The following is a 72,089-nucleotide window of genomic DNA, read 5'->3' as shown; positions in this document are numbered from 1 at the left end:
GCAATTCTTGAAATCGGGGAAAACATGGACCAGAACTTCCTCCAATTTGACCCAGCACCTCGGCAAATTGAGCCAGACACAACTCGCAAAACTCCAGACTACTTTTTGTAATTGTGGCAGTGGCCTTTTTAACTTACCGACGTTGATGCTCCTCTCTTCTGCGGTGTCAGGGTCTGTAGATCTTCTGTCCTTAGATACGGGTTCCATGAGCCCGAGCTGTATGTCTCCCAATTCTTTTGTTTGGAGATTTTGTTGCTGCTTCTCGACCTTTATACAAGATGTTGAAAGTTAAATGCCAGTGGATTTTTCTTCTGTTGTACTTCGACTTTGTATTATTTGTAGACAAGTGAAGGGAAGTTGCAGTAGGATCGTCCCTATTATGTTCTCTTTTTTTGCTAAAACATGTGCTGTCAGAATCATATGCATGGCTGAATAAACTCTGGCCAGACGGGGAAGTGCTTTTGGTTTGGGTTTTGCAGCATCCACGTCTGACGTGCCCTCCTTGCTTTCCAAAGGAGCAACTTGCGTATAACCCAAGAATAAATGGTTTGAAATCAGTTTGATAAACTAATTCGATGTTTTATGTACATAATTATGCTTGACTTGTATGCAAATGGTTTTAGCCAAATTCATTGCTGGTTTTAGATGAAATTATTCAGTATGTGCAAATGACGCAGGCTCATGAGCCTATTGACGAAGTTGTTTGTCATTTTGACCTTTTTTTTTCCAAGTAATTGAAATGAGCAATGGAAGATCTGGACACGGCATTTTACACAGGAAATTTGTAGAGAGCATAAACCCGCATAAGAACTGTGATATGTCAATTATCGACGTCAGGATAAGAAATTGAAGCACGGCAAAACATACGATTATGGATCATATCCGAGCTGATGTTAACGGCCACAAGCCGAGTAGGATCTGCCACAGGCTCTGCACCGATAGGCAAAGCTGAGCGGGGAGTTTGATGACCACCGCCAATCCTGTACACCGAGACATCACTGAAATTGATAATGTTCCGAGTGCGGTGCCAGATCACTTGCCATCCCATAAAAGTACTCCTGCAAGGGCGCATTAGGACCTGGATTTAACAATTCAGAGCATGACATAAGGTTGAGACAGAACAATGCTTAACATTAGAAAATTAAAATGGAAGAGGCAAAGAGAGTGACAGTGTACAGCAACAAAAGTATATTCAAGTTTTCATCAATAAAAAAATCACATTAGATACCAAACAAAGCCTTGTTGTTTGTAAACCAAAATTTGATGGCATAGTTGGGCACATTCTATTTCAAGAAAATAAAGCTTCCCTTAACTCTGATTTATGAAGTTTTACAACATCGATGTTGGGCTTGCCTTGTACTGCATCTTTTAATGTCTTCCAGAGTTTCTCCTGCAAGACATGAGATGGATCAGATAATCCCCACAAGCTGCTTCACTATTGTATGATTTCATATTTATCGATGACTCCACATTCAAGATAAAATGACTAACAGTACTGCTCTGTAGAGCACTTTTTTTGACAATATTAAATCACACTGGTAATGCATTACCAATACTGTATGCCAATATGAGAAATCATACAAGCTAATATGATAATTGATTCATCTGTTAGTGACAACTGCTATGCTGCACTCTTGGTGTTTTGCGCCTACAATTGATTCATTTGTCAGTTGGCACAAACTGTGAGCGTTCTTTTGACTTTCTTATCTAGAATTAGAAATGTCACTAGAAATCTTTGTTTTCGGCAGCAGATGTTTCTTTATATGGCCTATAACTTTTTTGGGTTCAAATTTTAAAAGAAATATTTCAATTGACTTCAGTATGTGCACTTGATGATCTGTTTATAAGAAAACATGATACCAGGGAGTACTGCTTGCAGAGTATATTTTATTTCTACTTGAGATCAACTGCTCCTTACTGCTGCAACACATTTATCTTCTTACTCAATGGGATCTCCATTCTTTTATCAATGATTTTATAGGAAACATTTTTCTTTTATAAAAGGATTAACATAATACCTTGATAATAGCATAGTACTATAATGAAATGCTTAGCTGCCTAGGACATTTATCAATGCTTTACTTTGCTATAAATTGAACAGATAACATTATCATCAAATCTAATATAGAATATGTTAGTGTGGTTGTCAGTGAGTCCGAAATGAAATAAGGATCAGTTATCTACATCATATCCCTTCTGAAAAAAACACACACACTATGTAATAAACTAGTAATGTTCACATGAACAAAGCAACACATCACTTGCCTGTCCCAGTACCAGCACTACATTGACCTTGAAGGTTTCAATTGCATTGAGAAGTAAATGCAAGAGTACAAATAAGGAATTAACACTTACTGCAGATAATATTTGCCACCGGCATGCACTCGAAAATTACTAGCTAGTTATTTGAAACCAACAACTTACCTCGTACCCAAGCCCTTCAACCCACCCCATGATATTGATAACCATTCCTGCTGCCCTAGATTCAGCATTACCAGAGAACTGTTTCTCCAATGTTTTAGCTAGCTCTTTCATAAGAACTTTGTAAACATCCGCATTAATACTGTTGGCAATACAAGCAACAGTTGAGGAGCCGAAGCAGTAGAAAGCAGTCTTATATACAGAAAGCACTGAGTAGTGAGTAAGAACTGGTAAAGAACAAACTAGAGAGATACATTTGATTTGGGTGGCCATAGAAGTATACCAGTAGCATCTCCAAGGGAATCCCATCAACTATATCTATAGGTTTCTCAATTGGTGCAGCAGAAATACATCCAGGGATCGTTATAGACCCCTGGCCAATATCTAAGTCCACGTATGTAGGCTTCCAGCCCAGTTTGACAGCGCAGTGAAGGAGCATCTTGTAGAGAGTACTTTTTCCAGAATCCGTTGGCCCCACAACAATCACTCTAGGTCCCTAAACCACATAGAGTAAGAAAATTTCAGTGATTTAGTCCTGACAAATGAAATGGAGATAAATATAAGTACAAAAGTCCTGTACAACCGTACCAAGAACAACAGTTCATTATGTTTCTGTAAAATACATTACACTCGTGTTCATGTTCAAACTATGATAGTGTTCTAGGGCATTCATCACTCTGTTAGGTTTAATCGCAATTTGTTTCTACAGAATCATATAGGACCATATTTCAATCTATTTTCTATCGTCTACACAGAACTACATATAACTACATTGCGATATGTTTTTATAACATCATGTCAGGATCACATAGGAAACTATCGCAATATGTTTTTGAACATTAATACAGAACTACAGATGGTGGTGTTCCTTCAAGTTTCATGTATTAAACTCACTCCATCTCTAGGAATGTGAAATCCACACCGCGCAACGAAAATTGCAAAACTAACAAGCTGTCTGACTAGTTGTTTTAGCTGACTAACTACTTGTTTTATATGATACAACTTTGCGCCACCTACAGATCTTCAACTATGCAATAATCCTACAACTTTATGATCATGAGACCATATGAAACAAAACAGGAGCACTCACCTGCGAGGCATCCAGATCCAGGTCGCCCCCCTGCACTGCGGCAGCCCTTGCCCTTGCCCGCCGAGCGTTTAGAATGGCGTGCGTGCTGACGTAAATCACCATGGGCGTTTGCAGCCCACAACAACAGAACCATCTCACCACAACATCGCATCCAGGAACCTCAGTACCCCAAATTTACGCAGAGATGATAACGAGAAAGAGAAATCAAACACCGGCGCTCAACTCGTCGGACGTGTACTCGCTCTCGCTGACCCCGTCCAGCTCCACCGTCGCGCCGTGCCAAGTGAAAATCTAGTCCGAAGTACAGAAAGGGCGAGTCAGCACCGAGCAATGGTGGCAGAAGCAGGACGAGCCACGCGGGTTTCTTCTGCTGTAGGGGGGATGGGGGACGGCGTGCTTACGGCGATCATGGAGCGGGGAGGGACGGGGACCCAGCCCTCGGGGGCCAGCTCGTTGCCGAAGATCTCCGCCGTGCCGGCGACGAGGCGCACGCGGAGGGCGCGTCGGGGAGCACCTCCACGCGCAACTCGCTCTGCCGGGCCAGATTTTACTGCCGCGGCGGCTGTGCGGACGCGGCCCCAGTCCCCGAGGTTGCGGCGGTGGCCATGGTGGGGTTCTGGAGGAGGCGCGACCGCGAGGGTTTGGGCGGTTGCCGATGCCGACAGAGACCAGCGAGCGGGGCAACTGTAATTTTGTTTTGAGTCTGATACAAACATGTAAAATTTTGAAAATGAATTTAATCAAATTTGTAAGATAAGAAAAGACAAGATGGCTCACCACAAAAGAACAAAAAAACATTGCTCACATTATTACACCTACAAGTTGTCTTCCGAATTTGTTCACGAAATTTTGGATGTGTGTAGAACATAACATCACCTATAGCTGATAAATTTTTTTGATATATTTTGGAAACTTTTACGTATGATTTATAAAGAATTCATAGAAAATTCGTTTTTTAAATAATAGTTCATAAATTTACTACAAACTGTTTAATTCTGTACAGTTTTTTAAACCATCTAGGATAAAACTTTATCACATAATTTCTTGCCGCACGATTGATCTCAGATGCTCTATGTTTCAAACCGACTATAATAAATTATTACAGAAAGGACCATATGAGATAAGTTGTCAGATATGAGTATTTTTTATTAGTGTATGGCTCATGACTTCCTAATGATAGACTTCGGCCCTGTTTGGGGAGCTTCTGGCAGCTTCTGCTTCTCAGAAAAGCTGAGAAGCTCCCCCAAACAGGCAGGTTGCTGAGAAGCTTTTCTGAGAAGCAAAAGCTGGTTTCTGGTGAAATGAACTAAAAGCTGAAAAGCTGGCTGAGGGTGGCTTTTTCGAAAAGCTGGTATGCTGAGAAGCTAAAAATTAAGCCCATAAGCCAAACCGCTTATCTCAGAAGCCATAAGCAGCTTTTCAGAAAAACAGCTTTTCAAAAAAAGCCCATAAGCTCCAGCTCCCCCAAACAGGGCCTTAGAAATTTGGCACGCAACCTTAGCTTGAGATTATGTGAACTTGCACGTATTTGTAAAAGATAAATAAAAAAGTGAGTTAAGGAAAAATAATTTATTTAAATCTATGTAGCCTCGTGGAAAAGTGCAAGTTCTGTTAGTTGAATTCACCACTTTTTTTTTTTTTTTTTTTTTTTTTTTTGCTTATATTAGAATGGAAGGAACACAACTTCCTTGTAATTTGTATTTTTACGCAATAATCATCTCAGCTTGAATTTTGACTTGAGAATGTCTCGGATTTAAATATTTGTGGAGCTTGGCTGAATTGATTTTCAGTCCCATATCTATAACTACTAGTATCGAGCCCATACGTTGCAACGGTACCATGTTTCAAACATATATCCTACTGTTACGATAACATGAAAGAAGAAGAAAATATTTCCTGCTATTATGAGCTTCATGGAGACTCCTCAACGGTGGTAGGCTTTGAACGACTAAGCATGCTAGAGCTTCTTAACAAATTTACCTTTGGAATTGATCGGGTTATGCCCTCATATGGCTGCAGAAGCCTAACAATTCAAGTGGAGTTGTTTCTTGTGTGCTCTTAGCAGCTGTATACCTTGATGGAAGTTTCTGCGGGAAGAAAGACCATAATTATACAATCTATAAGGCATGTGATAGTAGCATCATATATTAACGATAAGATTGCACAGATAAATCAAACACATGGCAAGTTGGCAATATTTCATAATTTAATTATAAAAAAGCAGAGTAATGAGCTTAACCAAAACATGAACTACAAATATGATGCATGTGATTATCAATAATTCAGTATTATCATAATTTAACTTACCATGAAATCTCCACCATCTCTTTCCATCTTTTGAATGTGGAGTACTTGAGGACTTTTGGACGTCTAGCTTATATAGAGAAGTTGGGGGCCTTGGCCAGACGAAACTACCTGACAGATCAATGAAAACGGTGTTGATTGGGTATGCATCAGGGACAAAGGCCTACATGTGTATGATCCAATTGCCCGGAAAGTTAATATAACATGGGCTGCTGTGTTTGAAGAGGAGAAGGGTTGGCAGTGGGAGAATGCAACCAAAAGGGGGTGATTAAGAGATTTCACCGTGGAATATTTGTTTGATGATGCAGTAGGTCTTCCTGGTAGAGCAACAAGTGAGCTGGCACAATAGACTGAACTGTCAGAGAACTGGAGCTGCACCGAACAGGGCTCGGTGTCTTAAACCATGCCAGACGAGCTGCAGACTCCCTTCCTAGCCCAGCAATCGACCTCGACAAGGTGTTTCTCGTCAAAGCAAGGTGGCCTCGAGTGGGTTTCACCACCCACTAGGGAATCACATGATTTGGAGGGAAGCCCTCTGCGGTATCGTTCGCTTCATAATATTTGCTACAACATTCTTCCTCTGCAGTTGTCTGAAAAACACGATGAAGATTTTTGTCATATAGCTACTAAAGAGTCATGGGATGTTGAGCAAGCACTTGGTGAGGAGAAGTGGAGGATGGCCATAGAAGAAGAGATGAAGGCTATTCATGACATCAGGACCTGATAGCTCACATCATTGCCAACTGGTCACGAGGCCATCAGCTTAAAATGGGGTTTTAAGCTAAAAAATGATCTCGAAAGCAAGGTAATACAACACAAAGCTCGACATGTGGCAAAGGGCTATGCTCAATGCTAGGGGGTGGATTTTGAGGAAGTTTTCACACCGGTGGCAAGAATGGATTTAGTGCGTGTGCCGGTAGCTTTAGCCGCGCATGGTGGTTGGGAGATTCACCACATGGACGTGAAATCTACATTTTTTTAATGGAGATCTTGTCGAAGAGATGTATGTGCAGCAACCTTCTGGCTTTGTTGATACAAATCAAAAGGGTTCATTGCTTAGGTTACATAAGGCATTGTATGGGCTTTGTTAGGCTCAACGGGCTTGGAACCCAAAATTGGACTCCAATCCTCAATGTTGTCTCTTGGTTTTAGTCGGAGTTCAACAGAACACGCTGTGCACCGGAGGGAGAATGCTGGTGAAATGTTACTGGTTGGAGTATATGTTGATGATTTGGTGTTCACCAAGTCAAGAAGCAGAGACATTGAAGAATTCAAGACCCAGATGTGTTCTATATTCAAAATGAGCGATTTGGGTCTTCTAAGTTTCTATCTTGAGATAGAGGTGAAGCAAAGTTATGAAGACATCACTTTGTGCCAAGAAAACTATGCAAAGAAGATTATGCAAGAAGCAAGAATGTCAACATGCGATCCAAGCTTGACGCCAATGGAAGTTAAGATGAAGCTGACAAAAGGATGAGGTAGTGATATGGTGAATCCTACTGGATACCATAGCCTAGTAGGAAGCTTGAGGTATTTAGTTAACACAAGACCAGATATAGCTTATGCAGTTGGAGTAGTAAGTCATCATATGGAGAAACCCACAACTTTAAGCATGGCTTCAGTGAAGCAGATCTTAAGATATATTCAAGGGACACTCATATATGGATGTATTTTCAGAAAGAGAGCAAATCTAAAGTTAGATCTTGTGGGTTATAGTGACTCTGATCTTGCTAGTGACTTGGATGATCACAAGAGCACAAGTGGTTGTGCATTTTTCTTGGGAGGCAGCCTGATTTCTTGAAGTTAATAGAAGCAAAAGATTGTAGCTCTATCCTCTTGTGATGATGACGACATTGCTGCTGTTGCTGCTGCGTGCCAAGGTTTGTGGTTAGCTCGGTTCATTGGTGACTTGGTTGGCAAGAGCACTGAGATGTTCAAGCTTAAAGTGGATTGCATGTCAGCCATAGAATTGTGCAAGAAACCAGTTTATCACAACAAAAGCAAGCACATAGACATACGATACCAATTCATTCGTGAGTGTCTTGCAGAGAGACAGATGGAGATAGCTCATGTAAATTCAGAAGGTTAACTAACGATATTCTAACAAAACCTCTCGAACACATCAAGTTCATCGAGATGAGGCAACATTTGGGTGTGAGAGAAGTCTCATGTATGACATGATTAAGGGGGTGAAATGGTGTGGAGTTGTATGTATGCGTGCATTGGACTAACAGACTCGGGTTTCGTTCAGTCAGTTTTTGGTGAGTTTATTCAGTTAGCATGTGAGTTCAGTTAGCTTTGACCGAGGATAGAGGATCATGGCGTCGTTTTGATGATGGACACTAGAATCGGTCAGGATGTGCGCCGTGTCAGTGTCTATGGGCCTAATAAATAGAAAAGCTAAAAAAAGTGAGGATTAGTTCCTGAACCCCGAAAAAAATTGTTGTGTGCACTCTATTCTGAACTCGCTTGCTGAAGCTGCTGTTCAACGTACATCCGAAATCACCCTAAACAGTAACCAGCGACCGAGTGAGCATTCAATTTCATATCCAACAGCGTGTGTATTATCTGTTGTGCGCGAGCAGTCGTCCACCTTACAAATGTGTGAGCATTATTGTATAAACAGATTTACACTCTACATTTTGTATTTTGGGGTCTCAATCGCACTCTTTTGCCCAAAACACTTTGACCGGCCTAGCTCTGAAGCCAAGCTTACTGCAACACAAGCCTCGAGAAGTGAATCGCAAATCACGAAACAGGACATCACAGCATCTCTAACTGATTCTCTATATATTCATACAGAGAGCCTCTTCAAAATATTCCATCTCTATTTCTCTACGCGCTTCAACCAACTCACTAAATTTCACTCCCTAAATTCCACTCACCTACATTTTATTAGTACCCTATAACTAAAAAATATTTGCAACAACTATATTTTCAACGGCTAAATTTTGTATATGGTTAAATTTTGATTAAATTCAAATTGAATTAGAAGAAGAATATCACATAAAATGATAAAACACATAAATGTAGCATTACAAAGAAACTCACTTTTTCACCATATAACCTAGGACTAATTTTTTTTAAAAATTAGTCCATTACATAAGAAGAATATTAGTGAAATTTTCTAGATTTTTGGAAATTTATTTGAGACCCTAACAATTATTAGAAGTTATAAAAGTAGTCTTTTTTTAAGAATTTTAGTTTAAATTCTACATAGGATTTTTGGATGAATCCAATAAAATGAGTTTCGCATAGATTATGAAACACGTAATTTTTTTTAGAATTTTTAGAGTAACAGTAATCACTAATTTGAATAAAGAAGATGCGAAAGAAAATTATAACTATCAACGGGCTCACGTGTCATCGTCTCATTCCTTAGCAGCAAACTTGAACGAGGCCCATATGTCATCATCTCCTTCCTTCCGCAGCAAACAGGAGATGATAGGCCTCTCCCGCTCGTTAGATATGGCAAGCGAGGTGGAGCGAATAGTAATGCCCCAAAACGACTGATTTCGTTACCGTCGGTTACCGAGTTCGGTTGAGCCGTTGTTTTCGTCGGAATCGTCACAATTGTTGCTAGCGAGCAAGAAGCGTATCGGTTGGAGAACGCCATGGAAGGCACTCATGTTAAGCACTTCAGCTATAAATATCCCGGCCCGGCCTGCTCGGAATTCAGAAATTTATCCAACGAGCTCTCTAGGCTAATAGGCTTCCGCTCGCGCATCCAGCGTCCTTTCTCTTCTGCTCTCTTTTCTTTTGTCTCCCCACGCAGGCATGCCCGCTGCCGACGGGGACTTGGAGGGAGGCCGCGCGTGGCGGGGGGTGGCGACCCCTCCTCACGACGGCGGTTTCACGTGGCTCACCATGATGGGTTTCTGGTTCCTCACCTTAAACACAGCCATGGCCATCTACAGTTCGCAGGGTGATCCGTGGGCCATCGCCTTCGTAGCCTTCTCCTACCTCGACCTGCTTCTGCTCTTCTACTGCCTGCAGTTGTTTGGGCCAGTGCATGACCCCAACTCCTGGCGCGTGCGCTGCGTGAAGGCATCCGTGCGGGTGCTGACCGCGCTGCTCACGGTGATGTTCTCCCTGAAGGTGGCCGCCGTCATGCCGCTTGCACTTGCTATTATGGTTTGGGCTTTGGCAGGCTCCACGGTGATCGGAGGTTTCTACGCCTTCTTCGTCCACCGGGACGCGACAGCAGGCAGTCATCCGGCTCGTGCGTAAGGAAACATATGGCGCGTGTGTATTGTCGGTGGTTTCTACGCCTTCTTCGTCCACCTTACAAATGTGTGCGCGATCCAGCGTGTCATGATTACTCTTCACTCCGATCATGTATTAGAAAGCTGTTCCTTTGAGCAAATTTAGCCGAAAAGTCAAACAGAGTATTTTATTGTACTAAGGTTTTTGGTATACGCGTCAAAATGATAAAACAGTTATATAGATCAAAGCGTAGAGCTTTGACCATAAGACCACTGCGTTTTACTCAGAGCTGAAGAGACTGTCTGATTAACATTACTGAAACTTTTTTTGACATCAACACGGTCCTATATGTAAAAAAAATATAAAATATGTACTTCTCGTGACAATTTTATCAGTTTTGTATAGCAAACACATATAATCACATAAGAGAAAAAAAAAATCACAGAGGCATGCCGGTACAAAATACCTCGCAGATCACATCAGATTCAAAAGCATTGCAAATGGAAGGACACTGTCTACACAGCAGCAGCTAAACACTAGCTAGATGATATAAATCCCTACAAATTCAGACACACATCCCTACAAATCCAGCCGTTCTTTATCCTACTTCCGCATCGTAAACAAAAGAGTAATTAGACAGAGAAAAAAGGGGGAAATTTTGACCTCGATAATGGGCTAATGGCATGGTATTTACCTGTATGCTGGGTTGGACGGATTGGGCAAATCGCCGGGTTGGAGAGCAGCCTGCACGAGCTCAGCCTCGTGTTGCTCGATCTGCGGCGGCCGCGAGCTCGGGGTCGATGGCAGCTAGGACGATGGCGGCGGCGAGCTCACTTGGCTCCAACGGTCGACGGGACCTAGCTGCCCAGCGCCCACTCGCCTGCCCCTGCCGCTCGTGCTGTGGCCCGGCCGGGCGTCGGGGATGAGCTCGAGGACGAAGTGGTTGAAGAGGAGCATGTTGGAACCTAGCCCGAGGATCGCTATCTCTCTCGCTGGACGGAGGTTGAAGACGATGAACAGTAGATGCGATTTTGGCGACAAACGCCGCGGCCGTCGTACGGCCTGTATCTTGGCTGTTATTTCACTCAAAAGACTAGAACTCATAACACAACGATTACGTCCGGCTTTATAGCCATGGCAACACACCACCCACGCAACTACTAAGCCGATCACCATGCGCACGAACGCTTCTTCTAGGCGCCCCCCAAACTCCTCGCCGAGCCGCTGCTCTCCACGAGACTCGGTCTCCAGCTTGACTGCGCCCCTTGTGCATGCCGCATCCCGCCTCCGTCGCCACACGCCGAAGACTTGGCCATCAACCGAACCGACCTCAACTACCTAGTTGACGGACTCGAACGCGAGCAAAAACTCACGCGCCGTCGAACACGCAGACACACACACATTCACGTCCATGGCGCCGGCTCACACACATGCCCCATGGCGTGGTTTATTCTAACAAACTCCCCCTAAACCACGACACCGCCGCGCGTCCCGCCCTACAGGAGCGTCGGCTCATCGTCGGCGTCGGCGAACAACGCCTCCTCCTTCCTTGGCTTGGGGCACTCCCTCGAGAAGTGGCCACAGACGCCACAGTTGAAGCACTTGCCCTTGCCGGAGCTGCTTCGGCGCCTGGTTGCGCTCGAACTGACGCTGCTCCCTCCATCATCGTCGTCGTTGTCGTCTTCATGGCCGTCGTTACGGCCTTCCTTCCTGTCGCTGTCGCCGTGGCACGCGTCGCCGCTGCGTTCGCGCTCCTTCCCACGACGCTGACGCCGGCGCGCCTCCCACTGCTTCTCGGTGAGCAGCAGCCGCCCGGCCTCGCCCGTAGCTTCTTCGGCGTCGGCATCCTCTGCCACGCGCAGCCGCCCGACGAGGTCCTCCACGGACATGGCGTTGATGTCCGCAAGCATCTCGATCGCCACCGCGACCTGTTTCATCTTCTTGGGGACAACGCGTAGGACCTTCTTCACCACACGACTGTCTTCCATTGCCTTGCCAAGCTCGCGTAGGCTGCCGACAAGCCCGTTGATGCGCATCGCGAAGTCGTCGACGGACTCCCCATCGCGGAACGCGACGTTCTTGAACTCCTTCAAGAGACGTTGCACGCTCGTGGACTTCACGTGATCATCGCCGACCCTCATCATCTTCACCGCGTCCCACGCTTCTTTCGCCGACTTCTTCACGGCGAGCCCGGCCTTCATCTCCGGCGGCACTGCGCGCAAGATGGCGGCCAACGCCCGCCGATCCTTGGCGCGATCCTTGCTGACCGCCTCCACCACATCCCAAAGCTCCATTGCCTCCAAATTCACCTGCATCACAAGCTCCCACTCGTGATAATTGGTGCGTGACAGCACCGGCAGCACCACCGACGAGCTCGACTCCCTGACGACGCGCTCCACCACGACTTGGTGCGACCCGCCGGCGCCGTCATCGCCGAGCTTGGGCGCGTCACCAATTTTGATTCCACTGGCCTTCTTGCCGCTGTCGCCGATGCGAGCCTTGGGAGGTGAGGAAGATGGAGTGCGACTGCCGTCCGACATTGCCGTCGCCTGACCTTGAACGCCGGCTCTGATACCACTTGTTGGAACCTAGCCCAAGGATCGCTATCTCTCTCTCGCCGGACGGAGGTTGAAGACGATGAACAGTAGATGCGATTTTGGCGACGAACGCGCGGCCGCCGTACGGCCTGTATCATGGCTGTTATTTCACTCAAAAGACTAGAACTCAGAACACAACGATTACATCCGGCTTTATAGCCATGGCAACACACCACCCACGCAACTACTAAGCCGATCACCATGCGCACGTACGCTTCTTCTAGGCGCCCCCCGAACTCCTCGCCGAGCCGCTGCTCTCCACGGGACTCGATCTCCAGCTTGACTGCGCCCCTTGTGCATGCCGCATCCCGCCTCCGTCGCCACACGCCGAAGACTTGGCCATCAACTGAACCGACCTCAACTACCTAGTTGACGAACTCGAACGCGAGCAAAAACTCACGCGCCGTCGAACACGCAGACACACACACACACACACACACACTCACGTCCATGGCGCCGGCTCACACACATGCCTCATGGCGTGGTTTATTCTAACAGAGCACGGGGTCGATGGTGGCCGTGCGAAAGGAGATGGGAGAGACCGAAGGATGACGACGACGAGACATGGCTCTGGCTCTCCAGCTCGCCGATGGCCTCCAGCGTTTGCCCTAGCGTCTACGCCATCCCCGCGCTCAGCTGCTGGTCCTGCGCTCCCGCGCCGGCCGCGGCGCCACCCTTGAAATGGAACTCGGAGAGCTCGCGGGTGGAGTAGTAGTAGTAGGAGGAGGCAGTGGTGGCGAGACCCAGATCCATCACCTCGCAGGCGAGTAAGGAGGCGGCTGTGGTGGATCCGGCGATCCGCCCTGGTGCCGGATCTCGTCCGCCCCACGCAGTGGAGGCGTTGTCATGACCTGCTCTTGTCCACTGCTGGAACCTGACGGAAGAGTGGACGCACTGACGGAAGGAACGACTCTGGCGCCAGCTGCTATTGCCATTATGTCGATTGGCACAATTAAACTTGTTTAGCCGGTTTACCTTTCCTTTTTGGGTTAATTTCTGTTAATTATCATTTATGGTTGTAATGAAGTTAATTAACTGCTGAGACCAGCTGGATATAGCCCTCGGGAGGAGAGAGAGGGCATCACATCATTTGTAAAAGAAGAACCATATCAATATGAGGCTAATGCAGCTGTTCATTAGTTGATTCACAAATTTCTCTCTCGCTCTTGATTTCTTGTGTGATTTTCGTGATGATCGTGTCAATTGGTATTAGAGTTATGCGCTTCTTGGCTTGATCGGAGAAGGAATTGTCACCGACGACGGGTTGCAAAGCTCGGCTGTGTGTAAAATCTCTAGCATCGGAGCACGGATCTGGATCAGAGAAGACAGCGGAGGGCTAGATTCAGAAGAGGGTTTGTAGGACCGAAAATGACGACTAGAGGGGTAAATAGGTGCCTAATAAATTTTTTACAAATTGACGGTCTTCTCCTATTTTGATCATCCGACACACCTCAAAACTCAAGCGAAAGCAAAACACTTAGAGAGACTGTTCAAGAAGGAAAGTTTCGAGGCAACATGACTCCACGGATAGAATATGAACCCTAGGTTCCATTCAAGATCATTTCATATGTCGTAGCACTCAAAAGTTTGCAACTTTGAATAACTAAAACAAAAGAGAATATCACCGGGTGAAGAAACACTCCAAGTTGTTAGCTTAGAGGTAAGGGAATTCAATACTCACTTGTACACATATGTATACAAATTTTATACCTCTAACAACAAGAAGAATCGCTTCAACAAGGTGAAAAATTTCAGCTCAAAAAGGAAAACAAAAATCACAACCGAAAAAAAAACTTGCAAGAAAAGCAAGGGAACCAATAAAGAGAAACTAGAAGGAGGAGGAGAATTCAAGCATATGCAAAAACATTAATTTCATTTCTAACATAGGTCAGTTCTATTTTAAGCAGATTATAAATATTTTGCATACAAAAGCTCACACCTAATACATAGGCTAAGCACTCATCTCCCTCTCCTTAAAACCCTAACACAAGGCTCTCATATGTGTGGCACAAATGACTCAAATGGGTGGTTTAAACTCTCTTATAGCCCTACCATCTATTTATAGATCTAGGAAACTTGACTCCTAAATTTCCTAGCTTATTACCAAAATACTTATCTCTTATAGTACACTCCTACCTACCACTTAGGGTATTTTGGTTCATTTCTTACTCCATCCATCGAACGGCCGTGGCGCCTTCACGACTTAGCTTCGTCTCGATGCAAGCTTCGCGATGGGGCCACATACTCCTCGAGTCCTCCCGCGGTTTTGAGGCCCAACCATGAAACCCTCTGCACGCTTCTCAAAGCGTGACTCACTACTTGCTTACACCTTAAGCAAGCGCTCTAATGTCGACACGTGTGCTCCATCTAGCGATTCTGACCATCGGCAAGTCTCTTCTGCTCTCGATCCCTCGGGCCACCTTGTCACTTGCACCGGCATCCCCTTCGCTTGACTTTGTCAACGCGCCGTCTTCATCCTCTGTTTCATGCTTTGCTTGACCTCCATGTGTACAGCTAAGATCACCCTTGACTCCACCCGGCCTCCTTGATCGTTCGGCACCAAGCACCCGCTTAGTCCCGATCACCCGCTGTTGACCACCAAGTTGCATCCGTCACCTACATACCATGAGACAAGTAAACACATTTCTCCAACTCCAACTCCAGTTAGTCCATAATTAAAATGCTCAAACCAAGCTCAAGCAATCCAAAATTCGACAAACAAAATCGACAACCTTGTCAATCACTCATCACATATAAACTAAGGCACATTTCAACTTAGTTTCTCAATCTCCTCCTTGATGAGTGCATTAACAATACCTCAAAGCACAAAGATTTTGGTTTGAAGAAAATAGACTCATTCAAGTGACCAAAAACTCAAGAAAGAGCAAAAACATGTCACTTGGCATAAGAAAGATTGTATAAGGCATAAGAGAGGTAAGGACAATCCAAAAACCTCAAAAAAGCAATAAAAAGTCAAAAACACAAAATTAAATACCCCTTTGATAAATGCACAGTTTTCTTTTATGCAAGATTCTTCGTTATGATTTGGTACATATTCTTCATTTCTCCCTTTTTTTCATTCATTTCTCCCCCTTTGTTAATGCAAATATTAAGGACAAAATATTATGCAATGCATGAACATGCAAATATAATAAGTTTTTACAAGTATACCACAAAGTATTTGCAAATGCTAGAAATGTCAAAGGCTACGGAAAGTAGAGGATGAAGCTCACAATTGCACGAAGGCTCAAAAAGAGACAGTGACACAAGAACATGAAGCTTCACAAGCTAAACCCGAATAATTAGTTGGCACATTTAATTTCACATAGCCGAATCATATTCAAAGCGACCACCACATAAGCATCCACTCGTGCCGAGGCAATACAAGCATTAAGAACTAGTCAACTTCAATATCAAACTAGGCAAACAAGCATTCATGATAATAGACTTTACAAACGCTCACATATGAAACAAGACTTAGTTAGATCAAGTGATTTAAAACAAAATTGATCATTTAGTCACATTTCTTTTATTTTTATCCTCAAGTTGCCTCTTATTCAAGCAAAGTGTCACGCGACTGGGTACAACAAACACCTCAAGGCTTCAAGACAACCGTATTGGATCACATTTTTGCACAAGAAACTTGATTTTCACAAGATTATTCAGATTTCATAAGTTATCAAGTTTTTACAAGATCAAGTTAAGTAGTGTCTTCGCGGCACAAGGAACACATGTTCCTCCAAGGTTCTATCATGAGCTAAACATTTGACAAAGATAGAAAACATAGTGCATTATTCCCCAATCCATTGTCTTGAAGCAAGAAGCCTAGAGCAAGATATTCATTAAACTAGCCTTAACACAAGCATTGACTGAGCCAAAGCAATTATGAACATGGTGATTAAGAATGTAGCATTTCATAGTCTACATGATTTATAAAATTACCTAATTTCATTTTAAGGAAAGCTAGCTTGGTTGAAATGTTTAATGTCAAAGCATCAAGAGGAGCCTAAGATTAACAGATTGTTCCACACAACTACTCAACTTAGTCCAAATTCAAGTCTAGCAATCGAAAATGCTAAAGACATACAAGTCAAAGCTCAACTACTATGATTATCTTACATGTTGCGATGCAATACAAATGCAACAAAAGTAAGATAGAGTATATACAAAGGCAACTCCCCCTCACACAATGCCATAGGGATGGCACACATCAAACTCTCCTCTCAAATAGGCAAATCTAGTAGCATCTAGAGGTTTGGTGAAGATATCGACTAGCTGGTGTTCGATATCAATGTATTTCAAGTCTATACCCCCCTTCTTATTGTGGTCTCTTAGAAAGTGGAATCTCACATCTATGTGTTTGGTTCTGAAGTGCTGTACTGGATTATTGGCTAAGTTTATGGTACTGGTGTTGTCACACAAAAGTGGCACACTCCTAAAATCTAACCCAAAGTTACTCTAGGTAGCAACCATCCATAAAATCTGTGAGTAACAAATAGCGATAACTACATATTCAGCTTTAGCAGTAGGCTGCGCAACGCTAGACTGCTTGCGAGAAGACCAACACACAAGAGAAATATCCAAGAAATGACATGTACCAGAAGTACTCTTCCTGTCAATTCTACACCCAACAAAATCCGCATCAGAAAAACCTTGAAGAGAAAGCGAAGAGGAAGCAGAAAATCAGAGTCCATACTTGAGAGTGTGCTTGAGGTACCTCAGAATGCGTTTCACCTCTTGGCGGTGAGACGTCCTCAGTGAAGCTTGAAAGCGCGCGCAGAGGCAAAAGATGAAGTGGATGTCTAGTCTTGTCGCCGTCAGGTGCAGGAGGGAGCCAATCATGCTTTTGAACTCCTTCTGGTCCACCGCTTCGCCATCTTCATCCAGATCAAGTATAGTCAAGGTAGCCATCGGTGTTGCCAATGGCTTCGTGTTCCTTGGTGTACTTCGTCTGGTGGACGAATGTACACTGCTTGCATTACTTGATTTGAAGTCTAAGAAAAAGTTAAGCTCACCCATCATCAACATCTTGAACTCCCTGCTCATAGTTTCTGCAAACTTGGCCACAAGTGCATGAGAAGAGCCTCAAAAATTGATATCATCCACATAAATATGAATAAGTAGGAAATCTTTGCCATACCTGAGAGTGAATAAAGTTTTATCAACCGACCCCATGACATACCCATGCTCTAACAAAAAAGAACTGAGCTTATCATACCAATCCTTAGGTGCTTGCTTAAGCCCATACAAAGCTTTCTGAAGCTTGTATACTCTGTGAGGGTACTTGGGGTGCTCAAAGCCTGGGGGTTGCTTGACATAGAACTTTTCCTGTATGAAACTATTTAGGAAAGTACTCTTGACATCCATTTGATACAGCTTGAACCCTTGGATGCCGCAAAAGCAAGAAGGATCCTAATGGCTTCTGGCCTAGCTACCAGTGCAAAGGTTTCTCCAAAGTCTATCCTCTCTATTTGAGTGAAACCCTGAGCTACTAGTTTAGCCTTATTTCTCACTACAGACCCATCATCCCCCTGTTTGTTTTTGAAAACCCATTTTATGCCTATGCTGTGAACATTAGAGGGTGGCTCTACAAGAACCCAAATTTGGTTTCTCTCAAAATTTTCAAGCTTTTCATGCATGGCATTGACTCAATTTGAATCAGATAAAGCATGTCTAATATCATGGGGCTCAAAGGAAGCAACGAATGCAGAATTAGTAAAATGGGCATGAGATGCGGACTTTGACCTCGTTACCCTCTCATCGAGATTTTCAATCATCGTGTGCGGAGGGTGTCGTCTCTGAATGTGTTGAGGGGCCTCATGCCGTGAGAGAATCTCCCCCTTAAACACAACTGGTGTAGGCTCAAGAGCAGCTGAAGTGGATGTAGAGGCTGCAGGACCCTCTGCTGGAGTAGAAGAATCTAGAGTCAGCTCCAAAGCAGGTATAGTCGAGGGAAGTAGTGCATTACTCATCCGGTGCAGAAGATACCACTAACCCCGCCCACATCTCGCCTCATCCTCACCTCTCATACAACCCAAATTATTGTCATTGTGTTTGTAAACAATAAGTAAGCTCTAAGCTCGCGAACAACGGTTGAACCATTGCTCGTCTTCTACCGAGGATCTAAGCATTGCTAAGCATTTCGAATAACTCTTAAGTTAGACATCAACATTGTTATCAAGGCTACAAGGATATGGATAATCAACAATTTCAAGGTAGGAGTAATGCACTCAACATAGGTTTTACCCATATAAGTCGAACATCAACTCGCTAAAATGCAAACATACATAAGCGACAACTTATCATTTTAGACTCCACATTATTCCAATTAAAAGGTGCAATATGCTTGCTTTGCTGCTCTGGCGGCTACCTGATACTTCCAGTGCAACACTCATAGAACTCCGGTAGATTGGCGATGTCTTCACTCGCTTGGCGTAATGCTCTCTAAACAAATCAAGAATGCATTACATAAATAATCAAACGATGAAAATGTGTGCATATGACGCATGCTTGAATATTAATAGAGCGCCGTGTTTCGAAAATATTTACAAAAGAACACCAAAAGATTAGGGTTTCAAAGTTTGAAACCCCGGATAAGACAACCTAAGTGCATATAGCTTTAAGTGGCTGGTTGTCAGACCGGTGTTGAAGTAGTGGTCAGACCGCCGGCGTGTAGAAAGTTTTGGTCTTTGGTGGTCAGACCAACCCTAATGGCGGTCAGACCATGAGACTCTGTCGGCAGCACCTTTAGAAGGTCACCGGCGAAGTCTCCGATGAAACCTTCGACCACAAAGGGTATCAAAATGCTCTATGGGACTAGTGGAGTGCTTCTAAAGTAATTTGGACAACATTCACCGAGCTAAACTCAAAATACCCTATGGTTAAGCTCTAGGCTAGGGTTGAACTCGGGTTTAAATGGAATGGGTATCGACTAGAGCTTGCGAACGATGGGGAAATGGTAGGGGACGTCTCACCTTAGCGTAGGGAAGCCTTCTATTGGAGGGGATCACTCCGGGGAAGCTCCGATTTAGAGATTAAGCTCCGGGGTGGTTTGGGGCTTGAGATGGAAGAAACGCGCATAGGAACTCAACCGACGAAGAGGATGAAGGGGATGAGCTCGAGGAAGCCTTCGGGGAGCTCGAGGAAGTTCCCTCCGTTGATATCCGGTCATCGAGGTGGTCTCTCCTTCTCTCTTAGTGTGGGTGAAGGAGTGAGTGAGAGTGAGAGTGTGTGAGAGAGTGAGTGTGAGAGAGTTGGCCGACTTCCTTAAGTGGAGCCTCTGTGCTGTGGCGGTTAGACCGCGGGAAGCCCACACGGCAAGCCTATGTGGCTACCCCTTGCAATCAGACCACGGGGAGTCCCGGTTAAACTGCGAGAGGGATCCTTTGCTGAATTTTCCTAAATTTGCGCATCTTTCCTTTCTTCTTCTCTCCAAGGTACCTAGGGTTTTCCTAAAGGGCTCTAAACTACCTCCAAGTACTTTTGAAATATGTTTAAATTCAAGTTATCAACCAAATACACATAAACATAATGTCATGATGATTCTGAATGCTTAATCACGTGATTAGCATTTTGGGATGTGACAATATTGATAATCATGATGTTCCTAGTATGGATTTGCCTCTGGTTGATTCTCAGGTCTCTACCCATTGTTGTTCTGGAGACAAGGACCCTTCTTTGCAGGGATTCATTGATCACTAAATGGCTGATTCAATGGGAAAATGCTCCTCTTGATGAGGTTACTTGGGAGGATAAGTCATTTATAAAGGCTACTTTTCCTGAATTTTATTGGCAGGTGGTCAAGGAGTGGTGGCCTGAAGCTCAAGTTCCTGGTGCTCATCAAGAGTCCCAGGCTGGGTGATACACTTGAGGACAAGTGCCGTTTCAAGGGAGCGGAAATTGTCATGACTTGCTCCTGTCCATCTCTAGAACCTAACGGAAGAGTGGACACATTGATGAAAGGAACAACTCTGGTGTCAACTGTTGTTGCCGTTATTGTCGGGTTAGCACAGTTAAACTTGTTTAGCCAGTTTACCTTTCCTTTTTGGGTTAACTTCTGTTAATTACCATTTACGATTGTAATGAAGTTAATTGACCGCTTAGGCCAGCTGGATATAGCCCACGGGAGGAGGAGAGAGAGGGCATCACATCATTTGCAAAAGACCAGAACCATATCAATATGAGCTGGCTACTGTAGTTGTCGTTAGTTCATCCACAAATTTCTCTCTTGCTCTTGATTTCTTGTGTGATTTCTGTGACGATCCTGTCAAACGGTGCACCGCACCTGACAGAGGAGGAAGGGTCGAAGCCCCTAGACAAGCCTCGCGCCCACCGCTGCTGCCATTGTTAGGGTCGAAGTTCAGCGATGATGGCGCAACTGGCAGAGAGCGAGAATCGAGATGTAAAAGGGAGAGGAGAGTGAGGGGCAACCGAGAGATTGGAGGTGGGGAGGAGAAGGGAGGCTTATATTAGGGTTTGGTGTTGTTGGACTGAAAAGTTGGGCCAAAATCACATACGAGTTTTCAATCGAATGTTACAATGTAAAAATCACACACATTTTTTTAGAATAACCGTCTGCACTGATTTTTTTTAATAAAACTATGTGATTAGTGAATATATTGCAAACAAGTTTTTCTAAAAAGCCATTTGTAATAACATCACATACGGTTAGAAGCAAATAAAGGTGTTTGTGATTAGTGAAGATATTGCAACGGTTTTTCTAAAACCACCTTTTGTGATAACATCACATATGGTTTTAAGAAAAACTGTTTGTGATAAACCAGACATCGCAGCTGGTTTTTAACTTCTCAATTATCAAAATCGGTTTTTCGGAAAAAAAAAATTGTCTGTGATATCTTAATCGTAGACGTTTTCAATAAAATGACTGTAATATCCCATCACTTATGACTGATTTCTGTAATACCTTTATGTATATTAGTGGGCAAACATTTTAAAATAGACTCTCTAAAAGTATAAATATTTTGTGATATGTGCATCCAAATTTGGGCTATCTATTTCTATGTGACTATATGTAGATTGGACAAACAAAAATGGTATGCATAGACTTGGATTAAAATTAATTTTATAGTATAATAAATTTCATAAGTTCGTAAAACTATAAATTAGAAGTTCATAAAACTACAGATGTAATGTGTAATTTACACAAAACATAGATTTAAGAAGTTTTATCGCACAAGTGCATATTTTAATCACTCCATCACCTTGACCTCATCCATAATATGTAGTTCTGCGATAAGCTAAACAAAATTTGTAGTTTTGCAATACAAATTTTTTAATATGTAGTTTTGGGAGACCATTTCTGAAACATATAGTTTTACGATAATTTTATCAAATTACTATTATATGGAATTCACTCTTTATAGTATCATAATTTTATCAGTTTACAAAAAATATTGTAACAAAAATAAGCTGTCAAATTTGCATTTTAGAGGCAGTGTAAAATGTCCAAAACTTTACTATTATGGCCGGGAAGGATAGGTCAGCACCAACTTACAGGTTTCCTTCCAAAGTACATGATTTTTCTTTTCTAAAAATAGCAGGAGAGCTACTAATTTCCATTCAAAGGGAAGAAAAAAGCAAACTACAGTTGGGTGGTCAGGGTCCAGAAGAAAAGGAGAACCAAGCTCGCCTTCTAGCTAACATTCGTTTTAATTTGTAGGTCTTCTGCCTCCATGCAGGGTGGTCGTCTCTCTCCATCATCGGATGCATTAGAGAACATTCGTTCTCTTGATAGCATGCAAGAGGCAGGCAACAGTGCATCACTTTCTTCATGAGCTTGTGCCTCATTTCCATCTCCAGTATCAACAGTGTATCTTGTTTGCTGAAGATAATTTTGTGATATTGGCTGTTATGCAGACATAGTATACCAGCTACATGATGCAAACTGTTTAGTTGTTTAGAAATTGAAGGCCCTTAATATTGATTTCGGTACCCGCATGATGCTATAATAGTTAGTTATTAATTTATGTAGGCAAGCATGTCACTCTAATTTTGTTTTGGGTCATGGAGATACTTAGAACGATATTTGTTTTGAAGAACCATGTGGCATGTCTTCCGACGAAAGGGATTTTAGCAAATGAGAATTAGTCTTAAAAAAGGACAACTAAAAAAGCAGCAACGTTTGCCATTGGGTTGAATCTAAAGCTCGAATCAAGCACCAAAAATCTCCAACACTTACTGAAAGAAACCTTGAATCATGCCACTTTATACTTGTGCTTTTCTACTTTACAATACCATTTAGGGGTGTATACACTACTACAGAAATAGTCATCCCTGCCTCCCCCTTCAATGCTGGTTTGAAAATAATCGATAGTGATAATGTATCATTGATGGTTCATAAGCTGAACCGGCAAATCTAACCGTGAGCCATTAAAAAGCTTACTGACAGAGCAATAATTAAACCAATACCATTACCGGTTCATATGCTCACTAATGGAGCAATAGTTGAGCGAATACGAACCAACAGTAATAATAATTATCTCTGTTGGTTCATATTTCAAACTGGCGGTGATAATGTTTACATAAATCCTGAGCCCATCTCCCGAGCTAGTAGCCCCATCTCCTCATCTCCCGAGCCCATCTCCCCATCTCCTCGTCTCGTCTCCTCATCTAAACGAGTGACAAGTTGAGTGTTCAAGATTATGGCAATATACAGATCTAAATGAGTGGCAAAAAAATGCATTTGTTTCAAGGTGATTGTGTTTTCGCTATTTATTTAGATATACTAGTCTCACTCGGATAGCGCAAGATGTAAAACCGATAGTGTAGGACGGCTGTACTAAGAGCTCTTCGACGTATGGTACAATACTAGAGCTCCTGGTACAACATCTTTGTAATATCCGTTCCTATTTGTCATTGCAGTTTCAATAAGATTGTAGTTTCAAATAAGATTAAGCTTGATTGTAGGGCACATTGATCCTAATGATGATTGAGATTCTACTGTGAATGTAGATTTAGATATAAAATACTCTATCATAAATATTTTGGTATGGGGCTTCAATCAAGAAACATATCCTCATGCCGAAGAGTTCGTGGTAGCATATTTTTGCATGAATTATCACTATTCGATTCAAGATTAGAACTGACAGTGATAGTTGAATTATCACTGCTGGTTTTCGGTTTGACAGTAATACTTATTATCACTATCGGTTCATAAGTTAACAGTGATAATCATATCGCTAATTTACTACCGGTTTCAAAACCGACAGTGATATCAATTTTAAATCGGCAGTGATAGCCTATTGTATAGTAGTGGTACTGGATATGCTCCCTCTGATGAAAACATTAAGAAGTATTTACTGACTAGGTGAGATGCTTTGCATAGATAAATGGTATTGTACTACTGTCTGGCTTTAGAATCCTAAATATTGGGCTGTTCCTCTGATACAACTATTCTCTTGGGAGGTCTCCTATCTTTATGTTGCTTTGACCGGAATTAGTTCAGGTCCTTCAGTCGGATCGGTATTAGTTCAGGTATTTCAGTCGGACCTTTCTGTATTGGTTTCTAATACTTTCTTTGATTTATCATGTGCATGCTACTCTTGACCTTGCACGCAGTGCATTTATGTAGTATGTACGGAGTGCTATCTTGTATATACTGACTACTGTTTTGGTGAGATTCATTCACAATTTGATTGGGCGAATGGTTAAATTGATAATTATCATAAGTTCCCCTGCTTGCTCTTTTATAGTTAAGTTTGTAAAGCGAGCCATTGGTGCATATTTTACTTTGAGGACGAAATCATTATTCATGCAATTATGTTTACTTGTTAAACGTTATCTGTCAGGCTTTTTTTTTTAATTTGTGGATATGCTCATGGAAAGTTTTGCTTTTGACTGTAAACTAAGCAAAGGGCTATCAATTTTTAGTCATTTGATTACACGGTGTTTCTTGGTAGAGCGTTATTTCTTTTTTGAGGCCTGAAAGGTTAAAATGCTACAGTTTGTTATGTGGATCATTATGCAGATAACTATTTACATTTATACAAACAGTATTATTGACTGAATTTCTAGGTTGTGCTCATGATAGTTTATTAACATGTGTAATCTGATTCTTTTCTCATAGAAGTTGTCCCTGACAAAGGCTTAAGAAAACGTGCAACTTCTTACCCTTTATTGTCTTCTATTACAAACTGATGATTGAGACTTAAACATTGTCCTCAACATAACTATGGCTTTGTTGTAAGCATAACCCTAGCGTCCTTGCGGTTATTGATGTAAGGTCCTGTTTATTTCAGTTTTTATAAGCTATGGCTTCTCTAGAAGTCTGTTTCTAGCATAAGCACATCCAGATTTATTTCTGGTTTCTCATACTTTCATATTAGTAAATACTGCCTTTTCTTCTCAAAAACTACAGCTAGAAGTCAGTAAAAACAGACTATTTGTTTCAACTTCTGTTTTCTGAGAAGCAAAAGCCAACAGAAATCCAAACAAACAAGATCTTAGTGTTACAGTAATTACTTCAAATAGCTGATTCAAGGATCATCTGGTATTCTGGCCTTGGAATGTTGTTTTCTAGAATTATCCTATAGGAAGCTTGAATAATTACTGTTACGATCGTGCCATGCAGGATAAGAATGTCGTCACAATCTTCAGTGCGCTAAACTACTGTTATCGCTGTGGTAACAAGGTTGCCATTCTTGAAATCGGGGAAAACATGGACCAGAACTTCCTCCAATTTGACTCAGCGCCTCGGCAAATTGAGCCGGACACGGCATTTTACACAAGAAATTTGTAGAGAAAGAATAAACCTGCATAAGTACTGTGATATCGATAAGAAATTGAAGCACGGCAAAACATACGAGTGAGCAGGGATGTTTGCCGTTACACCATTTCTGTTAGCAGTGCAACACAGTACACTCAGTTCCAACGGCTACTACATGTCCTGGCTTTACAACATGCTTTTCTACCAGCCTGGACAAACTGCCCATCTAAACTACAATCTGCAACCGTGAACTGATCAAGCCTCGTATCATGTTAGCGAGCTTGGACTCGCATCCTCGTACCAAACACTGTAGCGAAAATATTGTTTGAAAGAGTATTGTAGTAGTACTGTATCACTGAAATTCTGACCATCCATTCGTGATCTGACAGATGAGAATACGCGTACTGTAAATTACTGTAGCATCTCAGCATGCGAATCCGCGATCAACAGCCTGCTTGGCAGGTCTCCCGGGCAAGGTGCAATGTACGTCAGTTTCTTCCTGAAATGAAGAATGTTAGTTACAGATGAACACAAAGAATCTATAAACCCCTCAGACTAATGCTAGTTCACAGGTATACCTTTGGATGTCAACATCTGTGACATGAATGAATCCGGCAGCATTGCTGCAACGAATTGTGTTTTAGGTGTTAGAAAATGTATATCAAGAAAGGTAAATACAACTTGTAACGGGAAAAAAGCTGTAAATTCTGTGGATCTTGCTTAAGAAAAGGAAAAATTCAAAGAAAGTTGTAATGGTAGAATCAAATAGTAATCTGGCAACAAGGGAAACACAGCCGCACAAGGAAATATTCTGAATTCATGTAACTAGTCCAATATCAACGCACTAAAAGAACCATATCCTTCTTGCTTTTCCAAAGCACGACAACTAAAACCATTCCCACAGAAATTTCTATTTCGGTTTTTCGAGGAAAATATATTTATCGCTAGTAATTGATCCACTAGAAAAATGAAAAGTTTGTTGCAAGTTATAAACTAAATCAGAAGACTTTGACTCATATCTTCTATATTTATGTATAATTTACTTCTTACAAAACTCAAAAGTATAGCAGCTTGAATCTTGTAACATGAGCAAGATGGAACAGCCACCAGGAGCATTGGATAGGCTAGGCCTATAATTGTGCATAGCTTGATGTAAGAGATGTACAAACAAGAAGTGTCTCACAAAAGCTACTGGTGCATATAACAATAGATCAGTCTAACGAAAAGGAAAATAAACCGAGTATTTAAAAATGTGATAGAAAAACCAGTTGCAAGGAACTCCAAGGCTCAATTACTTACACCATGTACTTTCATTGTCTGAAAGCTGATGTATCAAGTATACTCTATAAATAATGTAGTAGCTTCTGTAATCTACCTCTACTCTGATCCTCTTTTGCGTTAAGCCTAACTTATTGGACCTAGCATGTAATATAGTGAGGAATGGGTACGACACTATTACCTAGAAATTATTTCATCAGGTTCCTTAGCATAAGAATCAGCAAGCACTGTATGGATCATATCCGTGCTGATGTTAACAGCCACAAGCCGAGTAGGATCTGCCACAGGCTCTGCACCGATAGGCAAAGCTGAGCGGGGAGTTTGATGACCACCGCAAATCCTGTACACCGAGACATCACTGAAATTGACAATGTTCGAGTGTGGTGCCAGATCATTTGCAATCCCATAAAAGTACTCCTGCAAGGGCGCATTAGGACTTAACTTTAACAATTCAGAGCATGACATAAGGTTGAGACAGAACAATGCTTAACATTAGAAAATTACGCAAAAGAAAATGGAAGAGGAAAAGAGAGTGACTGTTTACAACGACGCAGGTATATTCAAGTTTTCATCAATAAAAATTCACATTAGATACCAAACAAAGCCTTGTAGTTTGTAAACCAAAATTTGATGGCATAGTTGGGCACATTCTATTTCAAGAAAATAAATCATACCTTAATTTGGAAGTTTATTGAGAAACTAAGTTGAAATGTATTTTGGTTTACTTATGATGAGTGATTGATATTGATATTTATTTGGTTCGATGATCTTTGGTTTTGCATGAATTTTGATGTGATTTGAATTGATTTGGGATTTTATTTGAGCATATTGATTATGGATTATTTGGAATTGGAGTTGGAGATATGTGTTTGCTTGTTTTATGGTGTGCAGGTGACAGATGTAACTTGACGGTCGACGGCGGGTGATCGGGGCCAAGCGGGTGCTTGGTACCGGACGATTAAAGAGGTCGGCCGGAGTCAAAGGTGATCCTAACTGTACATGTAAAGATCAAGCAAAGCATGAAACAGAGGATGAAGACGGCGTGTTGACAAAGTCAAGCGAAAGGAATGCCGGTGCAAGTGACAAGGCGACCCGATAGATCGGGAGCGGGAGAGACTTACTAGCGGTCAAGATCGCAAGACAGAGGACACGTGTCATCATTAGAGTGCTTGCTTTAGGTGGAAGCAAGTGGCGGCTAGTCACGCTCTGAGAAGCTTGCTAGGGTTTCGCGGTTTGACCTCAAAACCTTGGAAGAACTAGAGGAATACATGGCACCATAGTGAAACTTACGTAGAGGCAAAGCTAAGTCGTGAAGGCGCCGCGATAGTCCAATGAATGAAAAAAATAGATCAAAATACTCTCAGTGGTAGGTAAGAGTGTACTACCAAAGAAGAGTATTTTAGAAAAAAAGCTAAGAAACTTAGGAGTCAAGTTTTCTAGGCCTATAAATAGAGAGGTAAGACTATGAGAGAATTTGAACAAGATATTTTGAGCCCCTTGAGCCATCCATATGAGAGTCTTGTGCTAGAGTTTTAGAGGAGAGAAAGAGGAGTGTTTAGCCTATGTATTAGGTCAGAGTTTTGTGAGAAAAAATCTTTGTAATCTGTCTAAAATAAAGCTAATCTTTGTTGCAATGAAGTTTATTTTTTTTATATTATTGTGCTCAACTTTTTCTAGTTTCTCTCTATCGATTCACTTACAAGTTTGCAAGTTATTCAGTTTTCAGATTTAATTTTTATTTTGATTTTTAGGTTAAAATTTTAGCATATTGTAAGATCATTCTTCTTGTTTCTGAGGCATAACCAGTCCTGCTGCCCTAGATTCAGCGTTACCAGAGAACTGTTTCTCCAATATTTGAGCTAGCTCCTTCATAAAAACTTTGTAAACATCTGCATTAATACTGTTGGCAATACAAGCAACAGTTGAGGCGCCAAAACAGTAGAAGAAAGAGCAGTCTTATATACAGAAAAGCACTGAGTAGTGAGTAAGAACTGATAAAGAACAAACTAGAGAGATACCTTGGATTTGGGTGGCCATAGAAGTATACCAGTGGCATCTCCAAGGGAATCCCATCAACTATATCTATAGGTTTCTCAATTGGTGTAGCAGAAATACATCCAGAGATCGTTATAGAACCCTGGCCAATAGCTAAGTCCACGTATGTAGGCTTCCAGCCCAGGTCAACTGTTACAAATTCATAAAAAACCATACGAAGTTTCCAAAACTTCTCCAATCAGCTATAAGTAAGATTGGGCGTAAAATAAAGTAAGATTATGTTATACATCCATGCAATTTTGTTTTGAGTCTGTTACAACCAAGTAAAATTTTAAGAATGAATTTAATCAAATTTGTCAGATAAGAAAAGACAAGATGTCTCACCACAAAAGAACAAAAAAAGGCATTGTTCACATTATTACACCTACAATTTGTCTTTTGAATTTTGGATGCGTGTAGAACATAACATCACCTATAGCTGATATATTTTTTAAACTTATATGTATGATTTATAAAGAATCATAGAAAGTAATTTTTTAAACAATAGTTCATAAATTTACTATAAACTGTTTAATTATGTACAATTTTTTAAAACCGTCTAGGATAAACCTTTACTACAGACGGTTCTTGCCGCACGATTGATCCCAAACGGCTCTGTGTTTCGAACCGTCGGTGATAAATTATTACAGAAGGAACCGTCTAAGATAAGTCGTCAGATATGAGCATTTTTTATAGTGTGTGGCTCACGACTTCCTAATGATAGACTTATAAATTTGGCACACAACCTTAGCTTGAGATTATGTGAACTTGCACGTATATGTAAAAGATAAATAAAACCGCGAGGTAAGGAAAAATAATTTATTTAAATCTATGTAGCCTTGTGGAAAAGTGCAAGTTCTGTTAGTTGAATTCACCAATTTTTTTTGCTTATAGTAGAATGGAAGGAACATAGCTTCCTTGTAATTTGTATTTTTACGCAATAATCATCTCAGCTTGAATTTTGAGTTGAGGATGTCTCGGATTTAAATATTTGTGGAGCTTGGCTGAATTGATTTTCAGTCCCCTATCTATAATTAGCATTGAGGTTTTGTTTGGAACCTAGGATTTTTTTACTGTTACAAATATTAAACTGTTTTTAGTTTTGAACCTAGGATTACGACTTGAAGCTCTAAACAAAGTATCTTCAGGAGAAGCCGCAGAGCTCGAGGAGCCAATGTTTGGACATTCCACGCTCTCGTTCATCGCGCTCCTTACTGAATACATACCATTCTTCTCGTAGCGCCAGGCAAGCACATCCTCCATTTGGCGTTGAGGATTTCCTCGGCATCATGGGGCCGGGGAAGAAAACATGCCGCACAAGCCATGTAATTTTGTTTTGAGTCTGATACAACCATGTAAAATTTTAAGAATGAATTTAATCAAATTTGTAAGGTAAGAAAAGACAAGGTGGCTCACCACAAAGGAACAAAAAAGGCATTGTTCGCATTATTACACCTACAATTTGTCTTTTGAGTTTGTTCACGAATTTTTTGATGCGTGTAGAACATAACATCACCTATAGCTGATAATTTTTTTGACATATTTTGGAAACTTTTACTTATGATTGATAAAGAATTCATAGAGATTCTTTTGAAACACACTGATTAAAATTAGTGAGGCCTGGAAAAGTGAACCTTTCACGTTGCATGCCCTATTTATTTTCTGTTTTTGATTCTGTTTCTGTTGCTGTCAGAAGACAGAAGCCAGAACAAACAGAATTTTAAAGAATTGGCTTCTGGAGAAGTCAAAAGTCTGCTTCCAAAGAAAATAAACTAAAGTCACTTTTGGATCTCTTGCCCAGCTTTGCCTCTCTTTGCTGGGCAAGGATGTGTGTTTGGTAACAAGTCTAAAAGCTTGTTTTGCTAGGCAAGCTAGCATGGGAAAGCAAGAAAAAGCTTGCTACAGGAGGCGAGCCGATTTCGCTCTTCGACTTGAGCAAGGCAAAGTGCGTGGAACGAGAAATAGTATATGCAGCAGGTGGACAACAGTTGGGCGAGGCAAACACAACCAAACGCTCAGCTCCACACATGGGCAAAGCAACCAAACATCAACCCCTTTTCTTGCCTTGCCTTGCTCATCCAGGCAAGACAATTCTTACCCAGCTAGCCTCAGTTAGCAAAAGAACCAAACATGCTCTAAAGCTGAGAAGCTCGTTAAGAGACGTTTTTTTGAGAAGCTATGTGCTGAAAAGCTAAAAATTTATTGTAGAAACCAATAACTTATTTCCAAAAACAGTTTTTCAGACAAAAAAACACAGCTTTTAAAAAAATCTAAAAGTAGAAGCCCAAACAAACAGATTCTTAGTTTCAATCACTTACCAAGCATCAACATCGTATGAACATATGGGTATTGAACTTCTTCTTCACCGTTATATCCCAATCTAGGTAAGCATCATCATCATATGAACCATTGATCTTGTTCTTTTTTGCTCGCCACGCCGCCTTGCGGTGGATTTTTTTTTTTGTTTCGATCTCCCTCCTTAAGCCACGAAATTCTCCATCTTTGTCTCATTCCTGTACAACAATTCATCCATACGGTTAAATATTAGCTTTATATCATTCCTGTTTGCTTCAGGTTCTTGTGACAGAAGTTCATCCACCCGCACGTGAATAGCCTCAAGCTCCTAATTTGTCACCGGCCCAAAGTGATCATGGCTCCAATGCCGAAGAGAGACAGCCCATCACACTTTTGAGTTTCAGCGCCACACCTCCCAGGTCCATGACCGGCCCAGCTTCCGCCCAAGCCTGTCAAACAGCCTCCGGTAGGGAGTCGTCTTTGCCTGGCTGCCATCGCGCTCTTTTTTATTTTTGAGTGGATACGGCTGTCATGCTCAGCCCAAGACTACCCTCAACCATATTCCCTTCATTTCGTTCTCTTTCCGATTTTCTTTCCTATTCCCATTCCTTTTATTTCCTCTTATCTCCAACAGCTTCCCTTTGAGGGGAATCGTGAAGGGAACGGAGAGAATCCTGTCCTGAAGGAAATGACGCTGGGAATCCCATCGTGAAGGGAACTGTGAAGGGAAACCGTTAGGAGCGCTGAAGGGAACAGGAATCCCTTCACGACGGGAATCTGGACAGCGAAGGGAACCTGTTGGGTTTGGTCTAAGAATACTGTCTTGTACCTCTCGCCCCCCCCCTCCGGGGGTAAGTCTCGTCTTCCCTTCGCGCATCCTTTCTGAAGGCATCCTGACCGCACTGCTGGCCGCGATGCTCGCCTGGAAGGTGGCCGCCGTCATGCCGCTTGCACTTGCTATTATGGATTGGGCTTTGGCAGTTGCCACGGTGCTCGGTGGGTTCTACGCCTTCTTCGTCCACCGCGCGACGAGCAGTCATCCTGTTCATCCATGAGGGAAAAAAGCTTCTAAGAATTTGCGGTTACAGGGAGGGCTGGGCGGAAAGCTTGGCGCCCCTCCTGTTCCCTCGGATTCCTCATAATGTTACTTGATTGTACTTAATAAGAGATATGAGTACTTTTGAGATTGGTGGAATTCATTTAGCAACCGTTTTTTTTTTATCTTCCAGGGATTTTTCTATGGGAATTAGGCCCGGTTTGCTCTGCAATCTGCGAGCTAAAATAAATAGGACCTTATCAGTTACTAGATTATGATTCACAATCTGCAAACTGAAACAAATATTACAGATCACAATCCCATATTGTAACAATATAGCCTCCATATAGTAACAATTTAACCCCTAGATTATAATAATCCAGCAATCTAGATTCTACCAACTTATGCAGATAGTACAATCTAAATTTTATAATTCAACTTCTTACGATCCAAAATCTATAAGCTGTTTTTCACCGTCAGCAGCAGCCAAAACAGCCCTTAGAGCAGAAGTGAATTACATGACCGGTGTTTGGTCCGTTCCCGCCCGAACTTAGGATTCCATTAAACAGATGCTAAACTTAACTCGGCGGTCACTGGTTCCGATACACGAGCCAAGAGGAAGCCTGGTCCATCCAGCGCACGACGGTACAAGGATCTAACCCTGCTCCATGGCATGCAAGCACATGAGCTATCATGTTACAAGGCCTTGGGCTTGTTTCTATGAAGTTGGTGAAAAAGTAAGAACCGGGCTTCTCTGAAGAGCACACCACGCAAGGAGAGATCAAGGCCTGATCCTTAAACAAAGAGTGCTGATTTGAGATTGCTAGCCTCTGTTTCGACAACTACACGCCCCACATTCAGATCGGCAGCAACCTTCAGTGCTTGTATGCAGGCTTCACTTCAGTTTTTGCTTGACCTGCTTCTGACATTCCCGCACACACACTCTCGCCTGCATTGATTCGTACAAGACCCCAGTCTCCTCCCGCTTTCTTATCCTTTACATAAGCACCATCAACATTGATCTTAAGCTAACCGCCTACCGGTGGGTGCCATTTCTGAATATTGCGATTGGCTTGTCGCTCTGCATTATCGGGTTGGGTACAGTTGAGCCTGACGATTAGGGATGTAAGTGAATACCCTACTTTAGTCCATTTTAATCCCTACTTTACATGGTAAAAGCACATCTTAAATTCAACTGAGTGAGTTTTGGGTCAATCCAATGATTAAAAAAAACAAAATTGACATGGATGTTGGTCACCATGGATCTGTTTGGCACAGCTCCAGATCCGAGATTCATGCTGGATGTGGAGTTTGTATAATAAAATAAAGTGGTTTAAATATTTATTTTTCTTTGATTTCTTAACCAAATAACTTAACCAAATACACTCAATCCATCCACAGTTCTAGATCCTGGATTTCTTAGAGCTGGATATGACCAGCTCTAAAAAAATTCAAGATCTGGATCCCTGCCAAACACCCCCTATATCCTTGGGCCCCGAGGCATACCTTGTGAGCAGACCGAACCAGAAAAAAAATCCCTTGAGATGTAAGGAACCGTCCAAAAAGTATTCTAATTAATCATTAAGTCGATCATTTACTTAATCATAACTTTAAAGATTAATCAGAATACCGCTCCGGTAGTCCCGTCATGTATTTTATGCCCAAGATCGGAACACATGTCTTTCCAACATATACATCACAACAAAATTTAAGAAAGAACAAGTGATTAATATTATATTACAAGTTCTTAAGTATGCACCAAGTTATTACAATTTACAGTAAAAGAAAGCTAGGATGAGATTAAAACCTGCTCAACTTCTAACCAACAAAAGAACTAAGCAGCGGAAGACTGAAACTATACAACAAAACAGGATGGAGCCATATGCCCTTAAGCTCCATCACAAAAGCACGACCACCCAGAGTAGGATGCACTAATCTTGCCAACCACCTGCATCGGCGGACGTGAAGTAGCCGAAAATTGCCTCTTCCTCACCAGCAGCAGTACCTGCATCAACTTAAGGGTATCACTCTGAGTACAAAGGTACTCGCAAGACTTACACAATATAGGTATATAATATCACGACTCCAAAGATTATGCATTGAGCTGTTGGTAAAGATAGGTCACAAGGTTAAGTAAAACATATGCCGTAACAACCTAGACACATATGTAACAACCTAGACACATGTGTGAGCACGTATACTTAACCAAACATGTCATTCTACCATGCAATAACCAACTGAACATAAATAAAACTGTAACATAAATGTAACATAAGTACTTGAACATATAAGTAAACTGAACCAACTCATCCATCACCATAATAACCAAACCATCAACCACATATCTGAACCATCACCCACAAACAAGAACTCTACGACCGGGTGCAAATGAAATAATAGCATGCTCATGACCGAGAGCACGACACTTTGAACTGTTTATACACCCTGTAAGGGATACTCCTAGACCCACACGACATGAGGACTATTCAGCTTGTGCCACCCGCTAAAATGCACACAAGGGGTACTCGTGACAACCTTTCCCAACCAGCTCCAACCGTGTGGATCGTGCATCGCTAGAACTACTCCCGGAGCAAACTAGTACCACTTACAAGCCCGTCCGTTCGCACAGTCGATGTTCAGGCCCACAAAACCACAACTGCGAAGGTATTCGGCTCGCCTTAATATTAGATCGGCATGTGATGAGTAAGATAAGTGCTAAAGCCAACTACCCCGACGATCGGTCTTAAACGATGCAAGCGGTCTACAGTGCCCGGGTTCCTCTCCCTGACTGCCCCTAGGACTTTCCTTCGGAGCAGATGTCACCCCTAACACCGCCCACATCTCGTCTCATACTTACCACTCAACCAACCACCTCATCATCATAACCACATATGCGAACAAGTAGTAAGCCCTAAGCTCACGTACAACGGTCAAACCATTGCTCGTCTTCTACCGAGGACCTATGCATTGCTAAGTATTTCGATTGACTCTTAGATATTTACCACATTACCAAGGCTACAAGGATATAGATGAACAATTCAAGGTATAGATTATACAATCAACATATGTTCTATCCGTAAAAACCCGACATCGACTCCCTATACATGCAAACCTATACATAAGCATAGTTTATCAATATTTAGATTCCATTCAATTCGACAAAGGTGCAATATGATAGATGCTTTGCTTGATACACTGGCTCAAATAGGTGGGGCACGCCGGGATCGCCCTCGGTCTTTAGGATCGATAGATCGGTGTTCTCTAAAAAGTATCAACGCGTGTAATGCAATGAGTATGAATGAAGTGCAAATATATGCCACAATATGCATATAATCGCTGAAAACATTTTTCCTAGATAGAACAAGTCATAAGTAAACTAGCAAAATTGGTTTCATCAATTTTGGACTCGCATAGAACCAACGGTGAATTAATGAAGCCTTAACCTAATTAATTCGCTTTAGAAAGTTAATAACTTTTTCATGGCTAAGGATATTTTTAATAGGTATATTAGGTTATTATGAAACCAACAAAATTGGTTTCATAATTTTTGGAGCTACAGAGAATTTATTATAAATTTTACAACTTTCGGACCACTTGATGAATAGTAACTACGAAAGTTCCGCAGATTTCTGCGGAAGTTCCGGACTTTTACAGAAGATCCGCAAATTTCTGTGGAAGTTCCAAACTTTTGCGGAAGATCCGCAAATTTCTGCAGAAGTTCCGAACTGCGGAACCTCCGAAAAATTGTCCGGAACTTCCAGACTGTCCAGAAAAACTCCATTTTGAAGAAAAACTTTGCCAAATCAATTTGCAATCCTCTTCAATCCAAAGGGGGACATGTTTGAGATGGTTTATGGAGTCTAGAATTCACTCATCAACCTAGTAACTCGATTTCTAACTCAAATCTCATCTAAATCCTCATTTTGGTGCAAAACTTCAAAACTCATGAACTTTGCTCCAATTCAAAAATCGACCACCCAAATCACGAATTCATGCCATGGAAAGCCTAAAGGACTTACCCAAGATGCTTGTGGAGTTGGGTGACCGCCGAGGAATGGAGGAAATGCTCGAGAGAAAAAGAATTTTGGTGTTCTTCACGTTTCAACCCTAATCACCAAAAATCATCAAAATCAGCTCGAATCCTCTGGAAAAACGAAAATGAATTGGAGGGATGGATTGTTTATGAGCTTGTGATCATAATGGTACCACATGCTTACCTTCAATCCCTCCCTAGAGCTCGGATTTGAGGGAGAAAGGAAGAGAGTTAGAGAGGGAGTGAGAGCTCTTGCTCTCCTTGCTTAGGCCGGTTGGGAGAGGAGAGAGTCATGAGAGTGGGAGTGAGGGAGCAGGTGGGGCTGCTGCTCAAGTGGAGGGAGGGATGGTGGGTCCGGCTGGTGGGCCCACGTATAAGAGAAAGAAGTCCGTTTGACTGCGAATTCAATTGTTTTCTCTCCCAAATTTCTTTCTCTCATCCGATTGACTCAAAACGAATTGCTCTAATGTGCCAAAATAAGTTGCCTCAAAATTTAATTATGACGCTAATGACGCATTATTAAGCTTAATCACGTGATTATGGAATTTGAGACATGACATGGGATCAAATTGCCGAGCAATGAAATCATGATAGTCTTCACTGATATGTAAAGAGCTAATATTTTGCGCATCGTCTTCATCAACTTAAACTTGCTGGATCAGATGGTCTAGTCCCCAGTATCTGGATCGATCAGATGTGCTACTGCTGGGCTAAGTCCTCTGATTTTCAGTACCGGCTCTAGTGAGCTTTAGTTCAGGTTTTGGCCCCAGTTTTTAGCACGTGTGGCCGATCAGCTACTTACAAGTTGCTGCCATCAACATCTTTCCTTGGGTGATACAAGCTATTAACAAGCTACGGAAAGCATTCCTATGCCGGGGCACAGACGTCATATAGGGTAGGGCGGAAAATGCCTTGTGGCCTATCGGATCGGCGATGGATCCACAACTTAAGGGGAAGGCTCACCGTTCAGGTCTTGATCGAATACATCAGATCGTCCTTTGGGAAGCTTTGGATGGTATCGCCTTGCGGCCGGAGGTGCCATACGTCTTTCACTGGAAGTGGTCGCCCTCTGGCCAGTACACGGCACAATCGGCATACCGATCCCCCTTCCTTGGCCAAACCACAATCCTAGGGATGAAACAACTAAATAAATGCCATTTTTTTTGCCTATCTAGTTCTACACGGACATCCCAGCGGCTACAGTGTCAGGCTCGAGGAGTCACGACAACCGTATCCTTTGTTCTCAGTTACCGAGAGGCCTTGATCATTTGCTACTCAGCCGGAAGACCTGGCTCCTGTTGGTGTGGTGATCTCAGCTGGTCAAAATGACCGAGTTTTCGGGGACTAACCAATCATCCATGCACGTTGATCGGGAGTGCGCCTAACGTTACATCACCCAACGGTTTTGGTCCCGATTGCACATCACTATAAGTAGAGAAGGGAGTTGGGTACCAAGGGGTATCCCACGCACACAAGATCAAAACCCTATCCGATCATTAGATGTGCTGCTGCAAATCAAAGACCATCACCACCGTCAGCCATCCATGTCGACGCCACGACTAGGGGGAACACACCAACGCTAGAAACATCCCGGTGGTCGCATCCACGTGACTAAGTTCACCGACACAAGGTCACATCTTCATCACCGCACGCCTGCATCGAGCAGGCGGGGGACCTCGCGGCCTAGGGGCATCTCCAATCGGTATGTGATCCATTGATGTAATAATTGAGGTGTTCATGTCTTTAGGCTATTGTTCCTTGTGTTTAGTTCGTAATTAGATGCATACGATTCCAACATTTGGTAATCAGAGCCTAATAGCCTATTACATGAATCCACGACGCCTCAGATGTTTTGGGTTAAGCCTCGATTAGGGCTGTTAACTACTCTATTTAGCCCTAGTTGTTGTCGGCTCATCATGTTAGCCCCTTTTTTGTTAGTGATCTTTCATGTTTAGTCTTAGATATATCACTGTTAGTCATGATCAAGGGTTATTAGCCGCCAATTGATGATCTCTAGACTTGGATTAGTGCAATTCTCTCTAAGAAGCTCCTTTTTACGCCGTCAATCAATTCATGCCATACACACATCAGCTCTCGGATAGCAATTAGAAGGAGGGGACCAACCAAAGCAGAGAAACGTAATGTCAATCCCCTCCTGAAACCCTAAGAATTTGTTCCCCAAATTCGAGAATCCCCTATTAGAATCCCAAACCCTAACCCTAGATTTGGTCGGGAAACATACCTTAGCTTCTGCCGATGAGTAGCGGTTGTCGTCGTCCCCTTAGCTTCTGCATTGACCGCCGAAGATCTAATCGTTGGCCGCATCATTGTACGCACTAGCGAGGCAGTCGCGGCCGCCGCAGCTCACCATCCTTTTGCTGACGAGCACCAACAAAAGAGCACCACTGTCGATCCCCTCGATGGAGTAGCATGCAGCTTCGGCTGCTCGTCTGCTCCGGCGAGAGGGCCCAAGTCAGTGCCGCCTCCTTAGCTCCATCGCTCGTCTGGCGGTCGCCTCTCTGTCTCGCACGTGTGAAAGTCGGGAGGTGGGCGAAGAACTGAAGTTAGAGTTAGGGTTACATGAGTTTTGATCCGAGCGCAATCGATCTTAGCCACACAATATGATCTAACGGTCAACTTCGCTCGACACACCGAATCGGGCCGACAACATAATTGGGCCGTGCGCGAGAGTAAGATGGGCCGAACCAAATGTAATCGTATCTGGGTAGTTTGCTCAGCCCATTTCCTTTAGGCTAGTAATTCGGTATCGAGAAGTTTTTTTTCCGAAGATTTTGTGGTCAATTTATATAGATTTATAATTACTTTCTGATCAAAGTTGACTGTAATTATGTGCCATTTTATGTGTTAATTCAAACTAGTTTCCGTTTTCTCATCAAGGAAAAACATTATAAATCACTGGAATTTTGATGATAATGGTCCAAATAAATAATGTATAATATACAAAAATTCATGATGGCACAAACAATGTTTTGTTTTATGCACTGATTTAATAATTTTCCAAATAATGATGCTTTGACTTATGTAATTTTTAAGTAATGTTTAATTGACAAAAATGATGCAGTTATTTTATAATTGAGGAATGCTCAAATTTAGTTAATATTTAAGTGAAATTTTATGGCCTCTTATGATTAAGTTTGTCTCAGATCAAAATGGAACCAACAGGAAATTTTGATTTGGAACTACAACAAAATTTTGGGCATTAATATACTTAATGTTGACTTTTCATGGTTGTACTCCAACCAAAATGGTTTAAAATCATGAATTGTCATTGTCATAATTTATTGCCCACTAATGAAACATTTATTTCCCTAAGCCATGCATATTTAATGGGCCCTTTTTGGGTATTAAATTTAGGTGGCCTTTAGGATATTTCTTACTTGGGCCACGAAATAATATTTAGATGCATTCCATCACAAATAACGTTTTAGTGCATTTCGGGAATAAGCTAAGATGGGATTAGTTAAGTATTTTATTTTCACATGAGTTGTTTAATTTTTCCAACATAAGTTATAATTTCTTATGCCCTAAATTATGAGCTTAAGTTTTTCCCTTGTTTTAATTTTAGCATTTATTTTACTACTTATTGATTATGATATTTTGATTAATCTTTACGCTTCCGCAATTAAGTAATGTTCAATGCTCATCAATTTTTGATCACATGATTAAGCATACCTCTAATTAATATATTTTTGCTTTGAGACAATGTGATTATGATTAATTTTATGGCTCATGGCTATATACTGACCAACGATATTATAGTCATATGTCATTTAATTAATTCTTAAATTAATTAAGTTATTGAATCATCTTGTCTCAAACATTTATGTGATCATGACTATGCAATGATTAAGTTTTCTCTAATTAAGATGGAACCAACGAGATGTCTTAGTTAGAGATTTGATGATGTTTGGGGATTATGTTATGGCATGCGATTAGATTCTGACTAACGTTGATTGTAATCATGTGTTATTCCCATAGTTTCTTTGATCAGAATAGAACCAACGAGAAGTTTTGGTTAGAGATTTCACGTTGATTTCAGAATTATATTTTATGGCTTGTGGTTACATACTGATCAGCGTTGTTTATGATCATTTGTCATCTACATTAGTGAATCCAGTTATTCTTCATTTTCTGCAAAGGTGATGCGAAGTTGGACTGCTGATTCTTTCCTCGCGATTAAGTTCTTCTTCATTTCTGCCCAACGGTGAAGTGAATTGGAATTGTTAAGTTTTGTTATTAGCATGTTATTAATCTGATCAGCGTAGGATTAATTTCATAACAGACAATTATTTACTTGTGGATATTAAAGTAAATATTAGTGATATGTCCCTATTTTCAATTCAGTCATAAGTTCTTCGGCTGTTAGTAGTAAATAGAGTAACTTATTGTCGTTAGGATATTACTCTTGAGATCATGAACATTGAATGCACACACAAATATAATGATAATGACCGGCTCCCATTAGAGAAGCCATTAATGATTAAAGCATTGATGTAAAATCAATGGAATCTTTAGTTAGCTAAAGACTAGTGGGAGCAATCTACAAATGTTCCTTATGATCAAACTTTTTAGAATCCGGGGGAGCAACCCTCGAGCTAAAACTAAGGTTATTTGACGTTAATGGAGAATATTTTAAAGCTCCTCAAAAGTTATTGCCAGTACACCGATTATAAGAGTGCTCAAAAGTTAATGAGCTAGGACATGAAGAATTATTAGAGCCCTTCTGATTCACTTCATTACGTCTGCAAGAATCAACAACGCAGAATGAGAGGTGAACTATGATTGTGCCCATAAGTATGTACATTCATAAAGAAAGTTAGCGAGATACTAAGATAAAAGACTACGTTTATGCTGCCAACATTATCTTAACACCATCAAAATTTTAAAGCGAAGTCTTAGAGAATAGATAGGAGGCTAATGTTAAAGTTGTTGGAAGTTTTCCATCAGTACTAAATTATGTTTTCACCATCCATCCTAATAATATAATTTATATCCCCATTATGAGAAGTAATTTTCTTGTGTTTCTCTATGTTACACTCTTATGAATCATTTGAGGAACATTAAGTAAATTATTAACTCTATTGACTTCACTTAAAGTTAAATATTATGAGAGTTAATTGAAATTGTGGCATTTGAGGAACATTAAGTAAATTATTAACTCTATTGACTTCACTTAAAGTTAAATATTATGAGAGTTAATTGAAATTGTGGCATTGATACTTGTGTCATATTTTGAGGGGAGAGTGGAACGTCTCATTAAGAAAGAATATGCTTCATTATGTGAGACATACCCCATGACTAAATTTATTTAGTGTATTTTCTTTAAGAGAAATGACATTATTGTCTCAACCACTGGTGAACTCACATACTTATGCATATCTTATGGAAGTATTAAAGACAAATGTGTCATTATTATAGTAAAAGCCATACCACTGAGTTTGTAGGAATGTTGATTCCAGTGGGAGTGAGTTTAACCTCTTAGCTCGTTATATAGACGATATCAACAATAGGGATATTAGTGTTTAAGACTTAAATATTTCTTTTCCCTTCTAGGTATTAAGATTGTCTTGGTAATTGCTCTCATATTTTGACTATTAAGGTTCACCAAGATAGGTCCAATATTAAGAGAGTTTACTTCGATTATTGAGGGCAACAAAAGTCTTTCTTACGCTAATGTTGTCATGAACATTATGCATAGTTAAGTTTTTATGCGCCCTTATGTAATATTTGTAACCAGGATACTTGGCAGATCTTGATCTAGGACTGGACCACAGGAAAATTACTACAGATAGCTCCGTGTTATACGCAGGGCACTAATAATTACAACCTCACATATAAGAAGTCTTATAACCACAAAGTTGTGTGTTATTCAGACGCCAATTGTGCAAGGTGTATTGATATTAAGAAATCCACACCAGGTCAAATCTTTACTCTTGCAAGAGAAACTATATTGTAGAATGGCTCTAACCAATCTCTTAAGGCATAATTAATGATTCAAACTGACTTGTGGCATGTTATAAGGCTATTAGATAATAAGAAATCCACAATATACTGCTGTAGTTTTAAGATAAGAACATTTTCTTTTGAATTAAGATTCTATCCCGAAACTTATTACGTTGGAGTGCAATTTTGTTTCGAGTAACAACTTGTCAAGTGGTGCTGCCAAACATATGACATTATGAAAGATGGACCCAGAATCAAATTATTGATGTTTAGCCTATAAGCGTTAAGTATTATGTTCATCATATAAGTGTTATGCATCATGTTTAGCTTAATGATTTCTTGTTAAAGGCTTGTCTCAGAATTAGTACTGGCATAAGACTTATTGACATCATATACTTTTGGGACAAAATGAAATCTCAAACTTCGATTCTGGAACTACAAAGATTGTTTTCACCTTTTCAATGTGCACATAATGATAAATGAAAACAAACTACACAAAAGAACCATAAGTGTTTAAGCCATCTCCTAAATAAATATAAGTGTATATCCTATCGAGATAGAATAATACACTATAGATGTTGAGGTTCAGTGGTGCCGTTATCAACTATTATAACACCGTATCTTGGTGTATTGTTCTATCGAGTGTAGAACTTATGATGTCAGCCATTCGATCAAGTGGGAGAATGTTGGTATGGTGATCTCGGCTGGTCAAAATGACCGAGTCTTCAGGGGATTAACCACCCATCCATGCACGTTGATCGGGAGTGCGCCTAATGCTACACCACCAAAAGGTTTTGGTACCGATTGCACAACACTATAGGTACAGAAGGGAGTCGGGTACCAAGGGGTATCCCACACATGCAAGATCAAAACCCTATCCGATCATTAGATGTGCTGCTGCAAATCGAAGGCCATCACCATCGTCGGCCATTCGTGTCGACGCCACGACCAGGAGGAACGCACCAACACCAGAAACATCCTGTTGGTCACACCCACGTGACTGAGTTCACCGACACAAGGTCACATCTTCATCACCGCACGCTTGCATCAAGAAGGCGTGGGACCTCACGGCCTAGGGGCATCTCCAATCATTATATGATCCATTGATGTACTAATTGAGGTGTTCGTGTCTTTAGGCTATCGATCCTTGTGTTCAGTTCGTAATTAGATGCACAAGATTCCAGCAGCTCCGACTCCTGCGTCGCTTCAGTTGGCAACAACTGATGCCGAACGCTGACGAATGTATTGTGGATTGGTGGATTCGGTGCAGCGCAATCGACGGAAGACCTTTTATTCGTTGGTGATCTTAGCCATCTCCCGTATATGGAATGAGCGAAATTCCAGAGTGTTCAAAGGGAAATCCCTGTTGTCAGCTGCTTTGGTGGATAAAATCACGGAGGAAGCATTGCTCTGGGGCCAAGCTAGGCCCTCAGAGCATATTCGGTCATGTAGGTCGAACTCGAAAAACCTCTCCTCCCTGTTCGTGCCTCCTTCCATCTCCGTGCGCCCGTGTTTGTTTTTCCATGCTGTGTTCTACTTAATGAAATACATGTATTGCGCGTTCTTGAAAAATAAGTTACTGCCAGAAATCAGAAAGATGCTAACACAAATCCTCCCTGGGATTACTATGGCACATCTGGAAGCAGGCAGGAAATGATCTTGTATCCAGCTTGAAAATATATGCTCCATGGAGCTTGACAAAGACGTCGACGTTGAAGAGCGGAGGATCCAAGCTAGGCCAGCATCAAGCTGGAATTACTACTTGCGTCCAACAACTGACAATCAGTCCTTGGTCGGGGGCTACCACTGACGGTGATTAACTGTAGGATCGAGATTAGCGACTAGAGGATGTGAATAGGCACCTCAATAAATTTCTTTCAAAACCGATAGTCTTCTCCTATTTAATCACCCAACGCACATCAAAACCTCAGCGGAAGCAAAAACACTAGAGGGACTGTTGAAGGAAAGTTCCGAGGTAACATGACTCCACGGATGGTATATGAACTATATGTTCCATTCAAGACCATTACATATATCTTTGTGCGCAAAAGCTTGCAACTTTGAATCAACACGAGCTACCTAGAGAAGAAAACTCCCCAAGTTGATAAAATAGAGGAAAGAAAATTCAATATCTACTTGTACATATAAGTATGCGAATTTTATACCTCTAACAACAAATAGAATGACTTCACAAGGAGCAGAAATTTCAGCCCAAAAACCAAACTGAAAATTGCATCCAGAAGGAAAAACTTGCAACAAAACACGGAGCCAATAGAAGGAGATGAACTCAAACACGGGAGGAAACTTGCACTTCATTTCAACAAGATGTCAGCCCAATTTTAGACAGATTACAAAGTATTTTCCTCTCACAAAAACTCTAACCTGTTACAAAGTCTAAGCATATCTTCTCCTCTCCTCCAAAACCTATCACAAGGCTCCCAAATGTCTAATCAAGGCTCCCCATATAGCTCTACCTTTCTATTTATAGGCCTAGGGAGGTGCCTTAGCCCTTAAGTTTCCTTATTCACAAAATACCCCTTGCTTACAATGGCCTCCTACCTACCACTGGGGTATTTTGGTCTATTTTCTGCTTTATCGGTCGGACGACCGTGACACCTTCATGACTTAGCTTTGCCTCGATGCTTGCTTCGCGATGATGCCACATGACTCCATACCTCCACGGTTTTGAGGCCAAACCGCGAAACCGCCTTGCACACTTCTAAAAGCGTGACTCACTACTACTTCCTTTGACCCCAAGCAAGCATCCCGATGTCGACACGTGTACTCCGTCTTGTGATCTTGACCACCGGCAAGTCTCTCGCACTCCCGATCCATCGGGTCGCCTTGTCACTTGCACCAGCATCCTTTTCGCTTGACTTTGTCACCACGCCGTCTCCATCCTTCCTTCCATGCTTTGCTTGACTCCATGTACACAGCTAAGATCACCCTTGACTCCGCCCGACCTCTTTGATCATCCAGCACCAAACTCCCCGCTTGGCCCTGATCATCCTGCCGCCAACCGCCAAGTTACATCTGTCACCTGCATAACATTATACAAGCAAACATGTTTCTCCAAATCCATATAACTTCATTACAAGTTAGTCCAAATCAAATTCCTGTTGAAAAAGACAGTCCAAAGAAAAACATGAACACCGGATGTTTCGGTGTGTACCGCCTCTGAACACCGGACCATCCGGTGGGTACAATGATTCCTTCTCTCGAAACCTCTTGGAAAACCCTCCGGTGAGTACAAGGTCCATCACCGGATCATCTAGTGAGGACAACTGCATCAAACCTCATTTTTCAACATCTTTGTTAAATAGTCCGGTAAAAGCTTCGGTGTTCACTCCTGCACTCCCCGGACCATCCGGTGAGGTGTTCCGTTTTTCCACCAAAAATCTCTTCTGTGCAGAAAATGGTCTGGTACTCACAACACATTATCACCAGACCATCCGGTGAAGGCTTCCTTTTCTGATTCTGCGCTGAAAAGCTCCGGTACTCTCAACCCGCCAAACGCCGGACCATCCGGTGAAGGCAAAAATCGAAGGACCAGACTATCTGGTGCTGTCATTTCTCCTGGACACAGACATAATTGCCAATTCCAATTTTTCTCTCCAAACATTGATTAACAAGATCATCATTGCAGTACAAAGGCAAGTTATGCAATCTCACAAATCGACAAACCAAAACAGCAACCTTCTCACCACATATAAACCAAGATACATTTTAACTTGGTTTTTCAACGATGCGCAAGTCTGCAGGATTGGCTGGAGCGCGACAGAAAGTACAACTCGCGTGCAAAACCATAGGGTGATATGCTCGAACAAAGCTGGCCGAGAGCCTATTTGTTCACGAACCGATCTGCAAAATTATATGAGCCTGACTGGGTCGGACTAGGAATTACCTTTCTCTTTGGCTGGCCTACTAGTGTTTTTTTTTAGTTGGGGGATGGTTTTAACGGTTTGGATTCCGATATGGATTGGGTTTGGATGGGTTGAAACGGGCTAACATAGCTAACGACCTGGTTTGGTTTGGGTGCACTATGAGACCAGTTTGGTTTTGGTTTCAAATTTTTAGGTCCAAATGGTTTTCAATTCGTGGGCTAGCACCAATCGGTACAGGCCACACCGAGTCACGACCCTGCCAGGCCAAACCCTCGAGTCCTCAAGTCCTCCACCCCACCACCACCATCACGCATCTGCTATACTTGCTTCCACCCTCCCAACCTCCTTCCTCGGCCCTACTCCTCTGCATTGTGCTCTCCAGTTCTGTCTCCTCCATAGATCCACAGATTCGTCGTCTCCGAGGGTGTCGTTCTGTGATAGCTTCCTCTCGTCGTGGAAGGTGGAGGAGGCCAGTATAGATTTATCCCCCTTCCTTCTTGAGGCTCTGATGGATCCATCTTGCTTTCTTAACTTTTTGGGTGTTTATGTAGTTTTTTGGGGTTTTAGATGGGTTTTTGTCAAACCTCGATCTCGGGTTCTCCTATAACTCATATATCAGTCACTGGATCAAAGAGCTGATACACACAGAATTCAACAGAATACTAGTAAATACATACTTCAAATAAAATAATTACCTGAAAAGAGCGAACGAAGATCTCATGGACTAGGATCCACAGCAAACCAGCCAGACAGAAAAGCTTACAACGGAACAAAGTGGCATAGAGCGGAACAACCCAATGCCATAGGCAACTTGGGTGCAGACACGACCTTAGATTTCTTCTCTTTAATTTCATTTGGGTCAAGGTTAATCTACATCTTAATAATCTAAAAGCAGCAAGACTAAAAACAGAAGATACTTAATAAGTCCTAACACTATTTCAAGAAGTTGAGTATATGCATAAGGAAGATATCCAAGGATAAAGCCATAGTGCTATAGTTTGAACACAAAACCAGTTTTACATACAATGTGAATTAAGATGTAATACTTAGTTTAAACCAGTTAAACAAAAGCCAGGCTTGATTGATATAAGTTGTTAGCCTTGAGGGAAAGCTATCCATTCCCCAGTAGTTCCCATTTTTTAACTGGTTGACACCTAGTCTAACCAGTTTTAACGGTATACAACTAGCTTTCTCCATAACATGAGCACATTGCTCACTCCATACAAAGGGTACGCACACCATAAGACTAACCATTGTGAATCTGTAACTTCACATGTCCATAACCGTGGACACGACTATTCGAATAGATTTACACTCTGCAGAGATTGTACACTGTAATCACACGATATGCCCAGCCTCCTGCCGTTGCAAGTGGAGGAGCGAATCATACCGAGATCACGTACCTATCCAACATATTGCTCCGATAACCACCCACGTGAATTCAACGACCAGGGGCCAAAGCTTCATTCCCCTCCAGTAAATGGCTCGAGTATGGCCATTCAATATCACCAGCCAGACTTCGATGTATCGCAAGTCTTTTTCCTGGCTTCCGTTGCACCCCTGCCTCCAAGAAGGGTAGCGAGCTCAACTAATGGGGTGTGAGATCAAGTCATGTCCATAACAGGACGCATGGTTGCACGGGATGGCTTAGCATAACAGTTTAACAATTCGATCCTTACACGGACGGGGCAAGCATCTTCATATCAGCAATCCTCCCCTGAGGACTTACTTACCAGGGGGCATCCTTCTCAAAAGAATACCGGCAAGAGATAGCCTCCCATTTTCAGAGGACTACCCTGCTCACCCCTGCCAAAGCGGTTTTCAGGGTTTTCTTAACACTGCACCATTTTCCACCACACACACCATTAATCACCTCAACACATTTCACTCATTTGAAAAGCAAGTGATCATAACAACAAGTGATTAAATACTCTCCGAAGAGAGAGCAAGCTTCTCTGAAGGGAGCAGAGTAACCAGCCCTAAGCATACTAGTTGACAAAGTTTCATCCAACATCATTATATTAGGTGTTGGGAGTATTCTAGAGTTACTATTTAAATATTACGAGTACTAATTATAGTATGCTCAGTAAATGGGTTATAACTAATACAAGCATTTATTGAGAAACTATTATATATAGCATACACGTATAACTACCGAATTTTAGTTTGTCATTTTATTATATTACAAACATGAGATCAGCATGATAAGGGAGTTAGGGCTTCCCTAGTCGAAGGTCAATTCTCGATTGGTCCTATCATTCGAGTCTCCCAGGTTCTTCATCATCAGGCATCGCCTTCTGTTCCTTTCTCGCGTCCTTGCTTAGATTCTTGACTCAAAACCTACGTAGATTAACGATAAAAAGCGCACAACGACTAAGCAAAGGAACACTAGAACAAAACCAAAGAAGCACCAAAGCGAAAGAAGAATGACTGGGAAAACGACGAAAACTAACCTAGCGGGAAGATGATAGGCTACTCTTAGCTATGCGAAACTAACATATGGAGCCTAGCGGGGTTATCTAGCGAAGCTAGGTCAAGTTGTTAACCTAATTGTTTTATTGACTTAAGAGAGAGCCCTAATCAAGTCATTATCAACCAGGTGAGTTTCTATTAGCTTAACTACTGGAAAATAACAGTTAGGGTTTCTACGTGTAGATGTATGCACGTGTACAGGTGTATATGTACGTGTAATACTTACGTCTATATATATACGTAAGTATACCACTATGTGGTTAAACTATATATGCTTAAGTGTTGTGATTAATTATTCTAAGCTATAGAACTAAACTAAAGTTATCTAGTAAATATTCTTAATTACCTATGCTACTTATTTGGCCCTCTAATTAAGCAATATTCTATTGCTATTGCAAGGCATACATGTAATTAATTATTTAGATTAAACTACAACATTAATATAATTAAATAATTAGTAACATTAAAGTATTCTATTATATTCTAATGATTAGTATTAGCTATACTGGTTAACTTATTACATTAATTATACTAATATTAAAATCTATATCCTATAGCATGAATTAACAATCTATTCAAAACATTAATTAAAAAGCAAACCTTTAGTTATTTCAAAACTAAAACTATTCTTAAATATCTAAATGGTTAATCTATACTTAAGCTAGGAGATTAAATATATTATTATAGCCTAGAACATGATTAAATGATGACTTTATACCTAAATCTATTTGTCAGTTAGCTAAACGGCAAAATCTATTTGTAGGTTAAAGCACTGTGACAAAAATAAATACCGCGTGAGAAATTAAAAGAACTTCTAAAAACACAAGATTTGGCACGATGATAGATTATGAGTTTTGAGAAATATTGGTAAAAGAATCGCTAAAATCAGAGTTAAAATGGAGAAAATACGGCTATCGGAAGATTTGCCGGCAAGAAAATCCTGTAAAAAGATAAGGGCACTATTTTATGGACTTGGTTCACAGGGCTTGTGAACCGTAGGGAGTTGTGAGGATGCTGCATGGTGGACCGGTGCTGTGGGCCGGTGGATGTTCTGTGTGGGTGAACTCGGTTCACGGGCCGTGGACCGAGGGGTGGCTCGGGTGTGTGGTCCACCGTAGACCCGAAGCCGTGGGCTTATGGTCCATCCAGACCATGGGGCCCACGTGGCTGTGAGATGAGAAGGGGATGAGAAGGGAGGACGGTGTCTCACGACTGGCTCACGAAGACAGAGAGGCAGAGGGCGGTGGAGAGAAACCGGCCGGAGAGAGAGGAAGCAGAGGAGGGAGGCCGACCGAGGCGAAAGCCGGCGGGGCTCGCCCGCGGCGGCCCGTCAGCTGCAGACTGGGTCCGCGTGGAGTCCCGTCGGGCGGCGCAGAAGGCGGCTGGCGGAGGGGTGATCGGGGAGAAGGGGGCGCCGGGGAGAAAAGAGGCCGACCGGGGAGAGAGAGAGATGGCAGGCCGGGAGAGGAAGACCTCCGGCGGGGTCTCGCCGGAGGCAGCTCACCCTTGACGGGCTGGGCTCAAGCGAGGCCCGAGCTGGCGGCGCAGAGGGGCCGGGCGACGGGAGGTCGGGCGGCGCAAGAGGAGGCGGCTCTGGCTTGCTGGGCGGCGCGGTGGAGCACGCTGGCGGTGCCCGGGGCTGTGTGGGGCCCAGCCCGGCGGCGCAGGAGGTTGGCCTCAGCGACGGGATGCTGCATCCAGCGGGATCGCGGCAAGGCCCGCCGGTGGCCGAGCGCGGCAGGGCGAGGACGGGAGCGAGGGAAGGGGCGCGGCGGCGAAGACCGGGACGGCGCGCGAGCATCGCCGTAGGCTGGGCCGAGTGAGCGCCGCGGCGTGGCACGCTCGCGACTGAGCAGAGAGGTGGTGGGGGGGGGGGGTGACTAGCTTGCTGGCCGAAAGGAGACCGGCGGTGGTTCTCCGGCCCAGCAGCTGGTGGCGCGCGGGTGGCTGCACTCGGGAGCAAGGACGACAACGATAACTCGCGGGCCAGATTGCTCGGTGGCAGGGTTCGCCGGCGGTGGCTCGGAAATGAAGCGGGGCGGCGAGATGGGTAAGTTCTAGGCCGGCGGTTGAACGGAGGCTGCGGCCGTGTGACGCGGCGGTGTGCTTGTGTGGATGTATGCCCATTGTGCAGGTGGGGGAAGGAGGAACAGAGGAGGGGGGTGTACTCACCGAGATGACGTATGGCAGCGGTGATACAACGGCTTGGCGAGGGAGCATGACCACGGCGGGGACTCAGTGCCAGCGAAGGAGGGTGGTGGCGGCGTGGGACGGTGCGGCAGAGCCCCTGTGGGCCGCCTGACGGCGTCGGGCTTTTCTTCTCTGCTCGATGGCGTGCTTGCTCAGTGGTGAGCTCGGTTTGCAGTGGGGAGAGAAGAAGAGAAGATAGCTTTGTTTCGGATTCATAGCGAGGTGAGGCGATTAGCAGCTCGAGACTTGGGCCGGCTCAAGTACGGAGGTGGTCAGGACCTGGTCACCTGGCTCTGTGAACGGGTGCCGCCGTTGTGGACCGATGCGGCGGGTGAGCTGAGAGAGAGCAGGAGGTGGAAGGGAAAGATCTGTGGGAGGAAAAGGACAGACTGACATGGTGGGGTCCACATGGCAGTGAGTTGTTGGGAAGAAAGATCTGGAGAGGAAAATAACTGTAGGAGAGGAAACTTGAATGACAAATTCAAATAAATGTATTATTTGAAACTGGATTTATGATAATTCAAATTAAATAACTTGAATTTGAATTTGAATTTGAGTTTGACATGGTTTTGGAACAAGGATGTAAATTATGAGATTTGAACTTGAACCAAGATTTGGATCGAATTGAATTGAATTTACGAAGTGATTAAATTGGAATGCATTTGATTAAATCTCAGACGATTCGAATTTGCATTCGAATACGAAATGAGAGAATGAATTTGGATTCGGCTAGACCTGATGCTAAAGGAAGAGTCGGAAGATTAACCCAGAGTTCGATCTGGATGATGAACTGGAAGTTTGAATTCTAAGAATTGAATTGGATAAGATTCACCTGATTGAACCAAGATAGGATTCAAATTTTAGAAACATTCAAATTCGAATCGCCACATAAGATTTAAGAACACTAAGAAATCAAAAATGCAATTGCTCAATTTAATGCAGGGAGTTAACTTAATTATTTAGAAAAAAATTTAAACATGAGTGGATTTTGTTTATTTTCAAAATGCTAAAACAAAGGGTGCTACAGTTTTCCTTGTAGATCTTTGTCTCTATTTTTTTTGGGAGGGGTGGAGGGGGATGATCCATGTAACTAGGGTGAAGTATTTGCAGTTCTATATCTTGATCGTCCGTGGATATGTGTACCCTATTGGCAACCTAAAGGCCGAAACCACCCCCTTCCTCTATCGGTAGTCAATTTGGTGAAACCTATCTTCTTGGCTCTTGAATGCCAACATGCATCCATTTTTTCAATTTTCCAAAGACAAGACCTATTCCTTCAAATTATTTATTAAAATATTATTATTAAAAAAATCCATGACTAAATATAACTTTTTTGTGTGGTAGAAAAGCAAAGGGGGCTTTTGCAAATTTGCCACTGGTTTTTTATTTTTTGCAAGAATACCACTCGAATGACAGTTCTGGTGGTATTTTTGCAATTTTTTATGATAAATTTGCAATAACGGTTCAAAACAGTGAAAAATTTACAATTATCCCAAAAGCAAACGTTCAAAGCGTTTTCTTATGGGTCAAGAAGAACGAGCCTTCGAATGCACATAACATTGCCTCATCTGCCGTGGTGTCGCGCCACCCCATTTGGCCTAGCTCTTTGGTGATTTTAGAAAAATAAAACAAAACACTTTGAGCTCTGAAGCCAAGCTTTAAGTATGATTTACCCGCAACACAAAATGAACTACATGAAACAAGTTTATCCTTTGAGGCTGTGCCTTCTCCGAAGTCTTCTTTAGAAGTCGAGGTCAGCCAAACAGAGCCTCAGGAGTGGAAGCCACCAACTCACGGCAGCTGGGAAATGCAACTTCATAAGGGAGTGTGAACCACGGTTCACAACTGTGATGGTAATTGCCCAAAAATCGCGGTTACCGACCTTCTCAGTGCGGCTCGGTTTTAAAAGTCGAGCGGTTACTGAATTTGAATTAAAAAATTCAAACCGATTTTGAAAAAAAATCAAAAAATCCAAAAAAAATCTGATAAAAAACTAGAGATAATTTCAAGAGTATTGTGAAGACCAAACTTGAAACAAATATCATTTGGACATCTAAATTGACGGGCAAACTTCGGATATATTTGTAATGGGCTCGTTTGTGTTCTGGGCCAAATGAATAGTCGATTACGGCCCGTTTGCAACCCACGGCCAGTGGATAAGGTGGCATCGGATTGGAGCTTGCTGGCAGCGCTACACTTTCCCCACCGCAACTCCAGCAGGTCCACGAGCGGCGTCGGCGACTTCCCGAGCTAATCCGCTGAAGTCTGGCGCAAATTCGGCGGTGCTTCGTCGGTTACCGCGGTCTGCAACTCGGTTACCGACCGCCTTTCTTCGGTAACCGATCGGCGGCCCCAGCTCATCGGCAGACAACGGCGCATGCTCAGTAACCGTTGCTAGCTCCTCGGTAACCGCTGCTATTAGCTCGATTTTGTGATTTTTACGGTCGGTAATCATTGTAATATGGTCGTTAGTGATAGATTTCGTGTTATTTCGACGATGCATTGCGTTATGAGTTCGGTTGTGAACTGTGTAGTAGTTTTTGTTGTAAAATGCATTGTTCGGTGATGAGTTTGGTTGATTCATTGAGTTATAGACCTTATTACATTGAATTGTCCGTGTACATGCGAATGATGGTAATATTCGTGCTAGATAATCGGCTATTTAGGTGTATATGGTGCTAATATTCGGTCAAATAAGTTTATTAGTTGGGTAAGCATTGATAATTTTTGTTCAATTGAGTTGAGTAACGATTTGAACACGTGTGGACATATGTATTAGTAGGCTAACCATCGAGATTTCTTTTTCCTACAGAGAAATTGCAAACTAATCGATGACAGATGATGTGGTGTGGCAGCATGGGGACAATTTGGCCCCGGGTTTTAAGTGTAATTATTGCAATAAGGAGAAGAGAGGCGGTGGTGCCACAAGGTTGAAAGAATATTTGGCAGGGCGCGGATCAAATGTTGTACACTGTGATAGGGTGCCTCCAGATGTATATGATTATTTCAGACGTGAGCTGGATAGGGCAAGAGATATGAGGAAGGGAAAGGCAGACGAGAGGGTTCGGAGGCAAGAATCAGCTAGAGTTCAAGTAGATTTGACAAGTGACAATGAGGGTACGGAAGAGGGACAGGTGCAGCATGCCATAGTTCAATCGAGGGATGAGGAAGAGTTTAGGAGGAGGGTAGGCGAGTCCTATGAGCATGGAGGTGGTAGTAGTACTGACAGAGGGGGCTCTGTGTTAAAGAGGATGCTTAGGAGAGCATTGTCAACAAGGGAGCCACCACCATTTGAGAGGATGACTGATGTTACTACTACTGCGGAAGCACTTATTGAGGCTGAAACGTATCGGACAAAGTCTCTCTCATTCTCAGGTCCTCTAGCTGCACGGATGGCTTGTGACGGCAGGACTCATCCTGGTACGAAAATTTTGACATATCTATCTGATGCGTCATTTTACCTACTTTTCTGAGCCTCATATCACTATACCTACTTGCAGCGCAATGGTGGTCTATGTTTAGTTCATCTACACCTACACTATCAATGCTTGCTAGACACCTAGTGTCACAGTGCGCGTCATCTAGTGGGTGTGAGAGAAACTGGAGTACATTTGCTTTCATCCACACCAAAGTTCGCAACCGATTAAGCTACAAGAAGCTCCATAAGTTAGTATATGTCAAGTACAACATGAGAATACAGAACAACTTGGATGCAGGTATCAGGTCAACTGTTGATGATGATCCATTTTAGCGGCTTATGGAGCTCACATTGAATAAGGATAACAATTCGCTCCGGGACTGGATGGAGACCGGGAGATCAAATGTAGTCCCTAAGCTTGACGAGGAGGACACAGATAGCAACGTACCCCTGCCTACTCACCTGGTGACAGACATAGTGAACACACCTGACTTGCAACAATGGGCTGCTACAGTGGTTGGTGACACACACACATGGGAAAGAGGAAGAAGCAAATGCCGCATACAAAGAAGAGCAAGAGGACTAAGGGCAAGGGCAAAAGACAAGTGCAAAGCGATGAGAGCACGAATAGTGACCCAAAGAGCCCAACTTACCAAGAATCGAATGACAGCAGCTTAAAGACTGACAGCGGTGATGATGATGGTCAGGGCGGTGATGCTCATCCATGCCAATCATCTGTCGTTCCTCCTGTGCAATTCACTGGTGAGAGTCGGTTTTCGCATGCCACGCAAGATCAGGACCACGGTGCTCCATCCTCACCAAGTCATATAATACATGGTGGCCACTATGGACCACAAGATAGTGCGAGCTATTCCAGCAGCTATGACATGGAGAGTAGTTCTGGATCGTATCCGTACCACTATCATGTCCCCGATGCTCAGTCAGATCCTCCTATTCAGTGGGTCTATGAGTGGCAAGACCCTGAGTTTTATGCCACTTTGCAAGGACAATGGTCAACCACTTCTGCATGGACAGGACAAACATGGGCTGAGTTTAAGGCAGAGTTGTTATCGACACGACGGCTAATGCTAATGTCCACCGATGAGTACAATATGGCCGAATGTAATCGGCCCTCAAACTGATGATTCTAAATGTGATGCAAATTTACTTTCCAAGGTCATGACAATTCCATATATATTTATTAATTTCAGGCGCTGCATATGTAATATACGCATATATTCGAAGCAATAATTATATGTTCGTGCTTGAATAGCTATTACTATCTGTTTGTTGCCTTCGAAACTTCAAAAATATAGCAAAAGTCATGCCAAAATTTTATATGATATTAAAAAACATGCCATGGTTCTATACTATTTCCCCCCATGATTTAGTGGTCAATTTTTTTGTTTATTATGATTTTTCAATTTAATTATTGATAATGCGTCCACACATCTCGGTAATCGCTAAAAATCGTTCGGTTATCGCATCAATTCGGTCGGTTTTCGATCTGTCGGTTACCGCCCAAACCACTCAATTTATCGAGCAAACCGCTCGGTAACCGGTTTACCGATCGGGCAAAAACTCGATTTTTTTCGCTAAATTTTAAATTTTGCCGAATGAATTTTCTCCAACTTTTTTTGAATTTTTGACCGGTAACCGCGGTTACCGCGAGATTTTGGTTACCGCCGGAGCTCGGTAACCGAGCTCCGGTCAGTAACCTTAACCTTGGTGTGAACAAGTTATCTCGTTCATCTATCTCTTCTACCTGATATCTATCCATCCGTTGATTCTCTCATCTACTTTACGATTTTTTTATCTATCTTTTTCATACGAATCTCAACGCAAATTAACGGTCTTAATAGTCTATACATACGTAAGGACATGCGGGTTTAGCGCACGGTTAAATTGATGATTATCATAAGTTCCCCTGCTTGCTCCTTTATAGTTAAGTTTGACGGGGTTTTTTCATGTTAGTTTGACGGGGTTTTTTCAGTATTTGAAATGAGCGATGGAAGATCTGGACACGGCATTTTACACAGGAAATTTGTAGCGAAAGCAGAAACCCGCATAAGAACTGTGCCATCTCAATTGTCGACGTCAAGATAAGAAATTGAAGCACGGCAAAACATACGAGTGAGCAGGATGTTTGCCGTTACACCATTTCTGTTAGCAGTGCAACACAGTACACTCAGTTCCAACGGCTACTACATGTCCTGGCTTTACAACATGCTTTTCTACCAGCCTGGACAAACTGCCCATCTAAACTACAATCTGCAACCGTGAACTGATCAAGCCTCGTACTCAATGTGCAACTTTCACTATTACTTTTTATTAAAATATAGTTATAATATCTAATAAAAATAAAATAATATGAAAGTATTTTTCAACACAAATATATTCATGTGATTTTTATGTTTCCAAACTAAATATTTTGGAAACCAGTGACGATCGAAGTTTTAAAAATTTGATCGGATCTCAATCAAAACGATAACTATTTATGACCGGGGGAGTACCATGTTAGTGAGCTTGCGATCAATAGCCTGCATGGAATGAGATCCTTTGACGTTAAGTCACCGTGATGTGATCACTGACATGTGGACTAATGTAGCATCTAGGACCCTAGATAAGTGGTAAGTATTTTGGTGAGTTTTGGTGATTAATGACATCCATATCATTGTGACTAATAAGTTTGTTTTGAATGATAATTAAGAGGTTTGTAGCATCTAAGCCCCAAGGGCAATTAAGAGGTTAGTTCACAATGTTGTTAGACGATCTTGGCCCCTTAAGTGGATGGTTTAACGATCAAAGGATGTGAACGTCAACATTTAGGATCTTTTAGTTCTAAGTGTCATAAGAAGATTAAGGACAGTTGAGTAGCATATGTTCTCTTTTTCTTCTTTGACCGTACTATAAAGAGCTGAGATGCTAAGAGTAGTAGTTTGACCTAGTTCAATCTAGATTTGGTTGGATGCACACTTGTGAAATTCTTGCACTAGGTAGCTCAGAGAAACCCATGGATGAATTGAGAAGAAGATATAACTTAAAGAAGTTTGAATTGCAAAAAATCTGAAAATGTTGATGCTGGATAGTCCTCCGATTAAGCGTTTGTACACATCGGAGTATTATTTCAGAAGAGAGACTTCAAGTTTGTACACGCCGGATGGTCCTCCGATTAAGCGTTTGTACACGCCGGAGTATTATTTCAGAAGAGAGACTTCAAGTTTGTACATGCCGGATTGTCCTCCGATTAAGCATGTGTACACGTCAGAGCATTTTTCAGAAGAGGAGTATTTCTGGAAGAAAGAGTTTGTAAACGCCGGTTGATCCGGTGTATACATCGAAGGCTTCGCCAAAGTAATACCCAGAGATATATCCATGTGTTCACTGGAATGAACATCTCAACATGGATAAAAAGAGTAAACCAGTTGACCAAAAGCTTTATCGTTTTATGATTAGATCACTTCTTTACCTTACAGTATCTAGACCCAATATTATGTTTAGTGTATGCATGTGCGCTCGTTTTCAATTGGTATTATGTGCTTTGATGTTTATCTAGAGAAGGTTTCACTCATTTGTGATAGATGTTTCATACGTCATGTGATGTCTTGTCATATAGATTCATTTCATAAATATATATGCTAGGTGCTTGTTTAAACTTCTCAAGATTGTGATGAACATGAGCTTTACTTGAGTTGGTGAACCCCTCGTCTCACTCAAGGCATGTGTAACATTATGAGTTTTAGCATATTAATTAATAGCAAATTTTACTCTAATTAAGTTTTTAATTAATTAAACCAAATAAAATCAAGGAAATATGTATATATATACTAGTATGTATATATTCATATATATTAAATTGACTAAGTATTCCAAAATGCACTACCTTAATATCTAAACTTCTTCGTGCATTAATTGATTCATGTACATTTGTTTTATTGTTTTTATGGTTTTTTAAGTGGAGATTTGAAATTGAATGTCTCTTAATTTCAAATCTATTCTTAGATTACATTCAGCTCAAATCCAATTTGAATTCAAATCTTTTTTATTCAAATCATCTTCCAAATCTCAGAACTTTACTCCCATCTCATAATTCAAATATCCCCATTTGAATTTATGCCAAGACCTAACTCAAATTGAAATTCAAATCTATCTTTCGAATTTGTCTCAAAACCCTTTTCTATTTTTCCGTTTTCTTTTTTCTCATCGGGCCTAATCTTCCCTCCCTCTCTGTATTCGCGGCCCGGCAAACCAGCCCATCGGCCTGGCTTCCCTTCCTGATTCTCTCCGCCGGCCCAGCACTCCCCACGCGTACCAGCCCGCTCGCGCTCACCCATGCCCGCACGCGAGCCCAACTGTCCGCATGTCGGCCATCGAGCGTGTGCCCTCTCCGCTAGAGCACCCGCACCTGAGCCATCTCCTTCCTCCAGCATGACGCAATACGTTGTCCACCACCACGACGGCCGCCACCTTCCCGCCACCGCCGCCGCGACGACTGCAACTTGCCCTACACTCTCGCTCTCTCTCCCCTCTCTCTGCCCACACATTACGCCGCCCGAGCGCTTGATTCTGTGCGACTTCCGCGCCCACGCACGCGAGTGACCAGCGCAGAGCCGTCATGCCATGAAAAAGATCGCTGCCGCCATTCTGTTCACCGTGGACAGCACAACGCGTTGCACCGCCTCTCTACTCATCCACCCCCTCTATAAATAGGGTAGCCCGGCCTCTATTTCATTGTTTCCTCACCTAGCCGCCACCACAGCACCGCCGCGCCGCCATTCCTCACTGTTGTGACCTTGCCATCGTCGTTCCATCCCTGTGAGCTTTTGAGCAGCAGGAGGTCGCCACCATCCCTGTGCCGCCCTCCATCGCCCAGAAGCCCGATGGGAGCACACCCATGCCGGAAGCCGAGCTGCTCCGCCGCAACTGCTCCGTCGCATCACCGGCCGCCGTCTAGCTTCTCGTCGTTTTCAAGCTCAGCGAGCATCCCCGTCCCCACACGCAACCTCCTAGCTAGCATGTCGTCATCCTAGTCCTCCCCCTTCGTGCGATCGCATACAACAGCGTGCTTTTTTCCTTCCGTCGCCATGCCATGGTCGCCGCCAGCATGCGTATGCTCTTTGGGTGTGGTTCGGCCATCGTGCCGTGTAGCCCAGGAGCTCTAGGCTCCTTTTCCTTGTAGGTAGATCGCGTGTAGAATAGGGAAGGTGCTGCCCGAGTTTTCTGCGCCACCGTCGCCTTCTTCGGCCACCATCTGGCGCTGCTCCGGTCATGGCTAGCCGCAGCGAACCCTTAGCTGAGTTCCCCATAGCACGTAGGTGACCGGCGTTAGCATCTCGCTGCGGAACTCCGGCGGGAATGTGATTCTAGCAAGCTCGCCAGTGTGGGTTCACCGCGATTGCTCACCGCCATTTCCCCCCTTTGCCGCTCCGTTCGCCCATCGCGCCCGCGCGCACATGCACAAGGCCTCCGTGGCCTGCTAGCGCAACCGGCCAAAGCAGGTCATTGCTCGGCCCAGTAGTAATCGGCCTGCTAGGCCAACCCAGCCACTATGAGTGCTGCATATGAAGCATCAGGAGAGAGAAAGATTCTGATTACGACCAAGGCTTTGAAGGACAATGATGTCGCTTAGGAGGTGAATAGGCGTTTTAACAAAACTTAGCCCCTTTTACTATTTGGCCTAAACTTGAAGCAGAAATGAACTAACGGATTTTTCATAAGTGAAAAACCTAAATATGCTAGGCTCAACTAGTGCACAAACACCCTAAACCAATATGAAGCTTACAATCCTAGAGTGAGACAAAGATTATTCAAATCAAGCAAGGTAACTCTAATCTGAAATTCTGAAATGGCTATTCATCGAAAGTTCTAATTTTACTGTTCATCAGAGCATCTGATACCCTAAATCAGAAGTTCCGATCAGTTCAAAACAATAGATTTTAGAATCATGAAATCAACTCAATGCACATACAAATAAGCATACAAGAATGGATATCATAGTAATGCACATGAATAAGGAAATACGGAGACAAATGATTTGTTACCGAAGTTTGGATATCCACCGATATCCTACGTCTCCGTTGATGATGGTCACACTTGAGCCGGGTCTTTTTCAACCCTTTTCCTCACGAGGTTGCACCCATGCACTCCCCATCTCCACTATGGCTAACTCTTTCTCCACTCCGGAGATGGTGAGTTCCGCAACCACTTCCGGGCCTCCTCAGAATCTTCACTTGAGGAGATCGCCGACAATCCACCACCAAGCCATCTAGGAGACGGTGGTCTCCAAGATTAACAAACTCCCGAACTCGCGCACGATCAACACCGAGTCCTCAAACACATGCAACCTATGCGGCAATCTATGGGCTACCAAAGCACCACACCCTCTCACACATCTCTCTACTCACTAAGCCACCAAGGCTTGATTTTCACCAAATCTTGATAGAGAGGGAAGAGGAGCACTCAAAGGTGGAATATCAAGTTCACAACACCTCACAAGAGCAGCACAAAGCCAGCCAAGCAACCAGCCCCACGAAATGAGGCTAACGGGTATAAATACCCCACTTTGAAAAACTAGCCGTTGGACTTAGACTGCACATATCGGAACTTCCAATCCCCCTAATCAGAACTTTCGATCCCATGCCCCAACGGTTAAAAAACTAGCCGTTATAGCCTTTTTTCCAGCACACATCGGATGTTCCGATATCAACATCAGAACTTCCAATCAATTCAAAACAACTGATTTGAACTATATCTGGGAAAAACCACACATCGGAACTTCCGGTGCTAGGATCAAAACTTTCGATCCAAAAATCCATCCGGACTCGAGACCCCAAAGAAACGTTCGGACCAGTCCGAACAACATCGAAACTTCCGACTCACACATCGGAACTTCCGATTAAACTTTACCCAAACCCGAGAGCCCAAATTCCTAAAACATTGGAATTTCCGACTGACATCAGAACTTCCGACCTTACACATTGGAACTTTAGATTTCAGCACAGCTGACACTATGAAAACGGCGATAACTTTTGATCCCGAAGTCTGATTTCGACGATTTTGGACTCTACGGAAAGCTTATTCAGAGGGCTACATATCCCCAATGAATTTATGATCTCAAACACATTGGATAAAAATTAGAAACACTCCAAAAACTGATTCGGATACTTCCACACTTTCGACACCGGACTCTTAAAGCGAACTCTAAACACAAACCCATCCCGCACTAAGCACATGATTTGAGCACTTGACACAACAATCGAGCAACACTTTCGGCAGTCTCTCTTGATAGTACGGTTATAGATCCTATAACCCGGTCTCCCACCAAACTCCTTGAGACCGGTAAAACTAGAAAAATATATTTTAGTTATACCTTTGCCTTGAGCAATCCTGTCGGACTTGACGAACATACCATCCAAGCTCCGATGCTTCTCATAGCTCTTCAAGGCTTGTCATCAACTCCTTTTCTCTTGCTGACGATGATCATGCTCGCTTCCATTTTGATCTTCACTTAATCTTCCAAAAGCTTGATGAAGTTTATTTGATTGCTTCCCATGCACCAAGCATGGAAGATTTCGCTTTTCACATCATCTTCATTCGGTTCACCACTTATGCATGAACCACAAGCATCAAGCACACAAGTTGTCCATTAAGCTTGTCTTGGTCTTGCTCTTCTGACTTGGCATATTGAAGATCTGAATTCAATTCATGTCTTCTTATGGAACCTAACCCAACTCACCCTCAAGCACAAAGCACATAGGCTAGTCCATAAAACATAATTGACAATGTCATACCTTTAGTTACTTGATCTACATAAGTAACTTAGCCTTTTTGCTTATTGTCAATCTTCTTGAGCTTCTCATTCATCTCATAAGCATCACTAAGAGCTCAATTGCAACGATGCATTTCTTTTGATTTCATGGCATTCTTCAACGAATTCATGCTTCATTTCTTATGCATCTCCTATGGAATAACCTACTAAATTTTTTTAACAACATTGTTAGTTCATAGGCATTGTCATTAACTTACCTGAGTATCACTTAGAGCTCATTGATCTTAATACATATCTCTCATCCATCCATCACCAAATGGAACAATCTACTAACAATTCTCAACAATATTTTTAATCCATAGGTATTGTCATTAATTACCAAAACCACACTTAAGGGCTAGATGCAATTTTAGGCTTAGAGGAGAACATCAGAGAAGGCAAGTCCTATCTCCTTGATCATATTGAACATATGCTTTCAAATAATCTACATGATCAACTTAAAACTGGACTTATTATCGCATGTACTATGTATTGTGCTTACAACTGCTTATAGTAGTTAATACTATCAAACAATTGTCATACCTTACATGTTATCATCCAGAATACATATCACCCTAGGATTTACCTATCGTCGGACGACGCCTTGATATCTAGCATGCTTAGGATTGAATACGTCTCTTCGGAGACATCACTTGATCGTTATCAATGTTAACTCATATACCATGAATCCTTGATGGTTGTGAATACCGTGATGGTGATGAGATCCTTGATGTCATGTGGGATATGGTGGGTGGTGTGTAAAAATGGGTGAAAACTATTTTGGTAGGGGTAGGAAGAGTAGTACTCTGGACGAGGATGTTATTGGGGATTTGAGTTACTTTGTGGTATTCATTTTCAGAAGATGCCTGCCCTGACCGATTAAGGACCGAGTCATTTCGCCACCATGCTTAAGCCACCTCAGTGTAACCATGCGTCATGTATGGGCAGAACTTGACTTTTCTATCAACAGACTGGGTTGGGCATCATATTAGGAGGCTGAGAGCAACGAGAAGTCAAATGACTATCTGCCCCTCTGTTTGAATGTGCAGAGACCAGCAAGAGCTTAAAAATGGAACCTGGCATTTAGTACAAGACCTCTAGTACTTGGGATGTCTCGTAGGAAAGCCCGGCAAGAAAGGTGATTGAAGTCTCGGTATGATTCGGTTCTCCACTTGCAACGGCTGGAAGCTGAGCATATCGTGTGGGTACAGTGTACAATCTCTGCAGAGTGTAAACCTATTTGAATAATCGTGTCCACAGTTATGGACATGCGAAGGCAGAACCTTTTTTACTAGACTCCGGGTGCGTGTCTTGATGAATGAGTATGTGGACTAGATGTCAGTGAGATGAGGTTGTTGGCTAAATTCGTCAGGATCTACGTGGTACTAGAGGTACACCAGATATGATGATAGGGACTACAGAGTGTGGTGTACCCCCTCCCAAAACCAAAAAACTTTCAGATATGACTTGTTACCTAGTTTTGAACAACTTCTAACTGTTTAAAGTTAACAGTAGAGAATACAATTGAGTCCCTGCATAAACTGCTTTGCACTTAAAACTAAACCGTAAAGCATTATCCTTGAATTACCTTTATGCATCTATCAAACACTTGAAGTAGTATGGGGCTTGTTGAGTACCTTCCATACTCACTCATGTTGTCATTCAGATGAGGAAACTGAAGCCAACTTCGCTGGAGGAGAAGGCGAGGATGAAGAGTAGACTTAGAAGTCGCGTTCGCACCCTAGCTGCTTGTGGCTTTGTATCGTTGTCTTCCATTGTGCTTTTGTTGGTAGTTAGGCTAGATTTGTAATATACAATATGGTTTATAACCTTTTGTACTTTGTAACCTTAATGCTTAATGTACGAAGTTTGACGGTGATACTACAACTGTTACACTATGCGTATCAGCTACTTGATCCAGTGACTGATACAGGAGGTATAGGAGATCACGGGAATTGGGGTCTCACAGCATGTAGTTGGGTTCACCATGAATAAGCTTGAGAAGAGAAGTAATATGACAAGATAGATTTGTTTTATGTTATGCATTCATTTGTCATATAGCTTGCACTCTTGTCTACTTTTATGTATTTGTTTTGCATTGCATGTGCATTTGCGGTAGAAAGATCACAAAGGAGAATCACTACTACAGAATACATTTGGTGGGACGTCCCTGTACAGACGGATCTATGGAGCCACCTGTACACAGTTGGCTCCAAACTAGAACAGTCTAAGAAAATGGCAACGAGCAGTTGCAATAAAGCGGGACGCTACAGTATAGACAGTTACAAACTATAACCATCTGTACTAATAGTATAGACGGTTCTAGTTTAGAACCGTCTATACTGTTCCTTTTTGTACAGACGGTTCCAAATTAGAACGATCTGTAAAAAAGGAACAGTATAGACGGTTCTAAACTAGAACCATATGTACTATTAGTACAGACAGTTCTTAGTTTAGAACCGTATGTACTAATAGTGTCATACTCGTTTTGAGCGTATATCTTATATCAATTATTTTATACAATGGTCAACAATGAACGACAGGTGAGACGGTAAGGAAGGTTCGCGTGAGGTTAGAGATTGCGGGTTCGACTCTTAGCAAACGCACCCGTGGTATTTCATGTGAAAAATCATGTGACTTGCGACCGCACCTACATAATAATATATGGGCCTGGTGTGGGTAGGAAAAATATATTTTTAGATTTTTTAGCTACAGAAAACTTAGAACAGACGGTTCCAATAACGATCTGTCTGTACAAATGATTTGTACAGAAGGTTTTGATAACGAGTCGTCTGTACAAATCTGATTTGTACAAACTCTTTTTCAACAGACGGTTCAAAAAAGTGTCCCGCACGGGGTTTCCGAACCGTCTGTACAAATCATTTTTCTACTAGTGAATATCACTCTTTGAGAATGTTGTTCGCTCTCAATGTGAACATACAACTCTACAAGTGTGCTTAAATCTATGTTTGTGCTTTATGGCAATTGAATTATGTCCTAGCGAATTTAGAGCTTCAATCTTTAAGTTCATAGGCAATATGGCTCAGACATTTTCTTGGTGTATTTCCCTCCCATCTAGCCCCAGTTGATTAGACGTCTTTCTTTTCGGTGCTTTGATGCCAAAGTGGGGAGAGTTAGGGGGAGTGGAAGTAGAGACAGGGGGAGCTTGGGAGTTTGTTGGTTCTTTATATTGGAGAGAGTTAGGGGGAGTGAGTTGTCTCTTTAAGGGGAGAGAGTTATCTCTTATGGTGTTTTTAGCTTGTCATATAATTATGGTTTAATTCTTACTTAGCTTAATTCTCTTTCAAACTAGCATGATAGATTATTCTAGTGCTAGGCTTTTCTTGCTTATTGGTATATGCCGTTATATGCCCGGTATGATAGGTCGAACCTTTTTTAAAAATGGGGAGATTGTGTTGTTTAATCTAGCTTTTTATTCAAATCTTTCTCTACTCTTTTGTATTGTCATCAATCACCAAAAAGAGGAAGATTGTAGTATCTGGGCCCCTAGGTAAGTGGTAAGTGTTTTGGTGAGTTTCGGTGATTAATGATAATCATATCATTGTGACTAACAAGTTTGTTTTAAAGTACAATTAAGAGATTTATAGCATCTAGGCCCCTAGGACAATTAAGAGGTTAGTTCAGAATGTTGTTAGGCAATCTTGGTCCCTTAAGTGGATGGTTGAGCGATCAAAAGATGTGAACGTCAAGATTAAGGACATTCTAGTTCTAAGTCATAAGGAGATGAAGGACAATTAGAGTAGCATAGGTTCTCTTTTTTTCTTTGACAGTACTATAAAGAGGTGCTAAGAGTAGTAGCTCGATCTAGTTGAGTCTAGATTTGGTTGGATGTATACTTGTGAAATTTTTGCACTAGGTAGCTCAAAGAAGCCTAAGGATGAGTTGAGAAGAAGATATAACCTAAAGAAGATTGAATTGCAAAAGTTATGAAAAAGTTGTATACTTCGAATGGTCCTCCGGTTAAGCATTTGTACACGTCGAATTATTATTTCAGAAGAGAGACTTCAAGTTTATACACGTCGGATGGTCCTTCGATTATGCATTTGTACACGTTGGAGTATTATTTCATAAGAGAGACTTCAAGTTTGTACACACCGGATAGTCCTCCGATTAAGCGTTTGTACACACCAGAGTATTATTTTAGAAGAGAGACTTCAAGTTTGTACACGTTGGATGGTTCTCCAATTCAGCGTGTGTACATGCCAGAGTATTTTTTAAAGGAGGAGTATTTCTGGCAGAAGGAGTTTGTACATGCCGGATGGTGCGGTGTATACACCGGAGGCTTCGCCAAAGTAATATCCAGAGGGATATCCATGTGTTCACTGGAAAATGGATGAGTACAAGCCGGATGGTCCGGCGTGTACAGATGAGGCTTCGCTGGAGCATTTGTTGCAGTAACGGTTAGTTCTAGGTGGATGATTCACACCGGATAGTTTAGTGTTTGGAGCTTGTGCACGTTGGATCATCCGGCATTCACGGAAAATATGGGTGATTGGGCAACAGCTAATTTTGGATCTCTAGCCTATAAATACCCCCTCATTTGGTCTCAGTGGTATCTTTTGCGAGCCAGAAGAGCAGAAACACTTAGTGTGTTATCAAGAGGTAAGGGAGTGCACTAGAGTGGTTTGCAAAGTCCTTAATTGAAGATTAAGGACATTATTATTGTAAAGAGAGTAGCAAGTGTGCATCTAGCTGTAGTCTAGGATTGATTGTGGTCAAGTGAAGCTATTGGTTTGTTATTCTTAGTGGTTGACAACTCTTAGCCGATCGTGGTGATTGGAGGTGTCTTGGTGAGCTATTAGAGTTCTTGTGGGAGTCCAAGGGATGCTTTGTGCTTGATTTGAAGCCCGTCAATCTGGAGATGGAGAAGTGACTATCACTAGTAAGCACTTGAGCCTTGGTGACTCAAGTTGAGCCTTGGTGGCTCAAGGAGAGTCTTCGTGACTCAAATGAAGCGATATCCTTAGTGGATGCTCTAATAAGGACTAATGGGAAGTGCCAACTTCTTAATATCTTGAGAAAAATTCAGTATCTTCTTGTCTATCTGTTTACTTTCCTGTATTTATTTTAAAAATTTACATTCTTACAAGCTAACATTCTGCTTTCACTTTGTATCATAGCTTGCATACTTTCTTGCTCAACTTCTCATTGTAGTTGCTCATCTAGGATAAAATTGTTTACTTACTTTAGAGTTCGGTAAAAATAATTTTAATTAAGATCCAATTCACCCTCACTCTTGAACCATTCAATTCTTTTAGCCAACTCTCAGTTAACCCCATATGTCAATGACAATATCACGGTGCGACATAAATCGAAGGAACCCTCTCGCAGCCTGCTCGGCAGGTCTCCCAGGCAAGGTGCAATGTACGTCAGTCCTTTTCTATGAAGAATGTTAAGGGCCTCTTTGGAGACCTCCTTTGGATTGGAGGATTCATGTAGGATTCAATTTCTAAGGATTTTTTCTATAGGGACTCTTTGGAATATAAAAATGCAAAGGAAATAATCCTATGGAATTCTTTTCTATGTCTCAATTTCACAGGAAAATAAGAATGAGGTTAGAAAGAATCCTGGCGGGAAAAAGAAAGTGCGATCGGTCATCCCTCGCTCCAGTCGTGTCGCTCTCATGGGGGTAAACTTGCGTCATTCCGAGTTCATCCTTAAAGGGAAAGCAACACAAAAATAAACGGAACAAACGAAGCCTCCCTTCCACGCAGCTGCACGCGCGGCCACTGGCATGCAAATCCACCCCTCAGCTTGTTCCACATCAGCAAGGTACGTTTCATCTTCCCCAGCAGCCAGGTACGTGCCCATGCCTCAAGAAGTTGCAGGTGAGATTTTTTTTAGTGTTACCGACCAATATTCTTAGAGATGACATCAATTCGGTTGGTGCCTGGCTTCCTCTAGGAGTGTTTAGTTTGCAAATTGCTGAAAGACAAACGCACATACTAGTGCATACGAGGAGATGCCACGACAGTTTATTGCTTTAGCGATACGAGGAGCTACTATTCCTGCATTTTTCCTATAGCTAAAAGCAATAAGCCGAAAGACAAACGCACGTACTATTCCTAGTTTTTCCTATCGCTAATCCCTTTAGGCAGTGCAAAATCAGAACGCACGGTCTGTCTCGTAGTTGTGAAGAAAAGTCTTTGTCTTGCAGTTGTGAAGAAAAGGAGAGATTCCCTTTCAAGGTGCAAAATGTTGTCCCTAATAGCCTACTATATATACCCTACTATATATAGTTGGTAACACGGTTCACCTTACCGACCGAAGCTCGGTTACCGAGCTCCGGCGGTAACCGAAAATTCATGGTTACCACGGTAACCGGTCAAAACTTTAAAAAAATTCGGACAAAATTCATTTGGCAAATTTGAAATTTGAAAAAAAAAATCGTGGTTACCGAGCGGTTTTTGCGATTTATCGAGCGGTTTTCTCGAATTTTCCGCATTATCGGTAACCGCTCGGTTTTCTCGATTTATCGAGCGGTTTTCTCGATTTTTAATGAAGTTCAACAAAAAACCCAAAAATTATCTCAATCTTGTAAAATCAATAACTAATTCATCTGAGCTTAAAATCAAGTGAAACAAATTTTGTTGGTTTTCTTGTAACATGATCTACATGATAAAAGTATTTATACTCATAAAAAAGTTCAAACTTTTCTGTGATAAATTGTATTTTTTAAACCAAGTTAAATGCATAGTTTACTCTTTGCAAATCCAAAAATCATGAAACTAATTTTCTTAGTCTTCTTACATGATCCTATGTCTTTTAAAATATATGAACTCATGAATTAGTTATTGTAACATGCATGATTGTGTAAATGTGTTGCGACTAGATTAATTCATAACTGATCCATCACACCTCAAAAATTAGTGAAACCACTTTTAGTAGTTTATTTATACTATGATTTACGTAGGAAAAATAATAGTAGACATGAAAAAGTTAATTACAGTGTTGCTTATTAACATATTCACTTTATGCTTGTGAACTTTGTAAAAATCATAGAGAAATTAATAAAACTCTAAATAAAGTGAAATCAATTTTAAAGATCCTCTTAAGATACGTTTTACACAAGAAAAATATGTGTTTGCATGTTAAACTTTTTCTTAACATGAGTTAATAACTGAGCCGCACGCTTCAATTTTTTTTTATCTTTTTCAAACTTCCTCCCTATAGAATATGATGCAAACGATATTATTTTTGAAAAAAATTCATAGAAGGTCTTAGAATTGTGTTTAGTATATTTTAAGATTTTTTTTAATTTTTTAATTTTTTTTTTCAAATTTTTTGAATTCAAATTCGGTTACATTCGGTTTCAGAAACCAACCGGCACGATTTTTGCTCGGTTACCGTCGGTTTTTTAAACCCTGACTGGTAATGCCTAAGTGGTTCACCATATCAATCTTCCCAGGGCCGTTGCCCGTCTCCTCCACCCCCAACCGGACGCCGATGTTAGAGCCTGACCGCCGCGCCTTGACACACAGCAGTGTGAGCGCTCGGGGGACCCCGCCTGCGGCTCTTTTGTCTGGTGATTAAATTAAGTCAGACCTTCTTTTTTTTTTCTTTTGCTTGTTACTAATTTTACTAATTGATGGGTACTAGCTTGTGTGATCCCTCTGAACGTTTCGATAGGCTTTGGGTTTACTTGACACGATCTCTGATAGGTCTGCAGTGGAGGATCTAGGGATTTCAGGAGCCTGGGCTGGGTGCAGGCTGTGCTCGTGCGGGCTGGGCTTTGTCAAAATTTGATCGGTCCTAGTCACGAATTTTCTCGTAGCCTTCATAAATGTACAGAGGTGGACCAGGACAGAGCCCGGACAGACGCCCAAGGTCACCGGGCCTTGAGTTCATCAGTGTTGGTCTGTATGATCACAAAGTTAGACTGGTGCCAAATGCTCTGCATATCTAGGCATATATAGCACTGTTCAATAACTCTTGTTAGAAGTAATTTGGATGAAGAGTGTGATGCTGAAGCCTAAGGAAAACTGACCATACTAATTGACCAAGTACCACCAAAGCTTGTTTTGTTTCTTTGACTCCGTTAGGTCTCTCTCAATGCTCCAAGCTTGTTTCTTAAACATTAATTAGTATACATGTAAGCAAAATACTGATGTGACAAGCTATTTAAAAAGAAAAGAGATGTAGCTTGTTTCTTATGAAAGAAACTAGCTTTTTCAGCAATCTTAAATGATTGTGAGACAATAAATTACTTTAGAAGATCTTAAAAATAAACAACACATATATGCATTGAAAGTTTATTTCTTAACCCTAATTTTTTACACTCTCTCCTCTAAGATATCACCTAAGAAACAAAGCATTGGGAGTGACCTTATCCTAAAATATGTGAAGTTATGTTCTTTTATAAAAACTGAACCATAAATAAACAAAAAATATTTCGATTAAAGAATACTTTAGTTTCACCATATTTTTATTAAATTTGCTAACATTTAACAGAGAAAGCAGTGTTTGAAGTGGTCTAATGGACATCTTGTCCTTCATGCCAAGTAAAGAAGAGCGGATATGGAACTATTAAAGCCAACTATCCAGTTTTGTCATCGTATATTTACAATCAAGTTGTGTAATCCTTTTAGAGCAAATGAAATGCTTGGTTTAAATTGGTTTCACCATCATATATTTTGGAATGTGGGCTATAAATAGAGGTTTGGCTGGTTCAAGGATGTAAGCAAGCATTCCATTACAACTCCTTTGAGCAATTGCCTTCCTTCTCTCACTTCTCTTGGCTTAGTGATTGCATTCTTAAGAGTGTGAGAGCATCTAGTGCATAACTTCGAAAAGTTTGAGCATTAAGGTACTAGTGATCCTTCAAGCAAGCGTAATCGACTTGTTACTCTTAGAGGTTGCCGCCTCCTAGATGGCTTGGAGGTTGTTGCGCTGTTGAGTCCTTCAAGGAAGATTGTGAAGAGCTACGGTGGTGATTGTGAGGGGCTTTAGCATGCCTTGCCAGAGCGGCGAAGTGCTACGCTAGTGGAATCGAGGTATTGAGTAGTTCTTGTTCTATTCCGGCTTAAGATCAAGTTGATTGGTGTGAGCTCTTTCTCTTGTGAGAATTGAATACTTGATAGAGAAGTGGTTAGAAGCTTAAACTCACCTCAACATGGATTAGGGATGATCGGCAAATCTTCGATACCGCGGGATAAAATTTTTGTGTCTTACTTTGAGCAAATTTACTTTATAAAATTTATCTTTCTAGAATATAATTTGTTGCCTGTCACCTTAGGATTGCAAACCTTAACTTAGCTTTTAGTTACTTTCATATTGCTTTAGTGATCTTTAGTTTAATTCAACAAGCTTTCTTGATCTCTTAGCATTTAGTTTTTAAAACCGTCTATTTACCATCCTCTAGTCGGTATCCTAGATCCTACACTCGCGTTCTATGTCTTGCTGCTATTATCGAATGAATCTAATCGGGGCTTGAATCTACTATGAATTTTAATAGGTTGTTTCTGCTTCTATCCGACTAGACTTGATTCATATTACTTATCTGGTTTCTGACTTCAATCGCTCCTCTCCTCCCTGTATAATCGGTCTTGGGAGGCGTAGTGTACTCGAAGTATGTGAGTGTAACCTTTTCGAATTGTATTGCTTCTGGATATGTGAAGGACTATTTTCTAATTTGGTGATGGTTTTCGTGTAGAATATGATGAACTGACTGTAATACCGACGCACACCTTATTTACCCCACGACAGCTATGAAACCTACCATATCGAGTTAAGAACATAAGTACGGTGGGTACCGTCTATATAATATACCGTATTTCTAGTAAATTTTTTAATTATCAAATCCTCTCATTTCTAATATCACATTAAGTTACACATGGCGTGCCGTCCAAAAAAAAAACCCTAAACCTAAGCTAATGAGGGTACAATCCATACACTAGTACTTTAACAAATTGGGAGTGCGCATTTTGATACTCTCTCAGGACCCAAAATATAGTTGATTTAGCTATCTCAAATATAAATCGTTCTACACTTTTGACACACTTTTTCATCCTTATTTCCTGTTTTACCCTTCTTGATTGCACTATTTCTGGTTGCCCTCCCAAATATGCACCATTAAATCTTGTGTCTAAACCCCTGCTTTTTTCAGCTTAGGATTATGATAAACTAGTTTATTTGTTCTGAGTTGAAATAAACAGTTAGCTTATTTATCCAGATTATTATTAACTGAAGTTCAGATTATAACAATTTCATAAACTATGAAAATGAGTTTATTTCATCTTGTTTTAGTCTTTTACTATACTACATATCGAATTTGAAAGAAATTACCCACCAATGCCACTCTCCCCCACACCTGAAT

At 41.9% G+C, this 72,089-nt stretch overlaps 2 protein-coding genes, 2 long non-coding RNA genes and 1 pseudogene across 4 annotated transcripts in view; 2 read left to right on the top strand and 3 right to left on the bottom strand.

The window, feature by feature from the left end:
• The window catches only part of LOC133918631 (serine/threonine-protein phosphatase PP2A-3 catalytic subunit), a 5,715-nt gene extending 5,330 nt beyond the window's left edge, over nt 1-385 (top strand). Inside the window, exon 6 of the mRNA XM_062362594.1 lies at nt 1-385. This exon is cut by the window's left edge and continues 63 nt beyond it. Within this exon, the coding sequence (XP_062218578.1) occupies nt 1-111 (111 nt within the window). The 3' untranslated portion in view covers nt 112-385.
• Nucleotides 386-796: 411 nt separating this feature from the next.
• On the bottom strand, nt 797-4,118 carry LOC133918632 (protein CLP1 homolog; annotated as a pseudogene).
• Nucleotides 4,119-9,529: 5,411 nt separating this feature from the next.
• Nucleotides 9,530-10,135, top strand: LOC133917415 (uncharacterized). The gene has a single exon (XM_062361314.1). The coding sequence runs from the start codon at nt 9,593-9,595 to the stop codon at nt 10,043-10,045; it is 453 nt and encodes a 150-aa protein (XP_062217298.1). The 5' UTR covers nt 9,530-9,592; the 3' UTR covers nt 10,046-10,135.
• Nucleotides 10,136-25,730: 15,595 nt separating this feature from the next.
• Nucleotides 25,731-31,159, bottom strand: LOC133917413 (uncharacterized). The gene is made up of 5 exons (XR_009909666.1): nt 30,973-31,159; nt 28,639-28,804; nt 26,802-27,037; nt 25,921-25,965; nt 25,731-25,841 (listed from the first exon to the last, which is right to left on the bottom strand). It is a non-coding gene; the product is annotated as an uncharacterized LOC133917413 (long non-coding RNA).
• A 16,752-nt stretch (nt 31,160-47,911) lies between these two features.
• On the bottom strand, nt 47,912-51,198 carry LOC133918630 (uncharacterized). The gene is made up of 2 exons (XR_009909818.1): nt 50,511-51,198; nt 47,912-48,206 (listed from the first exon to the last, which is right to left on the bottom strand). It is a non-coding gene; the product is annotated as an uncharacterized LOC133918630 (long non-coding RNA).
• Between the last annotated feature and the right edge of the window lie 20,891 nt (nt 51,199-72,089).

This window comes from Phragmites australis, chromosome 5, assembly GCF_958298935.1.
Source record: "Phragmites australis chromosome 5, lpPhrAust1.1, whole genome shotgun sequence".
Classification (NCBI taxonomy): Eukaryota; Viridiplantae; Streptophyta; class Magnoliopsida; order Poales; family Poaceae; genus Phragmites; species Phragmites australis.
The sequence above is the reverse complement of the archived record's forward strand: the minus strand, read 5'-3'. Positions and strand labels throughout refer to the sequence as shown.

What these genes read in the sequence shown, in the direction of transcription:
- LOC133917415 (XM_062361314.1), top strand. Translation starts at nt 9,593, where the DNA reads ATGCCCGCTGCCGACGGGGACTTGGAGGGAGGCCGCGCGTGGCGGGGG.